General features: G+C 44.1%; 2 protein-coding genes across 2 annotated transcripts; one reads left to right on the forward strand and one right to left on the reverse strand.

Annotated features, from left to right (window-relative positions):
* Positions 1-3,025: 3,025 nt before the first annotated feature.
* RCSD1 (RCSD domain containing 1) lies at positions 3,026-35,856 on the reverse strand. Its single transcript, XM_026038555.1, has 7 exons — positions 35,669-35,856; positions 10,726-10,833; positions 8,119-8,205; positions 6,753-6,824; positions 5,239-5,442; positions 4,067-4,712; positions 3,026-3,459 (listed from the first exon to the last, which is right to left on the reverse strand). Exons 1-6 carry the CDS (start codon positions 35,672-35,674, stop codon positions 4,074-4,076), a joined length of 1,116 nt encoding a protein of 371 aa, XP_025894340.1. The 5' UTR covers positions 35,675-35,856; the 3' UTR covers positions 3,026-3,459; positions 4,067-4,073.
* Positions 35,857-44,531: 8,675 nt separating this feature from the next.
* CREG1 (cellular repressor of E1A stimulated genes 1) lies at positions 44,532-51,562 on the forward strand. Its single transcript, XM_026038557.1, has 4 exons — positions 44,532-44,855; positions 47,285-47,404; positions 49,723-49,910; positions 50,560-51,562. Exons 1-3 carry the CDS (start codon positions 44,583-44,585, stop codon positions 49,906-49,908), a joined length of 579 nt encoding a protein of 192 aa, XP_025894342.1. The 5' UTR covers positions 44,532-44,582; the 3' UTR covers positions 49,909-49,910; positions 50,560-51,562.
* Positions 51,563-59,707: the final 8,145 nt, after the last annotated feature.

The raw sequence follows: 59,707 nt of genomic DNA on the forward strand, positions 1-59,707 counted from the left end.
GCGCCCCCGCGCGGCGGGGCCGGCCGCCATCCCCGGCGCCCCCGGGCGATACCACTGCGCCCTTCCGCCGGGGGGGGACAGCGGGAGCGGACCCCCTCCCTTCCCCGCCTCACGCTGCAGGCGGGCGAGCTCACCCCCGGCCGGGGGGGAGGCAGGGAAGCCTCCCCCGCCCCGTGCAGCGGGTTTGGTTGAGCCCGGCCGCCGTTGGCGGCGGCGCGGCCGTCGCTCCCGCCTGTGGGCGGTCTGAGCGCGCGCCCGCGCCCTGTCGCTCGTAGCGGTGCCCGCGCCCGTGCCCGCGCCCGTGCCCGCGCCCGTGCCCGCCCCTGCCGTGTGGTGCTGCTCTCTGCCCGCGCTCCCGCTCGCGTTCAGACACAGCCCCAACAAAACAGACCCGTAAAAAACAACGAGATCGCGGCCAAACACAGCGGCAGCAGTCGCTTTGCTCTCGTGGTGCGTTCTTCTCCCTGTTTCTTTATTTTCCTCTTCGTCCACCCCCAGCATAACAGCCTTATGGCCAAGAGGGGTTAGTTTTGCTGTTGTTCTTCAAAGCAGCCTCCACACCAAAGCTGTTACAAACATGATACCAGAGTGCTCTTGAGCTCCCGGTGTTTCCCAGTTCAATCGCCAGCATCCCTGACACCCACCTCTGCTCTCCCCGAGGGCYGGAGGGAAGGGCAGGGCGCTCTCCCGCTCTCGCTCTCTCCATCCAGGCAGGTCGGCGTTGCCCTCAAGGTGTTTTGACCCCGCACGCCTTGTGGACACGGGACCTCACTGCCACTGGTGGGCCCGAGCCCCCATTTTCTCCCCGTATGGATATGTGCCCACGTGTACCTTCTGATTTTGCAGTGCCATGATGCTAATGCTTGCCAAAAAGCTTTATTTATTTATTTATTTATTTATTTATTTATTTATTTATTTATTTATCTATCTATCTTATGAAATTGCTCCCACTTGCCTTGCTGAAGGGGTGAGGTTTGTACACGGCCTGAGCTGTGTACAAGCTGGCCGATGCCTTCGGCTGAGCAATGGGTGCCCTTTTTTTCCTCCCCAGCAATTTGTAAAGCACTTGGCTTGTTACTGTTTCCCAAAAGTAAAAAAAAAAAAAAAAATCAAAAATTAAAATGAAATGTTACACTGTTTTGATGGCAGTCGAAATCCCTCACCCATTTTTGCCTGCTGCTGTCAGCTCTCTCGATGCCCCATTTGGCATTCTTCATCTCTCCAGGAAGAAACACAGAAAATTGAGKTTTTTTTTGTTGTTGTTTTTACTCTACCATTTATTTCTTCTGTTTCTCCCTCAGATTTCCACTCCCTTGCTTGGGACACACGTACGCATTCTCTAAACAGACACACATATATACCTATATATATATATATATACAGTAAGGCACAATCACTCACATCCAGATGGGACACACTGCTGGGAGAAGAAACAAGTTACAGTGAATTATTGCAGCCTGCCCTGGAATACAAGCTCCAACAAACRGATTAAAATAGATTCAAAGGCAAGAGGGCTCCACAACATGGCTCAAAATGATGTGGAGGTCATGTTTAATGACAAGCCTGTTCTATAGATAAGGGGCAGCATTGCTGGCTCTCAAAGGATGACACCTTAGTGCTCTCACCTGGAAAAAAGAAAGGCAGGGCATCATTTGTTTGCTTGTGATTTTAGCGCTGGTGAACAAAAGGGGGCATCCCTCAAAACCATGGGTGATGCATTGCTCTAGTGCTGCACTTCAGAGCCCAGGCAAGGATGGATGCGGCCTATGTTGTGTAAGATGCCTGTCYCCAGGACAGGGACAACACCTCCTACACTGCTTAGCCTCATGTTTGCTAAGAGGGATTCTGTGAAAGACAAGGAGGAGTTGGCAGGTTCTGTCTTTGGTCTCTGTAGCTGCATTATATTGCTAAAGGATATGTGTCTGGCCGCAGGTGTAAGCATTGGCCCTTAACCACCCATATCACTTAGCTGACTCCTTGGCGGAGTTTTTGACAATTCTGCTTCGCTGTCTCCAAGGCAATATATATCAATATAGATGCTGTAGAGAGGGCTACACCTAAGCAGTGTCGCCCATGGACCTTGAGCCAGAGGTGCTGTTTATTCTGTATTAGAGACACAGCCTCCAACACTGCTGTCAGGAAAGTGATCAGGTAAAATCTGCTGTTTATCTTCCCTTACATAATTTACTTCATATGAACAACAAATACATTGTAGAGGTAAAAAGATGGAGGTTTTTGTTTGTTTGTTTGTGTGTTTGTTTAGCTCCGTCTCTACTAGTCCTGTGAATTAACTGCTATTCCAAGAGAGGGGGCAAATCAATGCCAGTCCTAAGTTCTTAGGAAGGACTTGCTATCTGTGCTTTAGTAATTCTTATTCAGTCAAGCTGTACAGCTTGAAACTTGGCCATCTAAGACCTCTTCATTGAACTGTATATAATTTGTGAGTAAGCCAGCATGCCTTCTATCACAAATGGCATTAACCGGCCACTAACTGGCTGGGAGTTTCAAAAGAGAATCAAAAGATTAGATAGAGTCTGGGACTGAAAAAGACTCATGGACAAGTGGCCCTTTTAACTCAACCCTAGAGCACAGGGCTGGGTGAAGAAAACCCAMCCTACTGACCTGCACAGCGCATCTTTTCTGTGGATCAAATCTGTTGGTTGTTACTTTCCAGCAGTACTAAAAACATTCCAAAGTTGAAGCACACACAAAATTTGCCTGCAATTCCTGTGTATTCCGTACACAGATCATCCAGGTCAGTCCTCTCCTCCAGAGGAATTTTATSCTTTATAATCATTTTTCAGACTTTTCTCTGTATTTAGGATTCACATTGTATGCCATACAAGATATGTAGAGAAAGCACACTCTTTTTCCTGTTGTTAAAACATTATTTAGTTATATTCGAAAACCCTTTTTTTTTTCTAAAGAAGCTACTGAAAAGGCACCATACATATAAACTTACATACATGCATATGTGTGTGCATATGTGTGTGTGTGTATACAAACATATACACAAACATACATATATACACATATATATCGGTCCTACAGCGATGAACTTCATGTAAGATCAATGCAGGAGAGAAGAAAATGACATTTTGGAGCTCAGTAGGAYTGAAGAACAGAAGGCCCAAAAGTGGTGGTGGCTGCTGGGCCCAGCCAGGACACCATGTATCAGGTCTCTCAGGTCCTGAATATCCCCTAAGAAAAGTCATCCAGCACCTACATTTTGATCTCGGAAGCAATTATAAGCCAGTCTCTAACTCTGATTGTAGCAGAAGATGATGGTGTGAGAGCAGAGGACCAGTGACAGATCACTCAGTTCTTGGATGCTTCTTCACCTCGGAAGATATCTGCATTCTGCTCCTCTCCCACTACAGTTTTCCAGTAGCTTCCGCATTGATTGGGCTAGATGGCTCCTGTTCATGTGTTGTCTCCTCTGTCTTGACAGGGTATGTCCTTTTGAGAGGGAAAAGTAAATAAATTATTACAAATAATAACAATTTTAAGTAAATACAAGGACAGGGAATCTGCAACAGATATTGTGCTTAGGGGTACTTTGGGGGTGGCAGGGAGAGGTGAGCTGCAGCCTGAGCACCAGGCTCCTTCTTTCAGTTCCTCCTTGCAAAACCAAGCGAGCATTTCCAGAGGGCCATGCAGTTGATGTGGAATGGGATATTACCTCAAGCATCTGTGGCTATGTTGGGTACCAGTGGTTAGAAAATAAGCAAGAAGATATAAAAGAATAAGCCTGGCTTTAGCCAGTGGAATTCCTCTTTTATTTTAAGTGGTAGGTATCCATGTCTGCATGGTTCCAGGGCTAACCATGAAACTGCTAAGTGTGCAAACACTATTTTTGATGGCAAAGCTAACAAGTGGTTTGGAAATGTCTCTTTACATCAATTAGCCTGATAGGAGGGATTGTATCACATGAGTGGTTTTGGATCTATAGTTTGATATGTGATATGTGGGGATAAGCAAAAATGTTAGCATGCCTCTGTCATTTCATTAGTAGGCAAAAAAAAAAAGCTATTTTAGGAGACATCATCATGCAGATCTATCTTACCTGTGCATCACAGTTGCTCTGTGTCCTGGTCCTGTGTGGGTGGTGTTGACTCACTGGCAGTTTCCAAGCCTGCTGCTGCCTGTTGTGTCTCTGGAGCTAATGGGGTTTCTTCAGCGCTTGGTGTTCCCCGTGTGTCTGTGCTCTCATTGGTCTCCTCCTTTTCCACTTCTTCCTTCTTCTTGTCACCTTTTTCCTGTTCACAGGCATTGTCTTCCTCTTCTCCCTGTGAACCCTTGCACACCTTCTCTTCCTTATCTCCAGAGGGAGGCTGGGAAGCATTCTCCTCCCCTGAGGCACAACTCACCTTCCTCTCTGTATCCCCTGCATTATTCTTGCAAGGAGTCATTTCCTCTCCCTGTTTTTCCTCTCCCTGTTTTTCCCCTTTTTCTTCATTTTCTGACCTGCTGGATCCTCTCCTTGATGGAGGCTTCTCATCATATCCTGACTGTTTCTTTGGTGCTTTGCTCCCTGTTTCTGCCTCTTCTGTCTTGCCCTTGGGCCCAAACACCTCATCTCCATCTTCTTTGGAACCATTTTCTGGAGAAGAGATGTTGATCCCTAAATCTTCGCCATCTCCATATTCTGACAGAGATCTTCTGAATCTCCTGGAGGGCGGTCTGCGCTTTATTGATCCCCGTGTCCGCACCTTGAATACAGGAAAAACAGACACTGAAGAGAGTAGAGAGTAGTACTCTCTAGTAGAATACTACTAGAGACAGTAGAGAGTAGTACTGTAAAGCAGACGGAGAATAATCCCGCCAGAAATTTGATTACTATGCTGATTGTTTCATTTCTCCTGTTCTTCTTCCCAGAGGTAGGTGGAAGGGGACTGCTTTACAGGATAAGCAGCTCTCTCATGTACGTCATTCCCCACAGTAAAGCTAGTCTTTGTCCCAGTTTTGACTCCAGTCTTAGATCATTGTCCCAGTTTAAACTCTGGCTCTCTGTCCAAGCTAAATCCTAAAACAAGTTTTTTCCATTCATTAGGCTTTGGATTATGGTAGTTGGAGGAGTCAGCACAGCAACTGGGCATGGTAAATGAGGGTCACAGCTCTCCCCTTAACTGCCGGGCAGTCGGTCTCTGTGGGCTCTCCAGTCTGCAGGGCCACACAAGCCTCCCGTTCCACCTCATCCGCAGGAATGAGTGGCAGAGACCCCTGCCCAGCCCCTACCTTGTTGTAGAACTGCAGCTGCGTGCCTTCTGGGGGCTGATCAAAGCTGACCGGCGTCTCTCTGGGTTCACTGGCTTGGGACTGGATGCCAGGGCTCGTCGGGGTGGAGGGCGGCGTGCTGAACGGAGAGACCATGACTTTCAAGCCYGGGCTTTTGGGGGATGCTCCTGGTAGCAGGGCAGCCGGAGCAAAAGCCAGGTTGGCCTGCAGAGGAGAGCACACGGCGTTAGCGCGTTCCCGGTGTGCCTAGTACGCGTTTCAGCCACCTGGGGGAACCCTTGCTCGYGCCACGGGACAGCAGCCTGCTGTCACCCCCAGCTGTCACCACCCACAGCTTCTGCTCACAGGCCCCTCCTGGTGATACTGTCAACAAACAAGCCCGGGCAGAGAAGTTATGGCTAGACATTTGTCCTTCCTCAACAGCTGGATCTCGGGACGAAGTCTTTTGTCATCCTGAGGCCTTTAGGGATTTTCCAGTGACCGAGCCAAGTCACTGTCATGTACAGCGGCTGGGCCAGGAGAGCAGGAACAAGCARCCAGCAGTCACTCAGGGTGCAAACCACCCCTGCTCCTACTCAAACAGACCTCACGTCTGCAGGCCTGGGCCGCAAGTCTTTAGAATGATCCACGTGGTCATAGGGAGTGAGGAGATCATGGAAAGAAGCAAGTTGGTGATTGTTTGTGGAAAAGCACTTCCTTATTGACACCCGCTGGCCCGTTCCTAAGAAGTTCCTGTCAGCAAATGTCCTTGGGTGCGTTAACGGGGACACTASTATGAATGGGTTGTGTTGTGTCAGGGCACCCAAGTGGCGTCACGCTCAGGAGTGGCACATGCTGCCGCGGGGGCAGCCGGCAGTAGTAGGGCACTATGTCCATGGGCTGTCAAGTGCTGAGAGATACAGATACAGCCCTGGGTGTGTTTGTGTGTAACTCAGGGGAATAGGGACAGGGAAGGGCAGAGCTTCTAGGCACTGGTAAAGGAGAGTGGAGAGCTGCTTCCTCACCATCACCATGGTTTTAGCTCTCTGCGTTCAAGGCCAGCTCCCTGGCATGGTGCAAGCRTTCAAACCTTTTCCAGATTCTTGTGAAGAAAGAGCTAGAAGAAGCTTTAGACAGGGTTTCTCTCCCCTTCTCTTGGGAGTTGCACTTAAGCTGAGGCCCGTGCCCTTGATTCCCCCCYGAGCTGCGCTGCTGCCATGGCCTTGCCTGGCCACGTACCCTGCCTGTACCCAAGCCCTGACCCTGACCCTGAACCTGGCTTCCTGGCTTGACCTCACATCATCCTTCAGGCTTGCCTGTTGCATTGTGTCTGACCCTGGTTACCGTCACAGGCCTGCTCTGTCCTGCTCGCATGTGTTTTGTGGAGCTGGGCCCTTGGTGAGGAGACTGCTGCCTTGCTTGCCTTGCTGTCACCCTCAGAGCTCCTGGCTCCCCCTCCGTTGTGGCTGCTCCACCACGGAATTCGTTGGGACGGAATTTGTTGGGACAACTATGTGGGCCCTTCCAGAAYGTACCTGAAGCTTTTCAATCATCGGGGAGCTTTTCACCTTGACCTTGAGCACAGGGCAAGCGTTTGGAGATGGCTTCTGCAAAAAGAAAATGAATCAGKAAAAGACCACATTAAAAGAGATGAGAAAAAGGAAATCCATTGAAAGCAGGTACTTGCAAGTGGCAAGGAGAACGTACTTGTAGAAGAGTAAAGCAAACCTCATGCAGGACCTTTGCACAACTGCTGTCTTCTTTCCTAACTCTTTTGTGAACCAGCCATCCTAGGGCTCTACATCCTTCTTGAGGGAGAAGAGATAATTGTCTGCTTTTTGGTGAATTATCCAAGTCTGGTTATGTGTAATGCCTTTACTGATATTTGGCCTTCAGAAAGGAGTTKAATCTATGATTAAACTGACATTTTTTGAGGGCTAGACAGAAAATAAATCTTCCTCTGAAAGAATACAGGCCTTAATGTTGGTAAACATTTAGGACTTTTTTATGATGAAAAAAAAAAAAAAGGCTTTCTGCCAGCACTTGACTAACAGGGTTAGCAGGCATCCAATTAATTTGGACATGAAGGGCCTAAGTGACCAGAAAGGTAGAGCTGTAAAAGGCTGAAAACAACTTCAGAAAAGGAAAATGATGTATTTAGCCGGGGCATGTTTCTCTTTTGAGATCCAAAGGAAAAGGAAATAATCTAAGATGGTAAAGCTTTTGCTATGCTCCTCTGGCTTGGAGGCAGCAAAGGCTATAGGTATTAGAAAAGAAGGCCTAAGAACTGCCTCCTAAGGGCAGGTGGCAATGTGGCATTTGGGGTTAAACTACGCACACTGAAATACAGAAGGACAGAAGCTACTGGGAAAGGTCTGAACATAGGAAATGCTAGTGGGTAACTGCCACCTTTTTGGGATCTACTCATGCAAAGGTAGAGCCCCGGTCAGGACAATRCACTGCAGGTACTGCTGAAGAAAAATTCTTCACTCCAGATAAATTATTTCTCAAGAGCAGACCTATTACACCATTATACTCAAACTTCTYGTGTACTTATGAAGGCAATAAACAGCATAGATGCCCTCAGAGCTAAATGCTGCTAAAATCTAATGAACAGCAGTTCTTGCTTTGAAAAACTTGAGAGGCAAAACTGATGTATCTTCTGCTCTGAGGRTAAAACAAGAGCAGTAGAAATGGAGCATGTATCTGTGCCACGGGAATGGGAAGTAGTATGGAACAGACTCTGCCAGGGAGTCCTCCAAGGGGAGTCTGCGAAGGAAAGGTTTGATGCTACGTGGCTGATGTTACGCAGCCCAATCACTCTAAATCTGTGTCTCAGAAGTCAGAGAGAACAGAATGCACCAAAGGGAGACCGTGACTTTCTATTAAATTGACACTCACTTGCTCATCGTTTTGGCTTGTCTCAGTCTTAGGATACAGCGGAAGGGAGCATGGCGGTTTCCTTCGAGTTGGCTTATGTGATGGTACCTAAGAGAAGAAAACAACTCAGCAGAGGGGGAATCTTTTTTTTTTTTTTTTTTTTTTTTTTTTTTAATTAAAAGAAAAGGAAGTGAAATTGAAGCACCAAACATCATACTCTATGTGACTTGCTTAGATGGCAGGGTATAACTCCCCTAAGGAAACATCCAAAGGCAGCGTTTAATATTGGCATATGAGCTGGCATGCGAGGTGGGCTTACAGCATCTCCTAACCCAATTCTAGTGTTAGAAAAACAATCTTAATCCCTTCCCCCCTGCATGAACTGCAAGGCTCTGTGTAAAGAATACTCTTCTAAGCTGTGGAGGGTGGAGAAGCCTTCTGAGAAGCTTCATCTCCAAAGCTGGAAACCCCCTCCCAATGGAATAGCTTGCTATTGTTCTTTTTCCTGTCTTATTACTGGTATTCGTTTACAGTGAGTCTTAGCTTCCTACCCAGTTTGTGATCTTGCTACTTTAATCTGAATTATTTTAGGGGCAAAAAGGGACATTCTGCCTTTTTTTTTTTTTTTTTTTTTTAAACATGGCCTACAATCACAGATTATTCTCCAATGAAGAAGAGCAGGTCACAGAGACAAGACCTCAGCTGTGATATTTAATTTGACTAAGAAAGAGATTGGTCAAGAGAGAAACTGCAGGCACATTTATTCTGAATGTSCTTGGGCTCTGGGAAGTACAGAGTTCTTACTGGGAAGGAAGAGCTACAAAGTATTGCACATGTAGAGTTGCTCCTTCTTACTTATTGATTTTGTCTTAAAGATTTTAATCCTTTCTACTTTTATGCCATATTCATTGCCTCCTGCCAAGCTGTTAACACMCTTTTTGTGCATAAACACATGAAATATATGTGAATAATATTGTGGGTACTGGATAATATCCGCAAGATAATACTGGATAATTGTGACGGTGTCTTACAGGCAGGCACGTGAGAATTTGGATCATGGCATTTTTGCCCTCTGTGGACTTGGCTGGTTTAGGAACCAGCAGACCTGCTGGTGGTGCTGCAGGCAGCTCAGGGCAATGTTGCATCTTTAGGCAGCCGCAGGCAGCCCTGCCCTTTCCCTTGCATCACTCGAAGGAGCAATAATATCACATCTTACAGAAACCCCACCATTTTGCAACCCAGGCAATGCTGTGTTGTGCCCCAGCGATGTGCGAGAGGTTTCCTGCTTGACAGGTTCCCCTTTGCTGGCAAAGGTCAAGCAAGAGTTAAAGACCATCCAGTCAGCCATTAATCTGAGCTCGAGAGGGTGGAGAAGTGACAGATGGCTTGGAGAGAAAAGACAGGAAACTTTGTACTCCTCAGTCCTTAGAGAAATGGAGTTTTCCCCCACCGTGGGGCCTCTCCATGCTGCCTTGGCTTGGGAACAGCAGAGGCCTGCTGATAAYACTGGAAGAGGTCTGGGAACTTGCTGCCTGCTTAGGAGTGGGGGCCTTAGTGCAATTAAATCCCATACCTTAGAAAGAGGAAATGACTGTAATAGACGAATGCACTGGTGACTAGGGAAGACAAATGCTTGGGAAGACAGTGGTTATACACATGCTGGTGCCTGACTGTGAGAGTGTTAACCCGTGATRAGGGGCTGTATGCCAGCCCTGCAGCGTGGCCAGAGGTCCCACTGCACAAAGCCAAAGCCAGGAGGGGTGATGGGGAGCACTGTCCCCTTCCCAGCAGGGACAGTGCTGAAGTCAGCTGAGCACCAGAGGGAAGCAGCTTAGTTTTAAATGAGCACCGACTAATGGGAGCTGTCACTGGGCATTCACCTATTTAAAAGAGTGTAATAAAAGCAGGGATTGTCTGAGGAAGTCAATCTCCATCCATAGCATTGTCTTTCTTTACTTCCTAAGAGGAATTCAGGTGTTTTGCTTATCTGGTGAAATACAGCTTGTGTCTACTATTGCTTGGCATAGCAGAATTTCAGTAGAAACGCATTTCACCATGACAGAAATAGGCACAATCTGAAATGCTGAAATTGGGAAGAGGTTACAGGGGCAGGTAAAGAGACCACTTCTGCTCCAGCACCATATAGAAGGAACTACCTGAGGGAAACCGTCTTCTTTTACAAACACAGTACTGGTGATCTGCTTCTGAGATGCATGGTGGCTTCTAAACTGCAGTCTGTTGTTTGCCTTCTTCTTCCATAGTTCAGGAATTAGGTTTTTTTTTATTCTTTGCCACCCTCTATCCCCACATACATCCGCAACATGTCCCAGATCATATGTGCATTGAGTGTGCTAGGGAATACATATGTATCCTATGAGGTTTTACTGTGTCTCAGTTACAGCATCTAGCTCTCCTGATGTATGGCTCTACCAGAACACTCATGTACAAGTTARCAATGCAGGGAAGATACTGTTAGAGCTTGCAACACCCTGGGAGTCAAATCCTTTAGGAAGATTGAAAATTAAGGTGGATATATGCTTAGATCAATCAGTCTCTAACATCTGGAGGCAGGGATGATTGCCTCATTTACCTCTTCTTTTACATACTTGTGGCTGCAGAGCTCCTTACCTCTTTTCCACCGATACTGGTTGCTTGTTCTTTGAACTTCCCTGCTAGCTGAGCCACTGATGGTGTTGCTGACTTGTCCACCTCTGAATTGGTCTCTATTGGCCTGTTCTGACAAATCAGGAATAGCATATTATGAGCAAAAGCTGGAAAAAGCAAGGAGGCTAGCGAGAACTATGAGCAATGAACCAACAGTCCTTGTTTTGTTACAAGCTGAGACCTCAAAACAACAAACCAGGCTACAAATCAGCATATAGGAACTTCATACCTCTGATTCCTCTACCACCACCATTACCAGCACCACATTTATTTCTTATTTCTCTCCCTCAGTACACTCTTGTTTATCTGTTAGAAAGTTTCACTACAGGCTGATACTAGAGGAGGACATTTCTGTTTTTCCAAGGGCTCCACCAGTGTTGTCCTTCTTCCTTCATGCTGCTCTGTCTGGAAGGAAAATGCCTAGCTAACAGAACCTCTCCTTCAGCGTTGCTAGAAGTGAAGGGTCTCGAACAGAAGTTGTCCCATCCATAGGCCATTTCTTTTAGGCCACCATACTACAGGGGCTGAAGAAGTAGGTATGGAAACTCAAAACCATGCTGAAGAAGCACCTAGTTTCTAGATGAGAAGTAAATAAAGGGATTACACTAAGGATCAGCCCAAGTCATAGAACAGCTTGGAGCAATTTCTAGTGTGAAATATGTGGTATAAAACAACAGGGCTAGAGCCCATTTCTAAATACTCTTCCCCTTCCTTAGGGAGCTATTTCTCCCAGAACATGCCATCTTCTGTTATAGGTATCTGCTAGTATCTGCTATTCCCTGTTTCCAGAGTCCTGGCTACGTCTGCCTTTCTTTGTTCAGCTTTCCTGCATCCAGCTATGACAGCTGTATCAAWCTCTCTCTTCCTGGTGAACTTCTACTGTGTTCCAACCATCTTTTCAGTCTTCCTTGGAGTACTTAGAGACCGGGGTAGCAGCAAATAATGGAAAACGAAGAAACAGTGAGGTAGGCAGATCACCGGGGCCATTTGTTGCACATGAAAAATGACTGGGCTGAGTGGGGTGAGAGAACTTTCCTCTGCTACAGGAGAGCTCCATGTGGTGAGGGAAGAACAGGCTGGAATTATGAAGGAACGAAGGAAGATCCTGGGGACAGAAGGATGTGTTGGGAGGCTTGGCTGCAGCATTCCAGAACCCGGAATATCTGGGCAATTTCAGAAGTGATGTGTGACTGGAGCCCCAGTACAGGCTGGGGAGCTACAGGTGCTCTGAGAAGGACTCGTTTCCTCCCCTACAACCTCCTTTCYGCTAGTACTAGAGCTGCTTGCACAGCCCTCTGCCCAAACCCAGGAATGACAGAGCACTTCCCCTTGCCCTCTCTGACCCCTTGTTTGGGGCTTGRGGGTTTATTTACTTATTTATTTGTGAGCTACAGCTGAAAACACAGCTCCCGTTCTCCGGATTTGATGGAAGCTCTGAGGCTGGACCGGTTCCGAGCATTTCCCGCTCTGCGGGGCCGGGCCTTGCTGTGCGGCCCTCCCGCGCGTGCGGCTGGCCGCGGGCGCACAGGAAGCTCTGGACATGCCATTCTAAGATTAGAACAAGTAGCCCAGGGGCTGCGTCCTCCAGAAACTGCCAGCTGCAGACTCTCTGATTACGCTATGCGTTTTGCAACAGGAAAAGTCACTTCTCGGATCCTTTTTGGCAATTACGCTGCAATCCTGTAGCCATTTTTTTATATGGCTTCTTCTTTTTTTTTCCAGCTCATGTGCCAGGCTGCATGCCTTCTGATCCACAGAGCTCACTCTTCCTGGKCACTGACATGCAGAAAGTTCCCTTYGCCTCACTAAAAGAAGGGCCCTGTCCCTTTCACTTCCTGAGAWGGGACTAGCAGTCACCCTCCTGCTCCAGGGAAGGTGGGAAGCCTCCCTTTCTCACTCTCCCCACAGAGATGCAGCAGCCCTCAGCCTCTGACACCATGAGGACACATCTGCTTCTCTCCCTCCAGAGCTTCAGTGCCTGGATCTCTCCTGTCCCATGGCATGAGTGCTTTACCTCCCATGCCTGGTAAGACTTCTAGTCATGGTGACATWACCCCGCTTTTCAGGATGATGAAGAGCAACATCTCTGCTATTGTTTAGCAAAAAAAGTTGAGATTACTCACATCCATATTTTGTGTGCTTGCAGCCCACTGAAGATTCTTTTGCTTTTCAGAAAAGAAATGCAGTAAGCCCACATGGGCTAAAAATAGAGAGCTAACGTAGAAGTCCATTGGTAGCCTGGTGCCTGCTATTCCAAACTCTTACTGATCCACTAAAAAAAGAAAAAAATCTAAGCTCTGCAGATTCTGAAAAATGTCAGAAAGAGCCGCAAAACTAGAATTAAAATGTACCATCAGTGTAAGCATGATGCTGTCTACAGAAAAGGAAGTGCAACTAATGAGTTCTCTGTAAGGGGTTTCATTTTCCTCTTGCAAAAAAGTTTATAAAACTGAGCAAATTTGAAAATACTTTTCAACATCCTTTTTCTTCATCAGCTTTTAAAACTGCATCTACTCCTTTTGAATTAACAGCGTTAGAGAAGAAAACTCTGCTTTTATTTGTTGATTAGGTCATGGCAATTACAGTCATGGCAACTCAAGCTTCTCACCAAAGCCCATCCTTCCACCCATCTCTGACCCTGCAGTGATTGCCTAAAGAGGGGGCATTGCTTTCAGCATGGATACAGGCTGCCTCTCTCACAGGCTGCCGTTAGGGCTCCCAGAAATGCCACAGGACGCCCCTGCTGGGGAGGCCCCCAAGTTGAGACACACGGATGCAGTGGCACAGGTAGCTGTGGCGAGCACAGTCCCAGTGCCATTGGCAATATCATATGCCAGAAGTCACTAGGGCTAATAAACCTGACTGATGTGGGAGTAATAGTGTCTTGCAGAGCACTGAGTGGACCCTTCAGGAGAGCAGTTTGCGACAGCACGTTTGCGATTCTCCTGCTAAAGGCTGCAGCAGGCAGAGAAGGTGTGTGTTAAACACACAGAGCAAAGAAGGTTCTCAGGGCACACAGGGCACAGAGCTCCAGACACTGAAGTGTTTCTCTCTGAATAACATTTGTGCAATCATACACACAAAAAACTTTTTTTGAAAAGATTGTGGATTTAACCTACAGGTAGCAGCATCACAGAAGACAACAGCTTTCTAGGAAATAAAAATCGAGAAAAATCCAGGGAAAAATTGGAAAATGGGGGCAGGACAAGGGATTTGGGGATTAATTTGAATGTCCTGTTGTGACTGGCACAAAACTGGCTCCAGCAACCCTCTGCTAGAAGTTTTGGTCATGACCCTGCCCCTTGCAATTAAAAGCTATCATGACTCCATTTCAGGGGACTGGTATCCCACCAGGTTTGTTCCTCCTCTTGACACTGTCGTCAATATGCCACCAGCAACAATAGCCTTAACGGGTACTAGTGCGGGGCAGAAGCAGATGCCAAGCAAGAATCTGGGTTTGGCCTGGTTCCTGTGTTTTGGGTGATGAAAGGAGCAAAGGTTTTTAGCTACCTCGCAGAAGACTGTTTTGGCTTAAGTGGCCCTTAAATACCAGCCGAATGACAACAGAGATTTGTGCTGCCCTGATCTCCCTCCCTCTCCCCTGAATCCTCTGACTTGACAGTTTTTGCAGTTAGGAAACTTTGGCCAGAAGGAGCACCTTTTACCTGAGCACAGAGCCATTTGCAGCAAGGCTGGTGTCTGTAGTGGTAAAGACATCAGTAACTATTCCATGAGCGTTTATGTTGTTCCCATTCCCTTTCCACCCTCATTTTCATGCAGCTGTATCTCAGCCTTGTTTTGTGGCCACTTCCTGACCTTTACATCCCTCCCTTGCTTCTAGAGAGCGTCGCAGGTTTCCTCACTGGCATTTCTCACACCAGCCCATAGCATCCGCCTGCCTTCCCAGGCCGTGCACGTGCACAGGTACTACAAGGTTCCCCTGCGACTCTCATGGTGTTTTCCATTGCCACACATACGATCTCCCTGAGAAAATGCTAAAATCATGAAAAACGTTTTGTGCCAGCACCATACACAGTAAAGCACAGGAGGCTGAGTCAAGTCTTCTGTTTACAGAAATAGGATCCTGAAATACTGATCCTGAGATCTGCACACTGAAAACAAGGGCGGATCAATGCTTTCAGGGCACAGCTTCATAAGATTCCAGGTTTGGCGAAAAGACAGCTTATGTTTTTAACTGCTTGTTCTCCCTTGACCTTTCCTTTCCCCTTACCCTCTTCTCATGTGCCAGTTTGTGGTCAACTGGATCACTGAAACGATACAGATTAAAAATATCTCCCTTTCCTCTTTACGAGGTTATTTTTAACCTGGGTGGTTTCAGCAATCCAGTTGACAGCGCAGCCCTAGGAGCACTTGCCCTGCCACACAGGTGGGGGAGGGACGGCAGGAACAAACTGCAGCCCATGGGTGGCAACTTCAACSGGTTTGGCTGAAGAGGCCAGAATCTAAAGTAACGATGTCCTTACATGGCCTCTTGTTCACAGGGTTGGTGTTTCAGAAGGACGTACTTGTGCCTGCCCTCTGGTAAAGGCTGTGCTAGGCCGTGGYGTCAGCATGTCGCCCTGCGATACGTTGCCTCCTATGCCAGGCATGGCAGAGCGCTGCGGTGAACAAACACACAGGGCGCCCACGAGGGAGCACACTGCTGGCAGCGGTGGGATCTGGTAGGGGTCTGCAGTAAAATACCTCACATACTGTGGTGGAGAGCTCCAACAGCTCCCCTATTCGAACAGCAGCTCCCACGTACTACCACTGGGGAAAGTGTGTGGCCCAAAGTGTGGCCCGAAGCCAAGCACTGGCTCTGGCGCCTCTCAAGCAGACACAGACCCCAGCCCTGCTCGGAGGGCCTGACAACATGATGACACAAATTTTGCTTTCTCTCAAAATTTTTTCTCCTAATCCTTCTGCCCCACTGGTGAACAAGGTATTCAATATTAAGAGGTGTGGTTTTTGTTTGTATGGCAGTGCGAGAGGTTCTGCATGGTTTCAGTGTGACTGTGGTGCTGGTTTGAGCAGCTGCCATCCTCACCCTCCCTCAGCTGTGCTCACAAAATTGCTTGCAGGACTGTGCCATGAACCAGGCTGGGGAAGTAATTCAGCCTAAAAATAACCCAGCCAATAAAAGGTTGTTGTTAATGCAGGACAGTTCCCTGAGGTGGTTCACCAAGCCATCCTCCAAAGAGCTGTGCTGGCACAATGCAGCAGGCAACACGACACAGGCACTGCTGGAGCTGCAAAGCTGTAGCTGCCCTATAGCTCTGGGACCTGCTCAGCTAAGGGAGGAATGGAGGAGGCACCTGGGGGAGAAAATTACTCAAGACAGAGTTGCTGCCAAGATAAACATCATCGCCCTGTGCCTGGAGAACACCAAAAAGCACTGCAAGAYGTGTTTGTCTTTGAGGTTAAGTGCCTATGGCTAAGAGGCTGAAATTCAGAGGGGAACAGAGTTTCTTGCAGACCCTCTTTTTTTCCCACCAGTTGAAGCAAAGCAGCGCTCCTAAAGCAGCATGACATGCTTTCTGGTCAAAGGTTTCCCAGGCACTGCACATACCCTTCTCGTTTTTCAGTAAAGTAGCTGCAGGATTTAGGGAGCCAGCCAGTCTTAGGCCTTGTCTGCATGTGAAAGCACATACCACGTGCTCTGGGGTAACTATCTTCGTTTGCACAGGGAGCAAAACAACCGTAATCTGATATGGGTGCCYTTTTTTTCTGTAGTGAAATCCAACTCTTTCACAATAGGTTCAGCTGAAAGAAAACYATTCTCAGACTTCTCAAGTACCTGCTTCTGTCAGGAGACAACATTTCGTGAGCGCTCTGTTAAGCGGTGCTGAGGAGGGTTGCTTCCCACAGGAGCCCTCCGGGGAGGGAGGTGAGTGACTGTTTCTTCCCACTGCAGGGAGCTGCTGCAGCTCCCTCTGTGCTGAAAGGATCCCCCCACTGCACTCTTGGGGTTTCCTGAAGCGCACATATCCTACTTGATCAAGCAAGGATGAGGTGATGACAGTGCTAGCCTCTGCCTCACCAGTTTGGTGTGTCCATGTCTACAGAGAAGAGCTAATTCCTTCTCCCTGCCCAATCTTCTGTTCATCTGCAGGGGCCAGGTAGAGGCAAGAAGGCCCCTGCATGGTTACATACAGTGTACACAGCATCTCTGGTACAGTTACTGTCTGGATTTGAACCTAWGCTCTGAAGAAGGCATCATGAAGCATTTTGTCGTGACCACCCAAACAGCATGTATGTGAGATCAGCCCATTGTAGTTAAAGACTACAATAATATTCAATAGCAATGCAAAACATAGTATCAATGTACCTGCATTAAATGACATGTTTTTTTTTTCCTTCAGATATGAAGGATCTTTTGACCCTGTTCTACGTATAAATGTCTAAAGAAGCCAATTCTGCAAATAATCTTTTCCTAGATCTAGTTAAATTATTGTTTAAGGAAGAGGTTCTAATGAAAACTGGAATTAATACCTAGGTGTTTTAAAACACAGAATGATGCAGAACTAACAATCTTATATTCACCTGGACAATTCTGCTACTCTTGTCCTGTACAATGGCAGGAAATAGATAACTGAATTTTCATTTCAACCTCTTGTCACAGGCACCAGCAATTTCTGCTTCCATGTTTTAAGTGRTTAGATGCACAGGTGTATGGAACTCCACAGTAGAGAGATTTTTGCATGGATAATTTTGCATGGATAACTTGAATTTAATCCCAACTAAAGAATATTTTTAACATTTTTCTTTTTCTTTTTTTTTTTTTTTAGTTCATTTGAGGAGGAATTCTGTACAGCTGTTTGTGTAGGTTTGTGTTTTTCATTCAAAGCCATTTCTCTGTGTTGCCCGTTTAGAGCAATCCCTATTTGTAACCTCATGCCAACATAATCCAAACTAATTTGTCTGTGTGTATGTGAGTGCATCAGTGGCATCAAGATCATATTGAATGAGGCACATTGTTAGGACTGGGAAAGGAGAAATAAGCTAGAGGGAGAGATTTAGAACAAATATCCCCCAGAGAAGCAAACTGAAAGGCAGGAGGGTGGGAAAATAACTGAATCGCAGCACAAGGAATTGCTCAGCAAAAATTGGTGGAGGATGTGCACAGTATGGGCCTGTTAATTCTTCTCATTATCCACAAAAGCATCACCGAGGGCTGAGCACAGATTGCCCAGGAAGTGGGTGGGCTCACGCTTGTCCTGGCCTGTTTTTTACATCCCTAGAAGGAAATCTCAGGGCGCCTGTTCCACTGGGGCTSAGCAGTCTGCTGGGCCCTTGTCTCAAGAGGCAGTACGTCCCAAAATGTAAGCCTTGGGTAAACAAACCTCTTCTTGCTGCGCTGACCCCACTGCATCCCAACGCAGCATCTTTCTTCCYGTCCCTCTCTCTCTACTTTTCTTCATAAATCGTTCCCATTGGAGACCTTCCAGCTCTCTGCTTCAGGAGGGATTTAGGTGGTTTATTTATTCTCTTGGCTTCTTATCGGGTAATAAAGCTGCTCCTTGTCTGGTTGTGTTAAATTTTTACTACTGGCAGAAGCTCTAGCTAAAAGTAGATGCAGCTGTGGCTCCTGTGCTACCTCAAAGCCAGTTCCTGTCCATCTTTGTATTGAGACAGCACATAGCACTTYGGGATTTTGCCCCAACACTCTCACCTGTATTGCTTACCATTCATTCCTCCCTTATGGGACAGGAGCTGCATAATGGTGCTGGGCTTCACCAGAGCAAAAGCTACAGTGTGACCCTTTTCTGCACCTACCTTTGGTGGGGCTGCTGTGAAATTTGCATACCAGAGTTTTATCATAGTTATTTTTCAGAGAAGGACAGGACCAGAATACTTTGTACACCATTCATTTGTATCCTAAATGTAGGAAAAGAATCACTACCTTTCAAATTCTGTTTTATTTTTCTTAGAGCAAATTTAGTTGAACCTGAATAACCTCCTTTCATGTGCCAGATTAGCATTTTTGAGCTTTAAAAATGACAGGGATCATGAAGTTCTCATATTTTTCCTCCAAGTTGGAATCAGCTGTCCGAGCAAAAAGGAATATCTGACCTCAGCTTGCCATGGGTCATGCACTGTCAGGAGGCAGGAATAAAACACAAAAGCAAGCTGAGGAAAGAAAGTAAGATTTCCATTTGAGATTCTAAAGAAAGGGGGAAAAAAATCAAAGAGAATGTCAGGGCTCATATAGGACATACAATCTGGCTGCAAAAGAGCTAAAAGAAATATGGAGCTGAGTAATAATAGTCCAGGCATTTTGCAAAATGCTTGGCCATCATATGCCCAGACTGGCATTTTACAGATAGTGTGCACACTACCACCGAGTTCTGGTTTGGCTCGGAACAAAAACAATTAGTGGAAAGATCTCTCTGTCTGTTATGAGCTTGTGTGCAGCTGTGCAGGATCATCACACTTTTTTTYCCCCTAATAAATTCAACAGCCTCCAGATCAGATGGACATTATATGGAACAGATTCAGTCTTGTAGCTCCACAGAAGGCAATCTGTGGCCCTTTGGGATATGCTATTAATGCCAAAATATGGACTCCAGATTTCTGAGTGCTCTGATTAGCACTCAGATTAGATCTGGGATCAGTCTGAGCTCCTGGGCCATGAAGACAGGTTAAAAACTCCTATGAGTCAGACACACATTTCTTCTGCACACCTATCTAGACTTTCACATGGCTGTAGATTCTGGTTTTCTTCAGGTGGGTGAGTGCTCACTAATTAAGAAGTCTCAAAAAAGTAGAAACATATTAGCCATGGAAGTTTTGGAGACAGGCAGGAGGAGGTAAGAATTCCTGATTACACATGCAACTTTCAAGACTAGTCATCATATTTAGAGACCAATAATCCCTAGCAGCTTTCTTCCATATTAATGAAAACAAGAGCTATCACAAACAGTCCTAAAGGAGCACATATTTCAGTCCTTTTCTTATATTCTTCTTTTTCTAATGTTTTCATTTGAGAGCAAGTCTCTTGCCTAAGTGTAAATCAATGCAAGCCCATCTCTTGAAGTCTGAATAAGCTAGCCACAAAACCACTCTGACAAGTACAACATCCCTCCTCAGAAAGGATACTCAAGTCAACACTTATCATGTGGATGAATGAACACGGTATGTGTGCCTGAGCTCAAATGCAAGGCTCTTCCATAGCCATAATACTGGTGATAAAGTGGAAGGCACTTTTAACTATGGAGCAGACAGTATGAGGAATGCTGACTTCAAAGCAGAGTTGCATGTTTGTTTTTTAAGAAAATGGGCAGGAAAATCCTACTTTACATAAAAATATGTAAACTTTTCCTGTATTTGGGAAGCTATTTCTGCAGAAAAACATTTTTCTCAAAACATACAGTGGTCAGATCTTGACCCTCCCCTCCAGAGAGCTGCCTCATGAGCTGTTGCCATCTTGGCACTCAGTGTCAAGCACAGTGCAGAGTATAACATTAGGATATTCCAAGTCAGTGATGGTGAGCAGGCGTTATCCAGAAGACACCTAGCAACTCCTCGATACAGTGCAGTTGTTTTGGAATTACAAAGATGCAGATCTGCCAAATCTAAAGGCTCAAAAAATCAAAATCTGGGGATTGGGCAGAGGTGGGAGATATCCTATCAAAATCTAGTAAAAGAACAAACACTTTTCAAAGGAAGCAGCACTGTGTTGAACTTGTCTGCTACTCTACAAAGGGATGCTGGATGTWCTCCCCTTTAGCTATGAAGAGTAGAGGGGAAATTCCTGTTGGTTATGCTACTTATAGTGACTTCAGCTACTCCTGCCTACATATAAAAGACCAAGAGAATTAGTTCAGTGGTTGAACCGAGGCTCCTCTCAAGAAAGCTTTACTGCCTGTTTGTTTGGATGAGTGGTTTGCTCAGGGTCCTGCTCTGGTACTTCCCCCCAAGTCACCTCAGGACTATGCAGGAGATTTCCTAGAACTCCTGAATATGAAGACCAGTGGTTGTCTTGAAAAACAAAAGAAGACAACCTAATCATACTCAGCAACAGGCACCTCTAATTAGGAGATGGGAGATCGTTGGCATGGTTTAAGAGCATAGTAAATTCAAGTGCAACTCTATCATCTGTTATAGCTGTTTATATTGGAAGAACCAACTGCTGCAGGGCTGGGTGGGGACACGCAGCAGACAGCAGCTCGTACTGGACACACAAGTGAGCAGCTGTGTCCTTCCCAGAAGGATTTTAGGAAACATCTGTAGATATCAGGAAATTAGAAATGGTAGTTATGCTGCTTTCTATTTCACACTGACTGCAGTGAAAACAAAATGAAATAATTGCYACTTTAATGCACCCTTGGAGAAGTTTGTACCCTTTTGTACCCCAAAATACCCTTTGCTGTTGACTAGCAAAGTGGGGTGCAATGCCAATTAGCATCATTTTTCATGATCAAAGGAAGGTGGGTAACATAGTCCATACTTTCTGCACATCTTCCAAAAGCTTTCCCTTCTCCTCAGAGTGCCTCCATGAAGTCTCAGTTTAACTTGATTAGATSGTGCTATCACTGTTCGTCCAACAAACTCATGGATCTAAAGCAAAAAAAAAGAGCCTCCTGTTTGCCCATGCAGAGTTCTTTAGTTGCACTTCCTAATATCAACAGTTTGACCTAGAAAGACTCTTATATAAAAAAAATATGACAACCGCATCATACTAATCTTTGGCTGGTGCTAAAAATTTCTGAGGCTGGATTTATGGCAAATTTATGGCACCTGGAATACTGTGTGCAGTTCTGGGCTCCCCAGTATAAGAGGGATGTGGAGCTTCTAGAGAGGATCCAGCGGAGAGCAACAAAGATGATTAAGGGACTGGAGCATCTCTCGTATGAGGAGAGATTGAGCGAGCTGGGCCTGTTCAGCTTGGAGAAGAGAAGGCTGAGAGGGGATCTGATTAACATGTATAAATTCTTGAAGGGGGAATGTAAGGAGGAAGGGGCCAAGCTCTTCTCAGTGGTAGCCAGTGACAGGACAAGGGGTAATGGGTGTAAGTTGCAACACAGGCAGTTCCATCTCCATGTGAGAAGGAACTTCTTCACTGTGAGGGTGACAGAGCAGTGGAACAGGCTGCCCAGGAAGGTTGTGGAGTCTCCTTCTCTGGAGAWCTTWAAAACCCGCTTGGACGTAGCCCTGTGCCCCRTGCTCTGGGTGACCCTGCTGGAGCAGGGGGGTTGGACTAGATGATCTCTAGAGGTCCCCTTCCAACCCTGAACATTCTGTGATTCTGTGTTGTCCTCATGCCGTGGGATGCAGCTTTCTGGAGTGTGTGGCCTGTACTTTCCAAGTGCTGCCCTGTGAGATTAGCAAACCCAGCAAGTGCAACTGTGAAAGAATGAGTTACATCTTCATTTTCCCTTTTAGTAATGACAGTGTTTTCCAATTGCATAACACTTCCGTGTTCCCAACACTGTACAGTCAATTTATTACAGCAGCCATACATCAGAGCCTCTTGTGGGTAAGGTATTGGGCTGGTTTGTGCATTTTTATGCACATCTGGCAATTGCTGGACATGATATAGAAAAAGTCCTGAGGGAAATCAGGGGGTTATCCGAGGAGCCCTCATGCCACTGGGACACAGGTTTGAGCTTCCTCTGCTCCAGGCAACCTTGAGTTCTTTGTCACATGTTCGCATGATTTCAACAGGAAAATTGGCAAGTGCTTGCCATAGCCTTCCCTAGGCACAAATTAAAACTCATCTTTTGCTTGACAGATCAAAGAGTTTCAAGTCGATCCCCCTCACGAACAGACTTGAGCCCAGCCTGTCCACTTCCTGAGCAAGTCTCTTTATCACTCCTGTCAGAAGCTGCTAAGCTTGGCTTGATCAAGTGCCATCATTACCAAAAGAGGCAAACTGCAGCACCTGTCCTTTCCCAGGCAGTGTGCCTGTGCAGGAGGTTTCACACATTTAACCACAGGCCATCTGAAAAGGAAGCAGCTCTYAGCTCTGCTGTGCCCTGGGCAAGATAGGGCAACTGGCTATTCAACAGAGACTTGCTGCTCAGGGGGAAAAGCAGTAGGCCATTTAAGAATAAGTTATTTATTTCAGGTGTATGTATCAAATTATGGGAGTCCCTGGATGGGGTGACTGCAGAAATCTCCAACATGGGGGTGTCACCATTTTCTCCTGTGTGAAGTRCATTTTAGGAGATGCCTACTGCTGTCTTGTTGTGTTCACTGTGCTCAGAGTATTCTCTTGGGAAAGGAGTGGAGAGCAGAGATGAGGAAGTGGGGCAGAGAGGAATGGAATGGGGGAATGCCTAAGTTCTAAGGGCAGTTTGGTTTGGGCAGCAAACCACCTACCGACAGAGCAAGCAGGACAGTCTCAGGCTGTGCAAAAGTAAAGGCTGAACCTCAGTGTCAAGCAGGCAGATGCCTGGTCAGGGGAGGAAACCTGCAGAGTTAGACAATGACTGCAAGGGTWTTTCCCACACTGACGATGTGGAGAACAGTGTTTCAGTTCTGCATAGGCCTTACAGTTGTTCTAGCACAGAATAACTTGCCTTCAGCTACACAGAATCCAAGAGAGATTTATAGTTGGAGGCTCCACGAGTTCCACTTTGACACTTGGTCCTCAATAGCACACTGTATTTCTGCAACACATGGTGCTGAGCATGACTACACTGCACAATTTTAGTGTAGTTGAATGATTTCTGTAATAATTCTGTAATTTCTGAGACCCACAGTCACCCAATTTTTGCATGATGCCTTAGGACAGTATTGGTCTGGTGCATGCATTTGGCACTGTGCTCACCCCAAAGGAGTGCTCAGACATGGCAATACATGAACCAAGCCCAGACCACTTGTCTCTGCATTTCAGTTGCATATTGGTTGCCAGAGGGTTACGCAGCCATTTGAAGCTTGCACAGTACAAGGAGGACTTGGGGCACGTGTTAATTGTGTGTCCTGTTGCCACAAAACTCTTCCTGGACAAGACAGTCTTGGGGCAGTTCTGTACCAACAAACTGATTTCCTCCTATTGAAATACTTTTTAACAAGATTTTGGTCTGTTTTCCAACTGAACTGATCAGATTTAAAAAAAAAAAAACATGCAGCATTACTATAAGGGTCTCTTGAAGACACTTTGCTAGTGATACAACAGATATCACATCTTTGTCACCTGCGTCTCTTATTTTTGTTGCAGTATTTGTTCAACTTACCCTTCCCRTTTCTAGCTGCACAGCTGTACTGTAACAATTGACTGTATGCACAATGAAGCGCATATGCTCAGCAAGCAGAGTCTTGGTTTCCCCAGACCACTAAGTCAATAATACAAAAGGAAGAAGAAGCAAGAAGGTGTCAAAAGTAGTAAAAACTGAAAAAACAAAAGAGAGAGATTTAGTGTCAGAAGACAGAATATGCACAAGGAAATGCTCAAAAGATTCTAGAAGGGTAGGGTGAATCCAATTGCAATGAAAGAATAAGAGGCCTGTGATAAAAGGTTGTTAATTAAATAAGTAAGTAAGTGCTGAGGCTGTGAGGGGAAGAAGCAGTGCAGTGTCCACTAAGAAGAAACTGCGATCAGCAAAATCATCAGCTTTTGAAGATAAAGGACGTTTGCTTACTGACAGTGAAAAGGAAATGGTAGAAGGGCTAAGGTGAGAGGCAAAAATCTCTTCTGCCAACAAGATCAGTGCCTGCAGACAAGGGGTGACTGGCTTGGTTGAGCAAGCAGGAGAAAGAGTGAAGCTTTATTGAGGAGTCCAATCAATTCAAGGAGAAATGGCCTTGGCCTTTCCTGTAAAAGAGCTGTGCTTACGTAGTTGCCTCATTAACAGCCTGATACAGCTGCTTGCAGACGGAGGCCAAGTAGCCAATATGGAAATACTTTCAGGCAGCAGGAAAAGGAATGTGGATAAAGATATCTGGCTGCACCTACTCACACACAGCCACAGAAGTGGAGCGATGATGAAAGGCACAGAGGCTCTCAGTCTGTACATGCAGTATAGATGCCTTTCTTGGGGTAGTTCATTGCAAGAGAAGTTTTCCTGTAACCTGAAGCAGCACCAGCTTCAAAAACTCATCAGTCTGGTGCTGGGCTGTAAGTCTCGCTTACAGTACTGGGTTCTTCTTTCTGAGCTTTAGCGGTGCACTAGTGTCTCACATTCAAGGTTTACTCTGCCAACATGAAGGCAAGACATTCATTTTTCTTTTTAATGGAGGTTGAGATAGTGCAGATGCTACAGCTTTAAGAAAAATAGAAGTATTGTAAGGCTGAAATGCTGACAATTTATAATATAACTATTGTTTTAGAGTTCATTTCAAGCCCCTAACTGCTGCTTTATGATACCCTGTACATTGCAAAAATGAGGTGAGTAATCAGTGCCCTGAAACACTGAAGTATAATGATGCTACTAGTTTAACAAAGATCTCTGGTATTATTAAGTTTGACTAGACTATCAGACTAGATTAAAGTGTTTCCTGCTTTTATGATGCCCTGAGAACTTAATGTCCTGCCTATTCTCCTCAAGTTTCAATGTCTGTATTTGAAATACCATCTGTATTTATCTGGAACAAACAGTTTCAAGAAATTAGTGTTCATATAATGAAGAGCTGGCCTTAAAAGAACAGTGCAGAGATCTTCCTTTAATCTAAGTGAGCACCAGTCTGTGGTCTTTCCTAGCACAAGTAGAATAGGCATTTTTTTGGTGGAAATATTTTATGTCTCTAAAATATGTGTTGCCAGTGAGCCAGAATCTTGCAGCAGATACACTGGAACACTCCTACTACTTATGAAAATCTGGATTAGAGTTCTGAAAATAAGRTCCTTAATTATGACGTACCCTAACAAATATAGTCATAAGTCTTTTCTCAAGGTAAAAATGGAGGAAGCTGGTGGGCATTACTTTGGCAGTATGATTAAAGTATAATTTGAGAGCCAATGCATCACTTCCCAAATAGTCAGAGATCCACATTCTCTTTCAAACTGTACTACTTTCCTTTTTACTCTGGTCCACAAGATTTCCAGACATAAACCTTATCTTCATTAGAYGAACACCCACACAGCTGTCAACTTAGTTCAAGAGGAACTCTTGCTTTTCCTGTGTGTCAAGCAAAATATATGCCTCTTTTTGCCATGAGTGACTCCTCTCTGTCTGATGGGTACCCTAAAGCAATAAAATGTTACCCTCAAGCCATGTTGTCTTAAAAGTTGGTAGATAAAACAAGACATGAACTGCTGTAGATAAGTAAAATGCAATTACACATGGGCAAGACATATTGGGTAAAAAAAGGGAGTTGTTTCTCTCAGAAATTAGCCTTTGAATAGGTAAGTCACTGAARTGGTATCGTTTTAGGAACTCCAGTTCAGGTATAGTGACTTTGGAGCCAAGGGCTGCTCTTTACCCTGGTGCAGATACCCTGATGTTTTAATCTACAGCTGTCAAGAGCTGTTCCCATGACTGCACCCTGCCTGGTCTTGAACATATTACTTCTTCTGTGTCTTTAGGAGCTCATACTACCTAAACAGGGGATTCATCCTTGAGCTACTCATGCTTCCACAGGTGGAGGGGTGAAATGGAGGTGCTGAGGAAGAGCATGACTATCTGTAAAAGACAGCCTGCTTACCTAGTGCAGCGTTTGCACCGCCTGTGTGCTCAGGGCTCGTTTCCTGGCCTGTGTCCTCCCAAGGATTCTACTCGGCTTCCAGATGTTTCCCTCTCAGACTTTTGGCTGTTTTTCCTGCTAGTCTGGGAATTGTACACAGCCTGTCAACTTTCCCCAAATTAATCCATGCCTGTCTGTGTGTACTTCCAGGCCTTGTTCTTGGGAGCTCCTGCTGCTCYAGGGGGTAGTTAGTTCCTGCAGGAAAAACTGGCAAAATCTCCTGCGCAGCCTGTGGGGAGCAGGGAAAACCATGCAGACCACGAGGCAAGTGCATCTGATTGCGGGTGGGTTGCCTTTGCCAGGGACTGAGAAAACGGTGGATGCGTGCATGTTGTTTGGAAGCTGTGAATAAAATGCCTGAACTGTGGTTATCTGACACAGGCCTCTAACAACCACCTTCTGTTGATTAAAATGCACAGAAATTAGTTTAACACATGCGGCAAGTCATTATTTTAAGCCATGTGAATCACAGTGTTCTTTGAAGGCACTTCGGGCACATCACAGCTGCAGACACAATGCGAGGCCGCGTTCTGCTCTCACCTACACAAATTTACATGCTTGGGTAACTGCTTTGAAGGAAATGAGCTGAGCTCATGGAACAGCCTGGGTGGTTGGTAACAGCTTAGTTTTATGAATCATCTTTGAACTGCTGTTCAGTTTAGCCTGGCCCTTGTTTGTCCCATGTGGAGTGAGAAAAAAAGCCCTGCTTGTCAGAGAGGTCTGAAATAAGATGAATTTCAACAGGAAAAGACTCAGACATGATATTTCAGGTAGAATGAKGAAGGGACAGCTCTCATGAGCTTTTAGTCAGCAGCGAACTGAACGAATGGTTAAAGATGGTGCTTTTTAAGCAGGTGCATATACAGTCTGCATTAATTAGACAACTGAGGCAATTCAGAAGGGCAAATATAAGTCACTGAACCATCAGAGAAGGGATGCAGATGACATAAGGAGCAGAGACAATTAAGATATTTCAATCACATGCTTTAAGGAGATTGTAAATAGCTCCTTATTTAGGGTTAAATTCAATGCTAGATGCAGTCTAGTTGTAGCTGCACAGAGATTCAACTTTTTTTAGTTCATGAAACTGGCAGCCAAAAACCCCAAAGGTAAATGAGCCTACACAGAGTTCCCAACTGCTGCAGGCTTCCAGGACACATTAGTTAGGACTGTGCTGTCTCTGTAACACATTGCTGTGAAATTAGATCTCCACTGAATACAAGCAGGCTGAACAAGGAGGTTCATATTTATCTCAGCCAGGAATTTAGTCTGAAAAGATATACAGATATGGTATGGAGGAGAGTGATAGTAAGCATGCAACTGGCAGCCAGCTTGAGGTGTGAATGCTAAGCTTTATCCACAGAAATGTCTTTTTCAGTTGGTCCCTGAAAGACTCAGTGGGCCTGGCTGCATTTAGGACCTGGGTCCTGAAGGCACTTTCCTTCAGCCTTCTCTTTGGCTCTGTCTGGAATTTCCAGTTTGTGGGACCTCTGAAACACAGGACCCGCACTAGGCAAGCTAATTCAAGTGCTTGAAATTTGTAATTATGTTTGAAAATGCATATCTAAATTTCCAAGCCCAGTCTGGACCACGTCTAATAATACATTAGGAGTTTAGTGATTTCTTTTTCCTACTGGCTTATTTAAATTCTTACATATTTATACTGTGACAAACAAGGCTGTGGTTTGAAAGGGGTCTAAGTTCCTTCAGCCTCAAACACAGGCCTCCAGTCTGGACCTTTGAGACTCTCCAGACTAAGCCAGTGTCCAGTGTCCCCACTGCAAAGGCTGGAAAGGCCACTCCAGATGGTGCAGACTTCAGTGTGCTGCTGTGGGGAATGGGCCTTGTAAGAAAGGACCTTGAGAAAAGACCCCGCTTCTGAGCAATTCCCTAAAGAGTCTGGTGTGTAGGATGTTGCTGGCTGGTCACCTCTGACTGGTGCTTGAGGTCATACCTGGAATAGTGCAAAAGTGAGATCCCAGTGCCAAGGGCAGGCAGCTGGACTGGGAGGGCAGGGTCCGAGAAGGTGAGTGCCATGCTCAGGGCATGAGGAAAGCGGTGAACGGGGTCTGAACTCCACCATGACTACAAAGCAGAAGAGGGGACTGAGCGAGAACAAGTCCCTTGGTGATTATGGGCACAAGCTCCTTAATCTATACAGAGGGACTTGATATTACACGAGATTAATGGCATTGTTGACAAAGCAGCTTTGCATTGAGATGGGAGATGAAGAAGACGCTAAAACTTCTCTTACTTATTACTGTTGTGTAACCTGTTACCTCATGCTCCAGTTTATTCAGCAATCCTCTTTCTATTCTGCTTTCTTTACAGACACCTGCTGTCTAGAAGACTGGTACATACAGGTGTATCCTTGTTTACATTGAGGGCTCTTCTGTCCCTGAGAATGAATGCCTTGAAAAACACGTCATTTTCAGGAGGGACAGCATTCACAACTCTGTGCACTTTGTCAAGACTAAGTAGAAAGAGTAGAAAGCCAAATCAAACTGTGCACATTTCACAAGTTAAACACTCACTGGCTGCAGCGCCCAAGGGTTGAAATTCCAAGGAAACCTGGCACACAAGCTCAAGTGCGTGTATACAAAATAAAGAGGAGCCTTTTCATTAGACCTTACATCAGGGGAAACGTGGCACTCAGCAGAAAAGTATTTCAAGAGGATTGACTTGAATACCCTATGATTGCTTTGCAGTAGGCAATTTTAAAGGATGAAGAAATCTCTTCTTTTAACAGGAAGAAGGAATACAAAATAACAGATTTTTTTTTTCCCACAGATATTAGAAGAATAGTTCTCAGATTCTAGCAGATATTATGATGGTTTATTTTGACTTAGGTTCCCCATATGCATAAGTTTGCAGGGCTTGGACAATGCGATATAGCAGAAAGGAATCATAAACACTTGTGGGCCCTGATGGTCAGAGCCTTCGAAGCTTCGAAGCATAGCCACTAGTTTCAGTAAGCAGTTCTACACAGAGAAGGAGGGCAGGAACAGTGTCCTCCTGCCCCTTTGGTGGCCCCATCAACGCTGTATTTCAACTCAGCAGAATATAGCTGCTGCTGCTGCCATTATCTTCTGGTCTATTTTTAAACCTCTCAGAAGAGAGAGGTTGAATGCTACTTTCTCATAACTAGAAATTCTTCCTTGTATTTGATGGGATATACATTTCCCCTCTGATTTCATCCTGTTATTTCTAGGCCTCTTCTTTTCCAATGCACTAAATAATTCTSTTTCTTTGTTAAAAGGTTTAGCCTGCTGTCTTCTGTCTGACCACACAGTCACCCTGACTCCTTTAACTCCATTCTCACTCCAAAGGAGTTTTCCTTTTCCTTCACATTTTTGAGTCATTCTCTGAATAACAGGTCATTGGTCTGCATCCTCTAGATATTGCAGCTTTCCAAACTGCATGCAATGAATTATATTATTCATTGTGTTTGCCAAGCAGTGATCGATGTGAGCACATGTCTACCCTTAATAAGCTGTAGGTAGCTTTGCTCAGTGATAGTGCAAAAAGGAAAGGTTATTACCTTTTGTGAAGTACTTCAAGATGCACTGAAAAATAATACTGCATGCCAGAGTCACCAATCTGGACAACACCATAGACTGAAGTGCTGAGCATGCTTTTCAGAAGCCCAAGATGAGCATTTACTCTGTTGAAGTTAGCAGTGATAAATGAATAGCCATTGCAAATTAGTCACTGACCAAAGCACCATATGCAACTCATTATAAAGGGTGGACAGGTTTATTTGCATAAGGATATTTCATATAGCAAACAACTTACTGGCTTGCTGCCTGTTCTGTGGGTTTTGAGCTCTTTTAAAATTTGTTTCTGAAGAACAAAAGAAAGGGGGCATGTGTCTATGCCAGCAAGTGAGTGTCATTTGGCAAGTTAGGTAAGGTTTATCAGAGCCTTTGCTTGGAAGTGGCTTCTAGAAGCAACTTTAGAAAGTGATGCATTCATACCTGAGARGAATTTGGTCTAATCTCATGTCTCTTTTTTATAACAGAAAACTTTATTCAGCACWATAGGAGCAGATAAGCCTCATCTTTGTTGGCACATTACTGATACCCATATACTGGCGATAAGATATCACAAAGATGTGGTCCAGACTCAAAGTAAAASCATTTCTGGCATAGCACTCATAGTTAGACATATTGTGTCAGGTGAAGACAGATTTAGTTCAGTGTCTTACATGCGACTCCATAAGAACAAAGTACAAGATGCTTTGGTGAATAAGCAGTTTTGYAGTAGGTATATGATAGCAGTCTCTCCTTACACAAACAGATCTTCTCTCTCTAGAACCAGTTCAGCATTATGTGTGCAGTGTGCAGACTACTAGAGGCAAGTGATGACATTGTACTTCACAAATCCTCCAAACCGATTCTCTGCTGCTGGATACAACTGATATATCCAGTTCCAAACTGAGGTTGTAGAGTTGGTTTTAGGAAAAGTAGCATCCAACTCTCTAGAACTCAAAACCAGGCATGTGAAATCAGATAGGAAAATCACCCCTTGATGTAGGGGTTTGGTCATTTCCATGAGGAAAACCAGCAGAGCATCCCTGCAGCAACTATAGCAGCTATCTAGAAAACAAGGCTGATTCTTTCCCTTGTTATTCAGATAAGCAAATGCCTGGRATGTGGTAGACAAGCTATGCATAATATGCTGTTCAACAGCAAAGCATCTACTCAATTCAACTAGTAATACAGGGAAGAAGCTTTTTTCTCCAGAAAGCCTATTAGCAACGGCATGGGATACTCAAATACTCAAAGATCAAAATGAGTAAGAGAGAGAAGAGGTGAGGAGAATCATCCCWTCTCCACTGAGATGATAAAGCTTTAACTCTGTAAACCATTTACTTTGCCGTTTCCTTTAGATGCAAGTAAAGACCATGGCACAGCCATGGGGTTTGGTTTGATTCTGTTCTGACCCTCAAGAAGGCRTTTTATCCAGTCACTGGAATGGGGAAGTCTGGCAAGTCTGATCCTTTCCAGCTCTACTGCAGACATGCTGTTTACTACCAGGCAGGTCCTAAATCTCTCCAGACCTAAGGAGTGAAACAGGGTCATACAGGATCTTTCCTAGTATTTTTAAATGTTCTTTCTCCACACAGACACTCTGCAAGAACATGTCATTTTGATGACTCTGGGAGGAAATGTTGAAAGCAAGTGCATTTGAGGTGAAAATGTTCTATTAAGCAAAAAGAAAACAAGGAAAGTGGAAGAGGGATGTTTTATCTTTTGGAATGAAAACCGAACTGCAGAGTTTCCTGTGAGGTAGAAATGCAGCTTCCCTTCAGTGCTAATGATAGCAGGCTAGCTGTGCTCAGTGTGGAGCCACTGCACAACGGTGGGTGGGGAATTTGCTCAGCCTGGTGTGTTGCTGAATGGCTTCTCTGTCCTGCTACTCTAAGCACTAAGAGTGGATAAAAATTTCAGCCTTCTTGACCAAAGAATTGCACTTTCCTCCATCCCCTATTCTTCGATCCTCTTAGGCAATACACAGTATAATCCTCGTGCAGTTTTCCTACGGTTTCCTAGGGTAAGGGCCTCTGCTGAAATACAGCTGCCCTGCAGTTTGGCAAGGGCRTCGTTCCCCTATCTGGCAAGATGCAGTAACCAGACCTGCAAATGTGCTGCTATCAGAGCATCTGGCTGACCTGGGCAAATGGAAAAAAATGGATTCTGACCTCCCTGTCTCCCTCTCTGACGCTTGAGGGAGAGGATGTGTTTGCACTTGATGTGGTTTCTGCAGGCTCCCGCTGCAACAGAGCACTCAGAGGCATTTTCTCCACACTGCTCTGCTTTTTGCTAGGATCAGGACCCAAAGACTGTTGAGGCATCTGCACCTGACACAGTGTGGGCCTTTATTGCAAAGAGCAACAACCCAGTGCTCCCCAAACGTCCCCAATGAGGCCACTACAGTGTAGGGAGAGCACAGGTCCTAGAACGTGGACCAGGGCAGCACAGCGGTCATGTCTGGCAGATATGCACAGAAGGGAGAAGCCAAGCAAGCAGACAATTGCTTTTGGGCTCTGGAAAAGCTTTCCCTCTGCTTAGATGGTGTGACAACTGGCAAAATGAAGATCCATCACAAGCTAGATGCAGAATGGGGACGTGAGAATAGAGGCCTCAAAAAAGAAGAAATCAAGTTTGTTGGTAGGTAAGAGGGGAGCCTTCTCAAAATAAAACTGGTTGCCGTGCCCACGTGACTAAGGGAACCCAGAGCACCATAGGGAGCCAGCAAAGTGGAACTCAGTCTTGGATTGCTTTCCCTTGCTTTATGAGTGAAGTTCACATGTCTCTGTGCTCCCAGGCTCCTGCAGAGAGGCTGGAAAGAGAACAGCCATAAGAACTGTTGAATATTTGCAGTATTTACTACTCAGCTGGTTGCAGAAAGTCACAAGCAGTTTCAGTGGATACCTTAGCTTGCGACATCTTCAACAAGGTTTAGTACAGCTGTAAGAATTAGCAACCTGGACCAACTGAAAAACCTACCCCCACCAAAACTTAAAAATAAAATAAAAAGGTCAACKTTTTCTCATCCTGTTTGTACAATGTAGTTAGTACTGCAAGTGCTAAGAATAATTAGTGGCTATTTTTATTTAAGAGTGATTTTGCTTACATTAATGCTAACTTTATGCATTTTTAATACGATCTCTTGGCTTAGGTCTGTTTTTAGGAGGTCCTTCAATGCGCTCAAATTCTTTTCAGCAGTCATAACACAGAATGAAAACTGATTCTCAAATCTACTTTGCATCAGGGAGCTGAGTCTTCAAGAAAGAGAAAATATGACTCACAAAACTGTGTGAGCTGACAACAGCAGGGTTTTGCTGCCCAAGCTTAAGCAATTGCAATTACTGCTTATAATGGGGTTTGTTCCTGATAGCAGAAGGGCAATGGCTTTAGATACTAGCCCTTAAGGAGCAGTAAAACCACACTAATCATAGTAAGAAAGTGAGCCCAACTATATTGTTTCTGTAGGTTTTTGCAGAAATAGTGTCTTCCTGCCAGAGATGTGATGAAAATCAGCTGGCGAGGTCAGCCCTCTGCCCTTCTTTCCCTAGTGCGGGAAATCCTCCTGTATCCCATTAGAGCAAAGAGCCTCCATTTGTGCCAGCAACAAAGTCCAGAGCAGCTCTGCCTGCTATTGCTGAAGCAACTGGGGAAATGACAGAACTTCTCGTTCCTGTTACACAGGAGCATTAAGTCTGTTCTTTAAAGCAAAAGACTGTAAAAACTTTATGTGTCCTGTTCATGCTGTCAGTGAAAAGCTCTCAGGAAGCAGCAGACAGAGAGGGAATTGGGAGGTGGAAACTCAAATCTTTGCTCCTKACTCTCTTTTGGTCTAATATCTTCTCATCTGTAGAACATTAGCCACCTTTTTGGAGGGCTGGAGTTGGCGGGAGAGACCAAAAGCACTACTTAAACGTGGTTTGGGGAGATGAGCTGTTTTTAAATTATGAGTAGATGCTGCAATCTACTGATGTTTAGAAAACCTAGCAGTAGAGGAAAGCCAGAAACAGAGACGAAGGGACTCAGTATAGAGAGGAAAATCTTAGGTTAAGCATTTCAGAGAAACTTAACTGACATTCAGACTTGCCATATGTGTTACAAGCGTGTCCCAAATGAAATAGAGGGCTCATCCCTTTCTGCTCAGAAAGCACCATTGCACCACACAAAAGAAACCCCCCGAGGGGTGCAGCCCTCTCTGTGTGGAGAGGAGGGGAGACGGGGCAGAGTGTCTGTGACACAACCAAGTATCTGTTTCAGCCCTAATTTCGTCTTGGCTCTGTATGTGACTTCCTGTGTACAGCAGTTGTAAGAAATGAAGAGTTCACCTCCCCTTCCCCTCTGAAGCAGCACAGGATGTTGCATAGTGAAAAAAAAWAWTWAAAAAAAAAATCATTAAAAGTTACTGACCCGGCTTCTGCTAAATCTAAAAATCTTTATAAAGCCTTATATTTGTCATGCCATATGCAGTCTGTGCTGAGTTGAACAGTGCTCAGTCCTTCCCCACACCAAAACCTTTTTAGATATCCCRTTGAGGACTTTTATTTTAATGAACATGCTTGATCTTTTACCCTCGCCTGTAGGGCAAGCCACCACAGATAAGAAGGGCTGTGATGCTAACACCTGGGTATTATCAGAACTGTCCAGCTGAGCTATATGCAGGAAATCTTCAGGAAATCTTCAAAGAAAAAATATAGTGATGCCACAAGCACAGTGTACCCCGCCTTACTGTGTGTCCCCAGCTCTTGGGGCCACACCAACACAGACACAAAAAACAAATTCTCCAGGAAGACATTGTAAAATATTTAGTAAGACCAGTGTTTAGATGAAATACCAAAAGGTCCATTTCGCCATTTGAGGTTTTGCCAATGTTGCAATTGCCTTTCAGTCTTCTATGCCTCTCCTAAAAGTAAATATTTTTTTTTCCTCTACAACTTCGAAAAGGTTGGAAAGTCTAGCAACTCCAGCCCCACGTGAGAGAAGCAAGCACTATCCCTCCCATTTTATATGAATGGGAAAAGAAGCAAGGAGTGGTGAAATGCCTTGCCAAAGAGCGCGCTGCATGGCAGAAGGCTTGGGCTTAAGCAGCAGGGAATCCCGACTCCTATTTCTGCACCCTTTTCCATCCGCAGCGTGCCCGTCAGCAGCCAAGAGCTGCTGGACTGCCCTCCTGAAGTCCGAGGCAGACAGCAGGGAGAAAAGTGTGGGAAATGCTTCGTGGCCGTGCTGCCCCTTTACCTCRCGGGAGCAGGGCGCTCATGTTCTCTTTCCTGCACCAAAGCTCTGTCGATAATGAAAGTGAGACTCTGTGATCCACGTGGAGCCAGGGGGGCACCCCGAGCTAAATCACAGCCGCTATTACATGGATGCGTAGGGAGCCCGCTCATCCTATATGGKTTGTTCCTTCTCTCTGTGTACCCGCTTCTTACGGGTTTTTAACACCTCCTTTTAGGATGAGGCAAGCCCTTTAGAAGTTAGCTCTCTTTCCACCTCAGAAATTAAAAAAAGTGAATGGCAGTCCTTCCCCATTCCCCTTCCACACGTGATTTCTCCCCCTGCCTAGCCCCCCACATCTAAATCCAGACCCAGCTGCCGATCACTCGGAGGTGCGTGGCCAGGGCTGGGGCAGGGGGAGCAGACCTTTACCTGAACCTCTCACTAACTTCCCTTCAGGGAGAAATCCCTTTGCAAGGTGGAGCGAATGCAGACCTAGCAGCAAGCCACAAGCCAGTGCAAATAAAAGTTTTCTTTACCTCCATGTCCTGCAAGAGAGAGGTGTCCTCTGGGCAATCTTTCTTCCCCACCCCTTTCCCTCGTAAGTGTGGGAAATGTTGGGGCGAGCCAGAGCACAGTCGCGCTGCCGTGGAGGGCACCGAATATCCCGGCTCCGGCTCGGCGTGAGAGCCGGCGGAGCCCGGCGAGCGGCCCTGCACTGACACGAACAAGGAAGAAGGGCGGGTGGGTGAGAGGAAGGGAGGGAGGGGAGAGCAGGGGGAGGCAAGGCAATCGGGGTTTAAATTTAGACACAAATCTAAACAGATACTGTCCCGCACGGAGTGCTTGGGCTCATGACACAACAAGCAGCAAACTCGGCTGCTGTGCCCAAACATGGGGACACCATGTGTGCGTTTTCCCCCTCCCTTTTTTCCTCCTCTCCGTATTTTCTATCACCTTATCTTTCTTCCTTCCCTCCCACCCCCATCTCTATTTCTCTCTCTGGTTTCTTTTTTCCCCACTTCCTTCCCTCCCGTGTCTGCTCTTGGATCTCTCTCCTGTCCATGCTTTCCTCTCCAAGTCTGCAGGGTCTCCTCCTCGCTGCTGTGAGGTGGATCTTCCTCCGGCTGCAGTTCCCCCTTTCTCTTCCCTCAYGCTCTGAGGAAATTGCAGTCAGCAGCAGACAGTCTTTAGGGTGGCAAGAGAGGCAGAAGRGGAGCAGAGAGATGGTGATAACTGTGTTTGTGCAGAAAGTGTCTTAGGTGTCCCGCTCCACAGCTGGGATTTGCAGGCAAGACAGCAATGTCAGCAATCCTAATGTGCCATTGGGTGAGTCCCCAATGGGAGATCAGGGCTCTGCTGTGAAAGGTGCTGTACAAACGTGGGCACAAGGAGGAAGGTCCCCGTGCAAGGTGCCCCGGCCAGCTGTGAGGCAGGACTAGCTCATTCCACCCCGATTTCATTTCTCATACTACCAGGTCAGAAGTTGCAGGGCATTCTGCCCCTGTCACRGGGAAGGACAGGCTTGCTCGCTGGAAACGAGAAGCTTCCGTGATGGTAGGAAAGTTCGGATGGGAAAAATTAAGCCTCAGGAATGTTCTGCCATGGTTTCCCTTTCCATTCAGATCACAGTGTTGTAAGCTAGACATCTCGTTCCTGTTTTAGCAACTGTTTGCACATGCTCCTCCTCAAGAATTTTAGTCCCCACCTCTTGAGAACAGGGTGGTGCAGAGGAATTTGGAAATATTCCCTTTGTCTTCTGCTGACTCCCCAGAATTTCATGTCATCATTTTGTCTCAGGGACAAAAGAGGGTTAAAGCATCTTTTCTGAAAGAGATGCCTACTTTTTCTCCATTTTTTACAGGTACAGGCAGTCCCTGCTACCTTTGGAGGAAAACACTCCAGAACATATTTAAATGTGAACATCATCATATCCCAGATAATCATTACCAAAAATCACCTTGGCATGGTTGTTCTTACAGTATCCTTAACTATTGCTGTACTGCCCACTGTAGGACTCCTGCAGAAAGTATAGGAATTAACATTTAAATCAGAGTCTCATTATCTCTGAAGTTCAATATGCCGTGGTTATTTAGCCAAAAGACTGATGCATTGAGCTGCCACCTTATGGAGCTTAGGCAAAAGGACTAATTCATTTTCTGTTGATGAAACAGTTGATGGTTAGCTGAAGCCGTTCTGTGGTAAGCAACCATCAGATATTTCAACCAGAAACCTAAGGAAATAGACTGAGAATCTAAAAGAAATGTGAGAATGAAATTCTTCCTTGGTTGGTAATCATCTTGATTTCTTACAGTCCCAATAACAGTACCTGGGAGAGGGGATAGGAACAGGAGTGATGAGAGCAGGATGAGGGAGGGAGGGAGGGCAGGATGCTCTGACAGCCCACGCTTTGCTTGTTGCAGAGGTAGGAGGAGGATTTCACTGTGGACATTTGTGACAAGCCTCTTTATCAAGACCGGTGCAATGAAGCACATCTTGAAAATCACCTTCCTGCAGTAACTGCTTCATTCTATTTGGGATCTATTTCAGTGGTTTCTGTATTCTTTCAGGACTTGTACTCTGCAGGGGAAACTGTTTGCTTAAGTCTATAAAGAAGGCAATTGCTATTCAGAGACAATATTGTTCCACCCGTATTATTAGAGGAAAGGTAGTTATGGCTGCCCCACCAAAGTATCTTGTCACAGGACAAATCCTTTCTACCAATGGCCCGAATGCCATTGCTCCAGCATGGTACGCAGTACTTTAAAAACTAAAGAAAGATTATTATTTTTTTTTCTTTCTGAAAAAGCAAAGAGAACACACAGAACAAAGAYGTATGTTGTGAAAAACAGAAAATCAGAAAAAAAAATGCTTCAAGAACCTTGTGACAAAGGAAATACTAAGTAAGACTGAAGAATTSATAGCTTTTCATGCAACATGTGCAAATACAAATGTGGCCTTCTAGAGTATGACTGCATATATCTCTGAACATATCTGCTTACAGGTCTTCGAGGTAGAGCTGCATCTGTGAGATTGTCTAATGTGTGTCTGTACTTAAAAAAAAAACAGGAAGTTTATTATCTGTTCTGCTCAGGAAAAAGAAATCCAGTTATCACAAGTGCCTGCAAAACAGATTTCCAGGGAGCACTTTCATCTGAGTGATAAACTGCATTTTTTGGACCTCTGTATTTTGCAGCTCCTCAGACAATTCTTTTCAGTACAAGTGAGATCAGACCGTGAAGTTGATTTCAGGCCTCATGGCTGCTGCTCCTGCTACATGCAGCATGTGGGGCAGAGCGCAGGGCGGCCAGTCACCCTGCGTGCCTGCAAAAGAGGCAGCTGAACTCCTTCTGCCATTCAAAGAAGCACCTTGTGTAATATTTGCTGGCATTATCCTGCATTTTGGCTGCAAAGTACACATCACGGGGCTCCCATAGGATACTAGATCAAGAGAAAGGAGGGACATGGCAATTCTTTGCTTAGGGAGCACTCCGGGAAGAAAGGCTCTTATGTGAGACGTTGACTCAGATATTTGTGTCCCCACGGCTATGTCATCTGGGTGTGACTGTGAGGGTGTTGAATCTGGGAGCGTTTGGGAGCACGGGGGATTGGCAAAAGGTGCAGAGGGAGGTGTGGATCTCTGCAGGACCGACTGAATCTCTGGTCTTTCTGGAGATGTTTGGTCAGAATTTATTTGGCCTTGCCAGTCAGTACCGCTACCTGAGGCCTCTGCCCATGTATCCATCTGTATCTGGTTGGTAATATTCAAAGCATTTTCCAAAAATATACTATTACTAACCAGCCTCCATTACCAACTTGTTTTTTTTTGACCCCCTCAAAATTGCGGTCACAACCTTTCCTGTTCCCAGTCAAGTACCTTAATTCTCAACTGAAAAAAAGGGGATAGGTAACCACAGAAAGAAAAAAAAAACCCTTATATTTCAACGATCAATCAAGTCTAAAAGCCAGCATCCTGTTTTGTGTTGTGTTTATACCTCAACTCTCCTGTGCCAGGAAGTGAATGTGAGCAGTATTTTCTATGGGAAACTTGCTTTTTGAACCCACCTTTTCAATAACTGTGCTCTGAAATACCTGCTGCAGCCAACCCTACCCTTGCCCCTCAACATTAAACTCGCACCGCACACTCTAAGCCTCACCCTCCTCTTTGGGGAGTTATCAGCAGGAAATGAAGTCAGTTGGAACGCTTTGTACTATTGACATTTTTTGCTCTGAAGCTGCAGCTGCACTTGAGCACATCTGAAAAGACGCAGGCTGAGGATCACATCGGCGCTCGCGCGCACACGCACACACGCTTGCCTGCCAGGCATTGTAGACATCTGGGAATTGATATGAAAAGATAAGCCCCGCTACCAAAGGTGCTGTAACTAACGGAGGGACATTGTTATAAGTTGTTTTAAGTGATTTTAGCTTATTGGAGTGAGTGTGCAAGACTGTGTGTTGCATGGTGGCACTGAAAGGTTGAATTTTCTTTTGCCAGCCTGTGTCTGAGTGCTAACATCATGGCTCTGTAAAAATTAACCAGGCTTCTTCGCTTCTCAGCGCTGGGCGATAGTTTGCCCCTAAAATGGAGTAAACATAGAAAAATGCTGTGTTGTACGAGGAGTGTGTCACCTACGTTGCTTTGCCCCAGCAGTTCTGCTCTTAGCAAGAGTCTGAGATGCACCATCCTCATTCACACCAGGCAACCCGGCTGGTCAGTGGTGTCCAGATGGCTAGTGTCATCTCTGGAAGCACTTGGATTTCTTTGGAAAGCTCTTATTGCCAAGTGCTGATCCACTTGACTTCAGAGAACAAACTTCAGAGAACAAGGGGGGTACCGAAAGGCATGGCTTCATCCCATCGTATTTGTACAGTGGTGGGACAAACATTACCAGCATCAGTCTTTGCCAGCCTCTTTTTAAACTGGATAATTCTTCTACTAGTCACTGCTACGCAACAAAATGTAATATAAAGAAATAAGTAGCTATATCCAGGACACAGGAACTGACAAATTCCTTAGTATCCGTGCTGGATGCAGCCATAGTTTGTATTGTTCTCAGGCCAGTCTTACTGAACACCTCTCAACATCATAGAAATCAGTGTCAGAGATGGCCCTCTTAATAGGCCAGGGACTTAGGGAACAGCCTCTTTTTTCTGACTGAAAACTGAACACCATTTCTGATCCATAACAGGTTATGCCTGGAGAAAGTTTACATTGCTAATGTCTGTGTGGTGGCTGTTAAAAAGATAAAAGGGTTTTTTGCTGAATGCCAGTGCAGCACTATATTCATTTTATTAAATGTTTAAAAAATATGCCAATGAAAGGCGCAGAAGCTGAATTCACAAGCTACTTAAACTGGGAACTTAGAGAACAAGAATAAATCAATGTGCCATGCACAAGCATGCAACACTTCTCTGCATTTGGCACCATTCTGTGTAGTGCGCAATTTCCTAATAGTAGAGAAGTTGCCCTGCACTGTTGGACAGGTCTCATATCTCCGGAGCCTGTTATATCTCACCCTTGTTTTTAGAAACAATTTGCATGGTGAATCTCATTTGGCACTGAGCATTGGCAGCTTCAAAGCACCGAGTGCTTCAGCTTTTGCTAGAGCTGAATCAGAGGTCAGTTACTTCTGTCAAACGCAACAGCAAGTCGCTTTAATCACTTGTCACTTGAATGCTGAGACGCGGCATTCCTGGCTCACAGAGCAAGCACTATTCACAGCAAGACTGCACAGCCCACAAGTGTAATCTGGCGAGGAAAGGGGGCCTGTTCATGGGCAGCCTACATCATCTAGACGGGAAACCTGGCCCAGCTCAGAGTTGAACTGAGTATCTGAAAAGAAAACTTGCCTAGCCCACAATTGCACTATCTAGAGAGAGAGATGGCTCAGGGCAAAAAAAAAAAAATACTACAAAGGTGGCAGAGAGAGCATGATGACACATGAGCTGGATGGAGACCTTGAACAGCTTCTGGCTAAAAGGCTCGTTCTGCAGAGACGTGGCTTCCAGATCCAGCCTGTGGCATGCAAGCCAGGCTGAAATTAAGTGGCCAACCCCTGTGTAAGGAGTAAAGTGGCTCTTTCTATGGTGAGATATTACTGTACATTTATTGTTTGTGTAATGTAGACAAGAACACAAGTTGAAAAGGAGAACTAGCAGCTAGCAATAGTTTCTTGATCTTGTTGCACAAGTATTCTAGTAGTCCCTCAACTCCTTACATCAGTACAGACAGAGCTCTTCTCCTTTCTCTGAAACTAGTTGAGGAAGTGAGAGAGGCCTGGAGATTTACTCCAGATAACACACTGCCTCAGGGCAATGAAGTAAAGACCTTGTCCTTCACCCTGCAGGTTTGCCCAGCGCTGCCCAGCCAGAAAGCACAGCGTCAGTACAAGCCTTCTCAGTCAGTACAGGCTGTACACTTAATAAATCAGCATAATAAACCCAATTCTCCCCAGCACAGAGCCCACGCTATTCCCTTCAGCAAATGCTGTGCCATCCTGAGCGCCCATGAGCCGTGCGCCTGCAAGCGGCTGCGCTGCACCCTGCGCTGCTGCGCGCCAAGGGATGAGGCCGGGACAACAGCACCCCTTCGTGGGTGCTCATGGAGAAGCCAGTGGGAGCCTTTCCAGGGTAACACGTGAGAGACAGACAAGGAAAGCTTGGAATGTGATGTTGCTGTTCGGATGGCTCACCCAGTTGTGGCAAGGGAAGTGTAAGATGATTTTGTGTGCTCTCCCAAAGATCCATTTGGGATCTCCTTTCACAGAGTAGTCCGGGATGGGGCTGTGCACTTCCAGGAATGTGCACTGCGCCTGGCCAACGGGAGATGGCCACACTCTGCAAACACTTTCTGTTGATAAATGTAAACTGTGTAACATAAAAGCTTTCCCCCTTCTTCTGTTTTATGCAAAAATCGGCCAACTTTCCTTCCCTCATTGTGTTTATCCTCTTTCCCTTCATCCTGGCACTTGATTCCTTCTGCCTATTCTCCCTGACATTCCCTCTTTCTTGTACTGACCCCATCAAACACCTCCCCTCTGCTCCCTGTCGTGGTTTTGTGCACCCCTGTACAATCATTTATGCGCTCATCCCTCATATGTGTTTACCCTGGTCTATCTCACCCTGCCACTTGTCTCTTTAACTGAAACAAGAAAATATCCTCCTGTCTTCTCAGAGGGCAGAACTGCTATGAAAATGAAGAAAAACAAGTTGTTTCTACGTGTGTGTGCACGTGTGCTTGTAGGGAGCAGAAAGAGGAAGCAATATGCCACTTTGTTTATGTTAGCTAGCACAATCTCGAAGGAAACAGTTTGTTGCAGTTTGTCTTCCTCATTCATTTTCCTCTTTTCTAAGTCCTTTCCTCTGGATGACTTTTGTCCCTTTCTTCCATACCCCTTTCACCTCTACAGAGCAGCTGCTATCTTTTCCCCTTCGAGTTGTCCTACTCCTGCCCTCATCTAAACATATTACACAATCCTACATGTAAAAATGCATCCCTTTGCACACAATCTCTTTTCCTCTCATGTCTCATTCCTTTTTTTCTCCTTATTTTCACCTCAGGTCTTTGCTCTGAAATGTAACTTGCCCAGTATTTAAGCCAAAGCATTTTTATAGCCCGTGTTATTGGAGGAGCTATTCCCTGCAAGTTCAGCTCTCAACTCGACAAGTGTGTGACTTGCCTCAGCCACACATAAAATCCCTGTCCTCCCTCAGTTATATTATACCAAAGCTTAAATCCCTCCAGATATGGCCAAGAGAAGGCAGCAGCCCTAGACGGAATGTCAGGCACTCCTCCCACTCTCCAAAGGCAAGGAGAATATTACAGAGAAAACAATTTTATTCTGTCTGTCCGCAAGAGGACAGTACATACATGGTAGGCAATGGATGCATGGTGTACTTTCCTTCGCGATGAGACGGCTTTCCTGAATTAAACCCAGCAAAATTATTCGTTTGGTCTGCACCCCACTATTCCCAGCGCCTCTTCAGGTGCATGTTCCTGAGTGCCCTGTGGCCCTGGCCAATGCTTGGATGTGCATCTGCTGCATGATGGAGCACCTGGGGGCTGACGCTTAGCCGAGGGGAAAACGTTGGTTGTCTGATGGGGAAGGAGCCTTAGCACACAGCCCTTCGGCACCTCTGGTAAATATGTGACCTGCCCCAGCTGAATGCCACATGGTCCGGACTTCAATAGTTATCAAACAGAAGGGAGTCCCCTAGGGCGATCTAGGGATCCATACTGCTGTCCGATATACGAACCTCTTCCATATAAAATGGATAGAGCAACAGCATTATCTTCCTCTTGGGGGGTCAAATGTGTACATGACATTGGATTCCGGGAGTTTCAGGTGGGAGGACTTTGGGAATGGTGAGCTTTACCTTCCAGCCCCCCTGCCCCGGGCGCGTGAATGTGGGAGCAAAAGTTCATTGAAAGGCAAAGCTTTTGCAATCTGTGCTCGAGGGCTCAGCCTTATCTCTGCTGTGAGGTCATTTCTTGAGTCCCACAGCAGATAATATTTTGTTCTCAGCATGATCTCAACTGTTTTTAGACTGAAATTCATCACTGCCTATAGCTAATGACTGTGCCATGAAGCTCAGTCAGAGGCTTGAACAGAAAACAAACAAAAAAAAAGAGCAGAGAAAAGGCCAAGCATGACATATTACAGTCTTTGTGATCCACAGCTGTATTTACACCAGGAATACCCAAAATTGGTACAAAATAGCATTCTCCCTGCTGCCTGATGACAACATAATCTTTAGAAGCATCGGAAGTGGCAACGAAAGTTGCCAACTTCCAACTTGGGCACCAACAGACCGGGCACAAACTTCCACGGGCCGCTTCAGAGCGGCGCCGGGAGCCTCGGGGGCAGCTCCCGCCAGGTCAGCACTAGCCCCAGCGCCGCCGGGGCCGAGGGGGAGCCCCGGGCCGCTGCTCCCGGGCCGCTGCTCCCGGGCCGTTGCCCTCCGGCCGTTGCTCCCCGGCCGTTACAGCCCGGGCTCCTTCCCGGGCGCGATCGGCGGGAGCGAGGCGCCCTTGCGCGATGACCCTCCTGCCTCTCCAAACCTGATTGGTGAAGAGCCCCAGTGGTGGCCTCCCATTGGCTGCTGCCGGTTCAGTGACTCCGCCTCCCCCTGCCGAAGGCAGCTGTCAAGTGTTGTTTACATCGGTGGCAAACTGCTGGGACTCGTCCCGCCTTCCCGCAGCTCTCATTGGCTAAAGAAGCAGGTGCAGCGCTTCCATTGGCTGACATCGGAAAGGCTAATTTCCCACTCGCATGAGCTCATTGGCGAAGGCGAGTGGGCTGGGCGTTCCGATTGGCGGAAGGTGGAGCGGCCCGCCCCTCCCGCGTGGGGCAGGGGGCACGGGAGCCGTCCTTGGAGGTGGCGGCGGTTGGTGGCGGTTGGCGGCCGTTAGTGGCGGTTGGCGGCCGTTGGCGTTCGGCGGGGCTCGCGATGCTGCCGTTGCTGCTCCTGTGCGCGGCGGCGCTGCCGCTGGCGGCCCGCGGGACCATCCCGGCGCCCGAGGAGGCGGCGCGCATGGCGCGCTTCGTGCTGCACACCTGCGACTGGGGCGCGCTGGCCACCCTCTCCACGCAGGAGGGGCTGCGCGGCCGCCCCTTCGCCAACATCTTCTCCCTCAGCGACGGCCCCCCCGGGCCGCACGGCGGCAGCGGCGTCCCTTACCTCTACCTCACCGACCTGGAGATCTCCGTGCAGGACCTGGAGGTGAGCGGGCGCCGCTGGAGCAGGGCTGGGGCCTCGGAGGGGAAGACGCAGGGACGGGGGGGGGACCCCTGCGCTGCGTGTGTCGTGGCCACACGCGCGAGGATGAGGGCTGGGGACGAGGTGAGAAGGTGACTTTGCACGTGCCATTCGCCAGCAAGAGCCAGGGCACGAGCGCCGAGCTCTGCGGTTTCTCCTTGCCTGCCTGTTGCTGGGTCACATCCCCTTTGCGGGCACCCCGCCGGTGGGGAGGAAGCTACCTTGGATCCAGTGTGTCTGTGCACTCCAGGCCTGCTCAGTCCCCATACCTACCTGTCACCATCTCCAGACTTTTCTTAGCATTATATTTGAGAGTAGAATTATAGTATCTGGTGAGATGCATCGGCATTTAATAGTCGTATAATGTCTTTACAAAATTCAGTCTGAAAATGGTATATGCTGATTGGGAATAATAATAGATAAACCAGTATAAGATACTTAAAACTTTTATTTTGAAAATATTTGTCATGGTCACTTGTGCATTTTTGTCTCAGTAGAAAATCTTGGTTGGAATATTGTTGTGTGGGTCAGGATCTTCATCAGCATTTTATACAGGCAACATAAGGGTGCTAACAACCTTTCCATGAATGCCACTTCATTTGAGAGCTCTGCAGAGAATTATTAGTCTTTGAGAATCTAAATCTGAAGTGGTGCTTTCTGTTTTGATACACAGTAGCCCTGGGAATCTCCTGCTGGTCCTGGTCCAGAAAGTCTCGTCTCCTGAGTAGTGCTCCAGTAAAGAAAATAGCTGAAGTTTCAAGAGGAGCCCTAAACAGAGAGACAAGGGGCCAAAGAACCCTTATACAGAGAAAATGAAAAGGAGAAGTTAATGGGAAAAAAAAAAAAAAAAAGGGACTGGAGGACTGGAAATTGGTAGTGTAGGGCAGGAGCAAAAGGAATTCTCATACTGAAGAAGTAGTAATTAAATCCCTGGAGTTTACTGGTAAAACAGATGCACAGCAAAAGAAGGACACACCAATGTGCTAAGTTTGCGTAATTGGTCCGTGCCTGAGCTCTTTTGCTTGTCTGTGGTCAGGAGAAAATTGACTTAAAAGAGAGACAGTGATTATCTGCATCCTTTATTAAAGAGATGCTTCTAGTAACTACTACAGTATTATTAAAACAAATGTGCACAAAACTTAGTAAGAGATTTCTTTTTTTTTTCAGAATTTCTTTTAATGTAAACCCCTTTGTTTTTTCTCTCACTGAGCTTTTAGTTTTTTTCCTTCGAAATTGTTTATTTGTGTATCTAAATGGTGTAGAGAACCTAATTTGTCTTGTGTTGTATGTCTTTGTCTTCCTTATCTACTACCCTCTGTTTTCAGATATAAAAATAGTCCTGCAAAAATAAATATTTTCCCACGGATTGCTTTCCAGCAACATAAATCAACAGATTTATATTCTGCAGGACATAAACAGTCAAATGGAAAGAGACTTCTGATAGGAGAAATGCTGAATAATGATGAATCAGCGTTTTTGTAGTTAGGCAACTTCCTGTCTGTGCTGTGAGTCATATGACAGCTTTTGCTTCCTACATTCAATGGTATAGGGCAGAGTGCACACGTAACTTACAAAATGAGCTCTTTTAATGGAATTTTCCAAAGCATAGGAACTTTCCGTGTTGGGAAAGAATGAATTTAAGTATGTGCCATTCTGCAGCAGGCAAAACTGTTTTGGGCAAATAGTTTTCAAGCTTATTATGGTCTCCAAGGAAGTTTTAGTACAATCAAATAGATAAAAACTCTTTATTCTTCAAGTTTGGTGCCTTTCTCAAATACTGAAGGTTTTTTAAACTTAGTTTCTAAAGTTCACTTTGAATGTCAAGAATGTTGACTGATTGGGGATGGAGGGATGGCTTTTTCTGTTGTTGAATGTTTGTTTTGGGGGAGGCACTGCTAATTGAATACTTTCATTCGCAGTTGCGACAGCTAGTTGGTTGCCTTTAATAATACTTGGTCCTTCTGCTTGAATTAACATAATGAGTTTCACTGAATCTTTTTCTCTATAGCCCTGTATTTTAATTGGAATATATCTTTGATATATCGTACATCAAATATATCAAAAATATGTTTGAATATCAAATATATATTTGAATGTGAAATAACTAGATTGTGTGTCGAATTTGGGGTTTTAAAGAATGCTTTCTTTGAGAGATTTGCATTTTATCGTATCAAACTTTAATTCACTTAGAAACTTTTCTTTTAGATTCAGAGCTCATCTTCGTAGGTTTTTCAGATATAATTAGGAAAAAATGATAGTTTTGTTCTTTTTATAAGTATTTCTGAAAAAAAGTATCAAAAGCTGAAAATATCGTGATGGATATCACTTTTTTTTTTTTTTTTTTTTTTGGAAATGCCTTACTATCAACCTATTTATCTCACTTTGTATTTTAGATCAATTCGAATGCCTCCTTAACTGTGTCTTTGGCACAGACTCCGTACTGCAGGAAGCATAAATATGATCCCCAGAATCCTCTCTGTGCCCACATCATCTTCTGTGGCACTATTGTAAAGGTAAGCAGCTGAAAGTTGACACAGGACAAGATTGCATGTGTAGAACGGTATTGTTAAGTGAAAGAAGAACAAAACTGTTAGAATATTTATGGTGAATCTACGTGCCACGACACCAGAAGGCTAGTTCACAGCTTGCACAAGGAAATGAAGTAACCATGTGATTGTAGCAAGAGTTCTGCTGAAGCATCTTTAGCAAGGCACTTGGGAGGAAGATACTGCAATTAAGTCTTCCTAATTCCTCTAGACTGATTTAGGAACTATAATATTCAAGACAAGTTCTCTGGGAGAGAAGCATTGTGGAGGTTTTCTTGTCCTATCTGTCAGTTCAGTCATTTGGCCCATCCAGTTTGGCAGCTGTGCTTCCAAAACTTTATTCAAGTAACTATGAATCTGAGCTACACAGTTAGGGTAGTAGAGGCAGAAAGGTGTATTGCAGTACATGGCAGGGTTCCTGCCAGCGCAGTATTGCTTCAAACTTGCTTTGTCCCTTAGAAGACATTTAGAATGGCATCTAGAACTGTGTATAGTGTTTATCTGACATCTTAATCCCATTATTGAGGATGGTGACAGAGGATGAGGATTAATCATCATTAGTCTCATGTGATGGCCTGGATTCTTATTTGTTGTTTTCACATGTTAGATATTTAAATATTACAGTCTAGCAATCCTTTAATTGCTATCACATTTAAAATAAACAATCTCATTACTGATGGTGATTAGTTTCTCTTGTATCATATCCAGAACTCAAACCTGTTGATTTAACCCTTCAACAGATTCACAGATTCACAGAATATTTAAGGTTGGAAGGGACCTCTAGAGATCATCTAGTCCAACCTTCCTGCTCAAGCAGGCACACCTACAGCATGTGGCACAGGGCGGCATCCAGGCGGGTTTTGAAGACCTCCAGAGTAGGAGACTCCACAACCTCCCTGGGCAGCTTGTGCCACTGCTCTGTCACCCTAACAGTAAAGAAGTTGCTCCTCACCTGGAGACAGAACTTCTTGTGTTTCAGCTTGTGGCCATTACCCCTTGTCCTATCGCTGGCCACCAGTGAGAACAGCTTGTCCACTTCCTCCCATTTGCACATTGTACTAAGTGCTGTCACACCTCTTAGTTGTTGTTCTCTATGGATTTTCAGCTATTTCACACTGTGTGTGGGTATGTATAAGCATCTAAAGACCCTTTGAGCTTTTTGGTATCTCTTTGAGCGAGCAGATAAAATTATACATAAGATACAGCATTGCAAGCTGGTAGCAGGGATCCGCTACTTCTCTTTTGACATTTGGTATTTCAAATAATACCCAAGGTCATGTTGTACCTTTCTGCTGTTTATTGAGTTGCAGAGCCTGTCTTAGCTTGCCATATATATATATATATATATATATATATATAGCCATTATACCTCTACCAACATTAGGATAGAGAGTAAAACACTCTATAGTCCTGGTTCTCAGCTGTTACTTAGTTTTTATTTCACTTGATTGCCATTCCTGCCTAAGCACTTAAATCAAGGCCTTATTTTTTTCCACCATTTTTTATTTGAGTAGTCAAACTGTGCACATTTTAGTCCTGAAAAATATGGAGAACATTGGTGAAGAAATTCTTTCTCCAAGAACAACTTCCCAGTCACATCTTATGAAAACTTGCATCAAAAAAAAAAAAAAAAGCTTTGAAGACACAGTTCTGCATGAACGTTCCTGTCCTCATAAATGKAATCTGACTAAATCTGATGTGTTATTTATGCCAGAATCCTCTTAAGTAATTAAAAACAGAGTTCTGCTCCTCACTCTTTGGATAGTTTATCACTTTAGCAAGAGAGACCAAGAAAGAGAGGGGCATTGTTTCTGTAGCAAGACCTATGCATATCCTTTTTAAGATCCTTTCCGTGGACTTGTGTAATTTTCTTCTGTAAAATAATACTTGAGCAAAATAGAGTGTGGTTTTACCCATGCTGYTTCACACAGGTCAGTATCAGGATGGATCTACTCTTTATACTAGACAAGAATTATTATTGCTCCTAAATCTATCAGTTTACATGTGTCTCCATCTAAGTAGTAGAACTCATTTTTGATGAAGTACTTCCTTGCTCATGCTTACTTTAAAGTGCATCCTTTTGATTTTGACATTAAAAGCAACTATTTTGGAGTGTTTGCTGGAGCTCTCTCTGAAGGTAAACAAACTCTGCCATAGTAATAAGTCCTTTGGAATGGGGCATAGCTAAACTGCAGAGAGCACGCTGCAGTCAGCAGTGGGTTTTAGCTAAAATTCATCTTTGTGCAATTTTATCTTAATGTAGTCTTTTGCTGGTTGTTGTTCAGGTGAATGATTCAGAAGTGGGCTTAGCCAAAAAAGCATTATTCAGTCGCCACCCTGAGATGGAAAGTTGGCCTAAGGATCACAACTGGTTCTTTGCCAAATTCAACATCACCAATATTTGGGTTCTGGACTACTTTGGTGGATTGAAAATTGTGACACCAGAAGAATATTTCAGTGTCAAGCCTTAGTAGTAAGTACTTGAAGTTTGTTGCATGTTCAGTTTTTGTTGTGGTTGGAAACTTTAAAACTTTTTCCGCAGGGACACTGCTCACTGCATGTATCATCTTTTTATACATACATATAGATAGATAGATATACACACATATATATGTATATAGACACACACACACACACACACACACACACACACACACACAGAGTTTATGTATTTTCCCTAAGTAAGAAATGCAGTATCTGAAATCTTGGTATATCTGAGTAGAGGACCTATCTAGTTAAAAAATCTTATATAGTAAGCATATATCATAAATTGAAAATCAAAGATTTGTATTTGTGTGTCAACTTAAATATAATTTCTTCAGCGGAAAGACTTTTCGAGAGTTCACTTTGCTGCATTTTGATTAATTGCAAGAAAGATGATTTTTTGTCCTATGAGTTAAAAATGGTGAGAATATTTAGCATTTATAAAGTTTCATCAATAGGATTGTTATTGCAATATTGTATAAAACTTTCAAACAAGTTTAAAATTACACTTGAATCAGCATGGTATTGAAGTGTAGAGTAATTCAGTTCTATTATCTGTATAAAACTAAGTCTTCAAATATTTCAAATACATTTTACTTCAATTAACACACTTTCATTTTTATTCTTACTCCTTGTAGGTTGAGGAAGATCCTGGGTGATGCTGATATACAAATGAATTGCTTTGGCTGACTCTTTCATGAAAGCTTTATCTTTTCTACGTATTGTAGAGCTGAATTAATAATGCAAAAGAAAAAAAAAAAACATAACAACAACAAAATCCTGCATTAATAATGAGCTTGAATAACTCATGTGAAGCAAATGTTAATTTTCAGTGACTAGCACAGCTTGAATCATGTCATACTCACAGATCTTTATGCACAAGCCATAACTTTATTTTACTTATTGGACTTGATTCTGTAGTTATGATCTGTCTGCTTACAGCCTGCATTCAGAAAGGCTGTGTTTACTGGAAGCTGAAGGATTAGTCCAGTTTTGCACTTTTCAATGCCTTAGTTAAATCATATATGTTTGCAGGTACACTCATTTTTCATTCTTTTTAAAATACCAGTTTGTTTTAGCACACCCAAGTGCTAAGTTCACAATTAGCCAAAAGTGATTTTGACTGATTAAGTTGATTTCACCAYGAGCAAGTATTACCTAGCTAACTGAGTAAGAATGTAAGAATTCGGATGCCTTAGTAGTAGATTCATATGTAGAACAGTGAAATTGGTCAGATCAAATCTGTATTTCTTAGTATCATAATTACATTTTATATTCCTACTTATCTCAAATGGAAGGATTTTTTGAATGTATTTTTAAAGCAATTTACTATATTTTCATCCTCCGCAAAAGAGAAATAAAAGGTACTTATTATTAAACACATCCTGGACAGAACTTTGTAAGTAGTTTAGGAACAACTAAGTTTGCAATATGGGAAACATTTTTTTGCTGCATAGATAACACTGAAATTAAACATGAAATCACAGAATATTTTTATAGAAGTAGAACAGTTGTTGAAACACAAGTGATCTTATGGTACTGATGTGATCCTTAAAGGTGGAGACACCTGTATGCATTGTGTGTAACTCTGTAACTTATGAGGTGTGAGACTAATGATACTGGGCTTTTATTAAAATAAAATATTTTTGTGACTTGTGTTGTTGGGCATTATTTAATGCACATTCAAGAATAYTTCTTCCCTCCCTCACTCTTTCTAACACATGCAATATATTCAGAGGTTTTGTTATTGCTCTGGAGTCTTACATGCTTGCTAGAGTACATGGAGAAACTACCTCACTACAACTGGGTTTTCATTAGTGGTTGAAATAAGCATCTTTTTGCTTCACTTTCTTTTCTGCTTCTAACACTTTGACATGGAACATAAAATAGCAACACCATATTTCTTGAAAATGAAGATGAGGCAGGCTTGTTTAATTATTTATTCTGGCCGAGGCTTCTACATCTATAAAAGCCTGGATCAAATACCTTTATGCAAATATTTTCCTGTTCTCAGATCTGACTGTGCTTAAACATATTTTTGTATGTTTATATACATTCTTCTGACTGTTTATATACCTTTTTAAYATCTGCATCCAGTATAAACATTTGCACAAGAATCATAGGTTACATATATTTCTTTCATGTAAATCTAAACCTTGGATATTGTTTTCAAGTATCTCTTTAAGATGCTAATAAAAACATATGATCATATTGCTCAAAAATAAATCCACAACTTTAATTAAAGAATCTCCTTCATTTAATTGAGCATTAGGTTCAAAATAAGGCTGCCTCTTGTCTTCTCCATGGTAGCTGTGTAGTATTTGATGTTCTGCTTGTACAAGTTCCTCMGTATTTTATGATAGATTGTGTGTTTTTGTTTTTTTAAATCCATCTGAAGTAGATGCTACTTAAGTTGATTTGATTGGAACAATTTTAGATAATTCAAATCTCATTACTGAACCATTACTTTAATGAATGTGTGAGGACCTCAGCCAGGCGCTGCTTTTGGAAAGTGACAACAAAATGGTCTAGCTGCATGTACGGGGTTAATCAGAGAAGTCCGATCTGGAATTGTTAGCTATGCATTTTGTTGTACATTTGGAAGAAAAGATTTTCATTAWGTATGAGTCGAATATAAAGCAACTTGCCTCATCAATCACACTGAGCATCTATCTTTTCCTCCCTTAGTAAYAGTTGTGAAAAGTTCAATGACAGTGTTAGCATCATTAGCTTATCATTAGATTTTGCTCGAGTTCTCCTTCTCTTCCCTTCCTTTCCTCTCCCTGGTCTTGTCTTTGTCAGTGTTAGGTTCATTCAGAAATTCATTTTTGAGCATCTTGCCTTTTTTCCTAATATTTTGGCTTAGAATAAAAAAGATAGGAAATTAATTTAGTTGGAAACAATGGATCAGTGCTCTGCTTTCTGATAGCACGCGTTCTCTACCGTGGCCTGCCTGACGTCGTGGAGCATCTTCTGAACAGCCATGAAGTCGCTCACCGGAGCCAGGGAGTTAATTGTCCCCATTGATAGGGAAGAATCTGAGGCATGGGGCGAAGTTAGGTAACTTGCTAAGTCACAGGATGTTTTTAGCTGGGGAATCTAATTGGATAACCTTCTCCTGGCACTCTTAACTACAGAGTCACGTTTTTGTCTGCTGCTCATCTTCATTAACTTGCTTGTGTCCATGCTTTCACGTTTCTGTTTTCTTCTTTTGTATTTCAGTGTAATATTTATATCAAATGGATTCTTGCAACATGCTACCTCATTATAGAATACAGCATTGTGGAGCAGAGCTTGTGTTTTAAAATCCAGTTCCAGAATTAATCCAGAATTAATTTCTTAGATAAGGTATATCTGTGATGTTAACACAAAAATAGAAATTGCTGAACACTATCAGAGTACTAGCACCTCAAAAAACACTCAGAACTTCCACATAAATCAGAAAAGTTAGTACTACTGTTTCTTAAGGTATGTTTATGATAAAAGTCTAGTAAATGCAGTTTTTTAACGTTTTTTTTTTCCTGTGGATAACACACTGAATCTAGAAAAAAATTAAAAATTGCTTTTATTATTATTGACCACAGGAGGGCGCCATAGACTTAGATTCAGATTATTAGATGCTTAATACATAAAATTGAATATTGAATTTATCATAACTCGAAAATAGTGGAGAACTGTGTGATTATACTTACAGATTCTTTTTCTGCAGTGCTTTATATTCTGAATGCTTTTATCTGTAAACATAGCAATTGGCTAGCTGCTAAAAAGAAGCATTAATCATTCTCTTAGTGCTTTGTAATCTTTTTGTACTATGAAGTGCTCRGAGGTAAAGCCCATGAAAATGATTTAAATGTTTTTAAAATAATAATAATAAAAAACTAGTAGAGGAAATTGAGATAGGTATAAAAAGCCTTGCAATCTTGACCCAGAAAAGCACCTCTGAATTCAGTTTTTTTTTTCTTTCTTTCAATACTTACTAATTCAAAGAATCCAAGCCAAAATTGTTAGCTGGCTTGAAGATGCTTCAACTTATGCTCATTTTTTGCACGGACTAAAACATCCAGTTATGATTAATAAGAACTGAGCATCCAACAGCTAATTAATCTTCTGCCAGACTTGGATGGTTTGAACCAGTAGCATGGAAGCACAGTCTTCAGCTAGGAAAAAAGTAGCATGTAATGTTTAGAATAGGACTCAGTCACGATTACCTCTTGTTTAAATTATTGTCCAGACCATGAGCGCTCCCCTGACTTTGGGTCAGAGGGCTGGGAAAGAGCCAGGTTGTGAGAGTCAGCTGGGAGAAGCCTTCTGCTGGGCTGCTCCTCTCGGCCTAGGAGCCGCGTTGGAGCTCACGCCTTTGGCACTTGCCTTACCTCGATCCTGCTGCCTTGAGCTCAGACCTGCCCCGCTACTGTGGCCTTGTCTGGTGCTCACTAGATTGGGGTTGACGCTGGTTCCTGTCACTGGACCTGCTCTTCTTGTTCAGATACCATGGGAACACTGGTGCGGCCACTGTCCCACCTGTCCGGCTGTTGCTCCCAGCTCATCTTCCCTGGCAAAGCAGCTGGTCCTTGTGGCTCCAAAACAATTGGTTTTGTTTGTTTGTTTGTTTTCCCTGTAGGGATGTTGAGTCCATAAACTTCTAATGCAGAAGTCTCATAGTTGACCTCAAGGCTTTTTGAGTGTTTATAAGGAGAATTTGTCTTGAATATTACAGTAATAAGGTTAGAGCATAAGGCTCATTTATTCTGGCTACAGAAAACATCCTGTTTTTCTGTGGAAATAAGACATATGTAGTAACTGTGAGCACTTGTTCCTGTCAGTTCCCATGCTTATTTTCAGTTGGATTCAGATCTGAAACTGGTAGCAACCTTGAAGCTACAAAATTCCTATACATGTCATGAAAAGTGGTGACTCAGCAGAGGATGCACAACCCAGGTAATGTCTCATTCAGGAAAAGATGATCACGTCTCAGCTCTGTTTATGTAGGCAGTAGTCAGCTGGCTAATCAGCTGGTAGAGTACCAGCTAATTGCTAGTTAGCCTGAGATTGTGAATGGTTATTTGGAGTCGTAAGAACAGGAACACTGAGTGTATGAACAGGAGTACTATGGAGACACTAGAAGTACAGAAGACCTTTTATTTTTAAAGAAATTGGACGTCACTAATTGTGCGGGTTGCAAAGCAGCTTAGAGTCTTTTGGTTGATTGAGACCAAGCCTGCAGTTAATATCTGAAGGGATTCAATTTCATATTCTTTTGGATGTTTTTCATTTTATTCAAGGGCACAGTTACTGTGGTGATGCTTCTCTTTTTATTTTTCTCTCTGTATTTTCATATTATTGATTGAAAGCCTTAACAGCTCCCAGTTTCCTCTTTGTCACTCACTCCTTAGCAGCTGCTAGGCTCACTTCTGCACGTAGTTTCTCTAGCTCAAACACAACAGATGTTGCAGTTACGGTGGCACATCCAACAACTCCTGCAGGTACTGTTGAGAGCAGGGAGTCTCTCCCTCAACCTCAGCGGGCTGTCACTGCACCCACAAAGCTCTCAAACTGTTTTATGCTGGGTTTGACTCAAGTTGTAACCTTACCCATTTTGTCTCAACCAYCCCCCTTTTCCACTCTATACAAATGTAAATAGACCTGAGCGTTGCAGGATTCTTATAAACTATTTATGGGTCATCTCAGCATTTCTAGCTGARAGGAGTATTTTTAAAAACAAGATGACTTCTAGTAACCACAAACACAGGGTATGTGACAAAGCCATGAAGAGAATWTGTAGAAGTTGTATATGTATATGCACATATGCAAATATGAGGCTTTCAAAAGTTATTGACTTGTATGTATGTAATCAAGTACATAAGCATGTATATTATATAAAAAATCAAGATGCTTAGTTTTTTTGTAGTATATTATGCCAATAAAACCTATTAAACACTGCCCAATATTACAAAGTAACTTTTTTTCTAGACTGAAATTAAGCATTTAGGGRTAAGAAATAGCAATAATTGAAAAAAAACCTGCAATGTGATATTAAGAACCTCATTTAGTTCCTTCATATTGGCATTTAGCCAGAAASAGTTGCCTAACCAAGCATGAATTGGATTTTTGATTTGTTTTAAATGCTTAAATGAATTGCAATTAATTTAATTAAGTTTTCCCCCTAGATGACCAYTTGAAAGATCCAGAAGATGTATGTGTTACAGGGAAAGAGAGGAAGGAAATATAGGAAATTAAGATACTTARGTCATAATATTTGGCTTGCCAAAAGCTTTATATTCATGAAAGACATCGCCTTATTATTCAATTGTCCTTACAGCCATCCAGGAAAAAGAATATTGAGCTTGCTCTATAATTAAAAGTAGCATTTCCAAAAATGGAGTTTTGGTGGTGAAGTGCTGGAGTTTTCCTCATTTTTTAATAAGGCAAATTCATCTGCAACTAACAGGTGGGAATGTCAAATGTTAATAATCTGTGAGAGAGCATCTTGGTTATTTATAGGAAAAGGCTTCTGACTTTAAAATAAGATATAAGCAGTCAGATATCCAGCACATTGAAAACAAAGCTCCAAAGCAGTTCACAAAAGCTTCGCACTGAGAATGAAAGAATTGGACATTACACATTCAATAGTCTCAAGACTAGTGAGTATTCAGACAGGGTGTATTTCAAGTTTTTACTAACATCTATATAAGTTCCTAAACCTGCGTCGCATTGAAAATTTTAACAGCAGAGCAGGAACAGGGGACTCCTAGTCACAAGAAGCAAAATAATAAATAGGAATTCATCCTTACACTGCATCAGGGTCTCTTTATTATCTCCCATAGGAAATGTACACTCATGGCCATGTTTGTCTTTATGGCACCGCACAGGTGTCTGTTTTCTTTTATTCTTTCCCTTTAGATGTGGCAGGGTTTCTATTTGCACACTGCAGCTGTGAGGAATAGCGACAGTCAAGTGGGGTTGCCTTGGAAAAGCAGTATTCTCGCACGCACAGGGGAGCAGCTGTAGTGAGACCAAGTCCTCCCTGCTCCCTGTTGGGAGCTGCGAAGCCGGACCTGGAGTCGGGCGCTCTCTTCTTTCCAGCTCTCCCTTTGCAGTGCTGGCAAAGATGCAGGGGACAGACTAATCCCCTCGGAATGCAGCAATTATCACTAAATAAGTATTAATTGATGCATTCCAAGGGGATTAGCACAGTGGAACCCAATTACAGCAGAGTGGAGCTTCACTGTAAGGCACTATAGTGCATTGAAATGCAGTGAAGCAATGCAGGACTGTCAGTCTGCAACATTTTGTCAATATAAATTGGTCTTACACACTGTAAACAGCAGGCTTTTTTTTTTTTTTTCCTCCTTCTTTTCTGTGCACTAGCCCAATGCATGAATGGCATGCCTCACTGAGGGCTACAGCTTGCTTACTAGAGAGAGCTGTTGTCTATTTMACATGGATTATCTTTGCGTGAGCATCTCCAGAAATTATTTTGATACTTGTTGAGTTGATTCTGGTACTACAGCTCCATTCCCTGCTGGCTTAGGGGCAAGGCCCTACAGTCTCACTGTAGATTCTCCCCTGTCTTTAAGGTCGCCCAGCTACTCTACTGGGTGATGTAGGTATTAATTTTGCTTGCATGTCCTGACTGTACCAAGTAGGCTTGGGGGCCTGCTCTTAGTCTCAGTGGTCTGTGGTGATGATTACAGGCAAGCTCTGTGCGGTAGCAATTCACGAGCCAGAGGGCAGTGTGTAGTTATTTTTTATCCTCAGCTTGACTGTGATGCAGGATTGTTTTTTAGTTTTCATTTATTTCCTGTTAAAACTGCAAACACTGCTGCTTTTTATAGCGTAGACAGTAAGCATAAAAAGGGCATGTTTCTGAGGGTGATTCAGCCCCTTCTATTAGAGCTCTTCCAGAATTCCCTGTATCCGGGGAAATAATGACATACTGATGCACAGAACCAAGGGCATACTTTGCCTATTTTGTGAAAGACATTATACCTTATAAATAATAAGCTGCACCTTAACAGTGTTAAACACAACTGAGTTTTAGATGAGCATTACTTCACTTCCCTGACCACCTCAGTTTCAGGAACCATAAATAAAATCCTGCAGTCTTCCGAGGACAGGGCAGGTAATTTTTGAAAGGCACTTTCCTCCACAGATGCGCTTCGACAAAGAGTTAAGCTAAGAGGTTTTCCTCACCCAGCAGGGAGGGTTTCATCTCCACTGGGCCTTGTCTGTGCTGAGGTGAAATTGCTGCCGGTTCAGCTGAAGCAGTGTTTGCCTTGCTCTGTGCTCCAGTGTTAACAGGGTTCTTATGATCCGACTGAAATGAGTAAACTGAAACATCAGCGTTGTTTTAACTATGGGGAAAAATGCATGTATGAGGTTGCCTAACGTACAACATGGGCAGAACCTGCCAAAATTTTAACTGCTCTATGCAGTTACTAGAGAAACAAAGATAAATGGGCTGAAAAGAAGGTGGCACTATAAAAAGGTACTTTCTGGTAGGGTAGTGAAGGCCGTATGAACACAAAAATATCATTTTTTCCTAGAAAAGGCAACCCTTTTATCTTTTTCTGTATCTCTAAACTGTAGGTGATTTACTATCTCCTGTGCTGTGCTTATTTTGAGAATAACTCAAATATAAGCATGTCTCTTCTCTTGCACACTTTAATTGTATTTAGATTAGACTGATAGACTTACTTGGTTGCAAAAGTTGGCAGATGGAGAAGAGAGAATTTTCAGGGACTCTATCACGTAAGGCCTGACTCTTCCCCTACTTCTAGAAGAAGTCTGTATATTCTTGCTCTGACCTTTCCCTCTCCAGACCAACATTAAAACACAGTGGCCCTAATGCTGTTCTCCCAGTGTGCCTGCTGTTGCCATTAATCTCACTTTCTTATACAGTACTTCATTCCCTTTCCTTACCTTTGGCCTTAACTCTTTATTCAAAGTGATAATTTGCTGGCTTTCTGCCTGAGGGAAAAGCCATGATCAATAACAGGAGGAGACTGGGGTCAGCAGAATAGTGATGAGTAGTGCCATTTGCTCCCCTGAAAATACTGTTACCAAAAAATATCAAGAACGAGTATGATATTATTTTCCCTTCTGGATAAGGGGTCAATGAGATTTAGGCAGCCTACAGTAGGAGTATGAGTCCTTTTCCTGTAACTAACTCCTTACTTCAGTCAATATCCTGTTATTTGGAGAAGGGGACAGAGAGGGCTTTATCAAGGTCCTGCTGGGATATGGACCATACGGAATGGTGGAATATGGACGAGTGTAGCCATTTCTGGGCTAATGATGTAGCGGTGGCTTTGCTGGGCCTCTGCCTGGCAGTGAGTCAAGGACTGTATCCAGCTTTCTCTTGCTGCTTCGGGGGTAAAGGAAAACAGCAGAAAATCCTCCGTGAGGCTGCGCAGGGCAAAGACCCAGTGCTACCTTCTTAAGCATCGCAGAAAGCTTTTGGTATTGTTAGTACCCTCATTAATAATTACTATTAAATAAAAGTCTAACACCATGTTATCAATATATTACCCTTCACTACTCAGGAGAACAAGGTAAGGGATTTCTTGGTCTACTTCTTCCAAGAATTTCAATTAGCTTGCCTTTCAAAAGCCTGTAAATCCTTTTTATAATCACAATAACTCTCACCCTGCCAGCCTTCTTCAGATTATTAGGAAACAGTTATCACCAAGCCTGTTCCTATTTCTGGTAGGGACCACATTCTCCTCTCACACTCTCATTTCTAAGAACTAGAAATGATTAAAAAAAAAAAAAAAAAAAAAAAAA

Source organism: Nothoprocta perdicaria, unplaced genomic scaffold, assembly GCF_003342845.1.
Source record: "Nothoprocta perdicaria isolate Ctin4 unplaced genomic scaffold, notPer1 scaffold_212, whole genome shotgun sequence".
Lineage (NCBI taxonomy): Eukaryota > Metazoa > Chordata > Aves > Tinamiformes > Tinamidae > Nothoprocta > Nothoprocta perdicaria.

Coding starts and splice junctions, on each gene's coding strand:
- CREG1 (XM_026038557.1), top strand. CDS start 44,583: ATGCTGCCGTTGCTGCTCCTGTGCGCGGCGGCGCTGCCGCTGGCGGCC. Junction 44,856..47,284: donor TCTCCGTGCAGGACCTGGAG/GTGAGCGGGCGC, acceptor TTTGTATTTTAG/ATCAATTCGAATGCCTCCTT. Junction 47,405..49,722: donor TCTGTGGCACTATTGTAAAG/GTAAGCAGCTGA, acceptor GTTGTTGTTCAG/GTGAATGATTCAGAAGTGGG.